General features: G+C 41.7%; 8 protein-coding genes and 1 pseudogene across 8 annotated transcripts; 6 read left to right on the forward strand and 3 right to left on the reverse strand.

Moving 5' to 3' along the window:
* Positions 1-943: 943 nt before the first annotated feature.
* Positions 944-2752, forward strand: LOC146723177 (uncharacterized; annotated as a pseudogene).
* A 1885-nt stretch (positions 2753-4637) lies between these two features.
* LOC146723178 (uncharacterized) lies at positions 4638-9518 on the forward strand. The gene is given in 4 exon segments (XM_085482955.1): positions 4638-4650; positions 5034-5884; positions 5886-6093; positions 9355-9518. Coding segments are annotated over 4 exon segments (1236 nt in total).
* A 2421-nt stretch (positions 9519-11939) lies between these two features.
* LOC146723179 (uncharacterized) lies at positions 11940-12757 on the reverse strand. The gene has a single exon (XM_085482963.1). The coding sequence runs from the start codon at positions 12699-12701 to the stop codon at positions 11946-11948; it is 756 nt and encodes a 251-aa protein (XP_085339089.1). The 5' UTR covers positions 12702-12757; the 3' UTR covers positions 11940-11945.
* A 2093-nt stretch (positions 12758-14850) lies between these two features.
* On the forward strand, positions 14851-23742 carry LOC146723180 (uncharacterized). Its single transcript, XM_085482956.1, has 5 exons — positions 14851-14863; positions 17135-20128; positions 20214-20275; positions 20432-21064; positions 23728-23742. The coding sequence occupies exons 1-5, from the start codon at positions 14851-14853 to the stop codon at positions 23740-23742; spliced, it is 3717 nt and encodes a 1238-aa protein (XP_085339082.1).
* A 69-nt stretch (positions 23743-23811) lies between these two features.
* On the reverse strand, positions 23812-27245 carry LOC146723181 (uncharacterized). The gene is given in 5 exon segments (XM_085482957.1): positions 23812-24227; positions 24853-24911; positions 25168-26264; positions 26266-26804; positions 27227-27245. Coding segments are annotated over 5 exon segments (2130 nt in total).
* A 1974-nt stretch (positions 27246-29219) lies between these two features.
* On the forward strand, positions 29220-29994 carry LOC146723182 (uncharacterized). The gene has a single exon (XM_085482962.1). The coding sequence runs from the start codon at positions 29224-29226 to the stop codon at positions 29986-29988; it is 765 nt and encodes a 254-aa protein (XP_085339088.1). The 5' UTR covers positions 29220-29223; the 3' UTR covers positions 29989-29994.
* A 16132-nt stretch (positions 29995-46126) lies between these two features.
* LOC146723183 (uncharacterized) lies at positions 46127-46480 on the forward strand. The gene has a single exon (XM_085482958.1). The coding sequence runs from the start codon at positions 46127-46129 to the stop codon at positions 46478-46480; it is 354 nt and encodes a 117-aa protein (XP_085339084.1).
* Positions 46481-54041: 7561 nt separating this feature from the next.
* On the forward strand, positions 54042-54410 carry LOC146723184 (uncharacterized). Its single transcript, XM_085482960.1, has one exon. The coding sequence runs from the start codon at positions 54042-54044 to the stop codon at positions 54408-54410; it is 369 nt and encodes a 122-aa protein (XP_085339086.1).
* A 6061-nt stretch (positions 54411-60471) lies between these two features.
* Positions 60472-61047, reverse strand: LOC146723185 (uncharacterized). The gene has a single exon (XM_085482961.1). It carries the CDS (start codon positions 61045-61047, stop codon positions 60472-60474), a length of 576 nt encoding a protein of 191 aa, XP_085339087.1.
* Between the last annotated feature and the right edge of the window lie 11042 nt (positions 61048-72089).

Below are 72089 nucleotides of genomic sequence, written 5' to 3' on the forward strand. Positions count from 1 at the left end.
CAGACAATTTACGTTGCAGGTAAAGGGTCCTAGGCCCATAACCTGTTACAAGGATCAACAAAAATATTTTCTGTTAATAATAACTTTTATTTAGTAAGAGTGTCTTATCTTAATCGACCAAGATCTACGACTGCGAGAGTATATAATAAACGCAAAGTGCGCACGCATGTCTTCTTATCTGCCGGATTCTTCCGAATAGCGACGGAAATCACCGAGTACGACAAACATGTCCCTCTAACACTAACAAGTCCCGAGCACGAGATAACTGATAAATCACCTGTAAACGACGAGGTAATGTATGTTTCGTGGCGATTGCGACATGAGGCTGTCGTATCCTCACCAATAACCAATGTCGTGATAGCCGCATACACGACTGCACAGGCGCGACTAAAATTGTATAAATATCTGGAGCATTTAGATCGTCGTGTATTATATTACGATACCGATTCATGCATTTATGTGAGCACTGGTGAACCAAATAAATATGAACCGCGCACTGGTAATTTTCTAGGCAATATTACCGATCAACTTGAGAGCTACGGTCGTGATAGTTACATCGAAGAATTCGTGTCCGGTGGCCCAAAATTTTACGCCTACATTACGAACACCCGACAGAGCTATACACGAAACTTGTAAAGTTAAAAGTATACCTCTCAATTACGAGAACTCGCGGTGTGTTAATTTTAATAGTATTAAAAAATTACTATTAGCGCGAGAAAAAAACACGAAAAAACGAAGATAACAAAAAAAATGAGACAACGATAAATCTGCGTTTTAACGCCATTCGCCATACTGCGTTTCATGAAATTGTAACACAAGACGAGACGAAAATATGCGCACTAGTATTGGTGAAACGTAGATTTATCGATAACAGATATTCATTCCCTTATGGATATTTATTATAAAAATAATATAATATTCTTTTGTTACGTCCTGTGGAAACAAAATTTGTGAAACATATCATAAAATGAAGACTGCTCTTGAAAAAAAATTGACAGAAGTAGAAGTAGTTGCAACTACCGCAGATTTGTGGAGCAAAACAAAAAGGCTAGTAATATTACTTTATATTTATATTTTTTTATTGTAATTTTTTCAAATTTTATAAATTAAAATCTAAATTTATAGGAGTTATTTAGGCATAACTATTCATTGGGTGAATCCCGTAACTTTCGAGAGAGAATCAGCTGCATTGGCTTGCCGTAGGATGAAAGGCAGACATACATACGATGTTTTAGCTCGAGCAATTAACTCAGTCTTTTTCGAGTATCATATCCAAAATAAAGTGTGTTATATAACTACCGATAGTGGATCCAACTTTGTTAAAGCTTTTCAAGTAAGAGTTTGTTTCAAAGTATATTGTGTATATTTTTTACATTTTATATTTTAATTTTGGATATTCAAACGAATGTGGCATTCTTCATCTCGCTTACATACTCCTTTTATCTTATTACATATAATACAAAAAATTAACTAAAACAATTAAAATTAAGGTATAATAGCATATATATAATTAAAGTATAATAAAAATAAAAAATATAATTAACAAAACATAATTGACATATAAAATATTTTAATATAATTCATGAGAGTAAAATTTTTAAATATTTTTTAGGAATTTTGTAAAAGACGAGGACGAAGATGAAACATCTACTGCTATAGAATTTCACGATTTAAGTGACCTTTTAATTAAAGATGATATAGAAGATATGGATGCAGAAGATTCGCTTATTCTTCCATCACATCATAGATGTGTGAGTCACAGTTTAAATCTTGTCGCTGTAAAAGATTCCGAGAAAGCTCTAGACAATGATGTTTCATATAAAAAACTATACAGATTGACATTTGCTAAATTAACCAAATAATGGAGTAAACAAAATCAATCTACACAAATATCTGACAAAATAAAAGAAATTTTAGGTGTCTATTTAAAAACTCCTGTTATTACCAGGTAAAAAAATTTATTATTGCGTTAGATTGTAAATATGAAACTTATTTGATCTTAGAATGATAATAGATGTACCTAATGATTTTTATCAGTGTCTAAAAATAATATTCGCAATGTTTATGTACAAGTCACGCAGTGGCTTATATGTATATCAATATTATTTTTCCATAGATATTCTCTCGACACAATAGTAAAAAACATTACAATTGTCTTCAATTTTATAACTAAATAAATTGCATATTTACTGTTTTTTAATTTTAATCATGTTTTCATTTAATTCTGCATATGAGTACAGGTATATATAAATATTTTTTCAAATTATAAGTTTCTAATATACCTTCATCTTTTTTTATTTTGGTAGATGGAACTCTACTTTTGATTCTGTAATGCAACTAACAACATTTTTAAAAAATGATCCCGACCAAATCAATCAATGCCTTGATCATTGTAATTTGCAAAGATTGACTGAAAATGAAATGAAATTCATAGAAGAATATTGTCAGGTATTTAGATAAATTTATAAGTTGTTAATATGAAACATAAATATATAAATATGTATATATAAAGATTGTAATATGTATTTAATAACTAATAACGTGTATCTTTTTCTCGTTTTATTTCGTTTAGGTAATGAAACCTTTAGCACAATCTTTAGATATATTGCAAAGCGAGAAAGGGATGTATATGGGATACTTATTACCGATCTTAAAAACATTAAAAGAAAAATTAGAGAAACTTAATAAAAATGAAATTACGCATTGCCAATCATTAATCGCAGCTCTTCAACAAGGTTTAAATAAAAAGTAATTTGTTATTTTAATGAACATGTTATTTATTATTTTTAAAAAACAATATTCATTGATTCTGACTTCTGACTGTATAATTTTAGATTTTCCTCATTGTTTGAAAAAAAAGAACTTATTATTGCAAGTTGTTTGCAACGCAAATTTAAATTAAATTGGATACATGGAGAAGAAAAAAAACTCGCTAAAACTTATTTAGAAGACCTATTAGGAATTCGTTCCACTGAGAGTTCTCCAAACGATGAAAATCTCAACAACGATGACTTTTTTGCTTTTGACCAGCAAACAAAAGAAGTCGAGTCTACACAAGAAGAACTGTACCGATTCTTGAAATCAAGTAATTGCAATGTTAATATATTAAAAGATTACATTACAATTAAAAAACTTTTTATTAAATATAATACGGCACTTCCGAGCAGTGCATCTGTGGAACGAATGTTTAGCGTTGGTGGTTTAGTATTAACGCCTCAAAGAGCACATCTCAACGATGACACAATTGAGTATCAAATCCTCTTAAAAATTAATAAAAATTTTTATTAAAATTTTAAATATTAAATCGTTAATAAATTATAACATATTGGGTCTGTTTTTTGTTCCTGAACTGCTGCACTAGTTCAGAGGTTGTCCTTTTCTTTCCAATGTCGAGCAAAAAAGATAACCTCTGAACTAGTGCAGCAGTTCAGGAACAAAAACAGATCCTTGTATCAATTTATGTTAACAAGAATTATAATAAAAAAAAGTGTCAAGATATGAATTTATACAGGGTGTCCCAAAGCACCCTTAACAACACTCGTGAGGTGATAGAGGAGATAGAGATGAACAAAAAAGTCTTATACTATTTTGCGATATTTGCAATTATAAGCGAAATATTTAATGTTAAAGTCAGGCAAATAAGAGCCCGCTAAGGAAAGCGCTCGAGCCGCTCAAACTATAACACGGCCCAGTGTACCCGTTATAACGAATTAAGTTATTTAAAGTTAAATAAGAGCCCTTAGCGGGCTCTTATTTGCCTGAATTTAACATTAAATATTTCGCTTATAATTGCAAATATCGCAAAATGGTATAAGACTTTTTTGTTCATCTTGATCTCCTCTATCACCTCACGAGCGTTGTTAAGGGTGCTTTGGGACACCCTGTATATATTAAAAAATGATCGTAAAAATTTAAAGTTTGAATGAGTAAATAATTTTCATATAAAATGCTAAAAAAAGCACGTATGAAATTGTATTGCTTTTATATGAATGGAATTTGTAAAGAAAGCTGTAATTTTTATGAATTAGAAAAAATACATTATAATTTTATTTTAGTTTATTTAGAAAATCTGCAATTCTTTTTACTAAGGCTATCTGATATTAAATGACGTAGGCGTATAAAATTATAAAGCATGAGAAAAAAGGAAGTTATTTAAAAGAGGATATAATTAAGGGAGTTAAATTTATTATGAGATTTTGTAGGTAATCTCAATAATCCAAAGCAACGTAAAATATTGTGCGTTTCTGTTTACTTTGACGAGACAATATAAAAGAAGGATACTAAACAAAGAAAGAGCTGTTTTCTAGTGTAGTTACTTAAATATTTCGCCGGGGCTACGATTTTCCGATTTCTCAATATCGATATTATAACGTCTGTAGCTAGATATATCTCTCATATCTGTCGTCCTAGGTCAGCCTAAAAATCTGGGACCACGATAACGATTTCAGTTTTCTTGTGATCTCGTTTTGATGCTTTATAAATCGACTTGCGGCATTTCGATATCGGCAAAATATAAGATTTTCACATAAGAAGTAAATATTCTCGGAATGATGAAAAAATTAATTTGTGAAAAGAAAGAGATCATTATAGCTTCATTATATACTATGTGTATATACAATATAAATAGAAACTCTATAATGCTCTCGAAACGTTAAAGACTTTTATAATTTTAATTCTTTTAATAAGTAATAATGTATAATTATAATAAATAACTATATATAATAAAAATGTATTTAGAGAACATATTTATATGTATATGATTTCATTCTTTTACCTTTAAATTTCTTTTATTAAGTATAGATCTGATATTTTATTTTCAACGCAAGAAAGTAACTACAAAGTAACGACTCGTTACTTTTTAAGTAACTGTAACTGTAACGCGTTACTTTTCAGGATTGGTAACTTTTAACTGTAACTAGTTACTTTTTAATGAAAAAAACTGTAACTGTAACTAATTACTTTTATAAAGTAACTTTCCCAACCCTGTGCAAAACCATACAATCCAAATTTATTTTTTGAGAAATTTATTGTAGATATTAAAAAAATATTGGCAAATGAAGGGATAATTATTAAAGGAAACAAATTACCTATACGTCTTAGGTGTTTTATAGCTGATGCACCAGCTCGTGCTTTTATTTTTAATCATAAAAGTCACGTATCTTGTCAACCATGTTCTAAATGTAAAATTTCTGAAATACGATGTAAAGGGCGTTACATTTTCTGTGGTATTGATCATTCCTTGCGGACTGATGAGGAATATGTAAGAGGTTTAGATGAAGATCATCATAAAGATGGTACAAGTCCACTATCAATGTTACCTATAGGAATGGTTTCGCAAGTGCCTTTTGATTATATGCATTTGGTTTGTCTTGGAGTTATGAAAAAATTGTTATCTGCTTGGGTATGCGGGAAGTACTCACAGTTTTCAAAGTTACCTGCAAGATCTATCTCAATTATATCTTCACGGTTAGAAACACTTGCAGCATATTGTCCATCCGATTTTGCAAGGCGTCCCAAATCACTTAATATGTGCACAAAATTTAAAGCCACGGAATTTCGTCAATTTCTTCTGTATACAGGTCCAGTAGTAACCTATGGTATTTTTGATAAACATATGTACATGCATTTTTTATTCTTACATGCTGCCATTAAGATTTTAGTTTCTCCATCATTGTCAAAGACTTATTTAAATTTTGCAGATCTTGCATTAAAAAAATTTGTGGATAGATGCGTCAATTTTTATGGTCCAACATTTTATTCGTATAATATTCATGGTCTTCTTCACCTTGCCAATGATGTGCAACAATTAGGTCCTCTTGATACATTTTCTGCATTCCCATATGAAAATAATATGAAAATTTTTAGAAAATATTGTAGGAAAACCTGGTCTGCCTCTCCAACAAATGTCTAATAGATTTGCAGAGATAAAAAATCATGGCACAACTAAACCGCATAAGACAGAGTCTTCTATTCATGCATCTATGAAGCATAATGCAGGTCCTCTTCCATGTAATCTTACTTCAAATTGTGTTCAGTATCGTAAGATCAGATTTAATGAAATCTTACTTACTTTAGACATACGTCATAACTGTTGTATTTTGCATAATGGATCTGTTTGCATCGTTATTAATATATTTATGACAGAAAATTTATATTACCTGGCAGTAAAAAATTTTTTAGATATAGACAAATTTTATGATGTCGGTATTACATCTTCAGCTTTGCAAATTTTTAAATGTTCCTCAATGAGTAATGATGTTTCTTTTATTCGTATTAATGAAGTTCGTATAAAATGTTACAAAATGCCTTTTTGGGATTGCACATCTATAGAGAACAGTAGTGATGAAGAAAATCACCCTCAAAGTGAAAAATATATAATTGCTGCTATTATACATAATGAGTAAAATTTACTGCATACTTATTTTAAATGCTTTTTTTTAATGTATTTAAATAAAATGCATATATTTATCATTATATAATATTTTCCAGTTGTGCATATCGGTTATTTCTTAATCCTAGCAAGTATTTAATTTTGTACAGGAATTCTTTTAATTACTTAAAATACATAAATGTTTTTTATTGTGTGAGTTACTCTTTATATAAAATAAAAGAATGCAATTACATATAATATATAAATATATCATTTAATCATAAAATAAATAAAACTGTTAAAAAATAATTTTACAAAATTTTATATTAAATAACATTAATTTCTCTATATTATTCAAATTGTTTCTCTTTTTATATTTCATGTTTTTAATATTTTGAACAGAATATTAGTACAAAATCATTGTTTTTAAAATTAATATCTTTTAAAATTTGGCAGGTTTTTTGGAATTGTAGTTACGTCTAATAAGATTAAATTGAGTAAAAATAAAAGTTTCGCCGCTGTAATTAATTACCGCGTTTTTTCGCACCGCGATCGGAATTGCCGCCGCCGTTCTGTATGACTAAAAACTCACCTTTAAAAAAAGGTAAAAAAAGGCGACCAGTTAAGGGCACGCCATTAACAAAAATTATCCATTGCAAACCCATGTAGAATCCTATCCTATTGCAAACCCATGTAGAATCCTATGAAAAATTAATCATTGCAAACCCATGTAGAATCCTAGGCAAAATTAACCATTGCAAACCCATGTAGAATCGTACCCATTGCAAACCTATGTAGAATCCTATGAAAAATTAACCATTGCAAACTCATGTAGAATCCTATGAAAAATTAACCATTGCAAACCCATGTAGAATTGTATTAAAAATTATCCATTGCAAACTTATGTAGAATCCTACATTGCAAACCCATGTACAATAGAATTGTATGAAAAATTATCGATTATAAACCCATGTACAATCGTAACAAAAGTAATGAAATAAAAAAAAAATGCGCCAAGTGAAAGTAGAAACTTGTACCAGTGGAAAATTAAAGTTGCAGACATATATAGAGTCGTATAATGAATCAGTAAAAATTTAAATTTGCAAATGTAGAATCGTACCATAAAAAAACTTATCTTTTAAAAAAAAAGATAAACAAGATGCCAAGTCCATGCGCCATGTGAAAAAGAAATAAAAAAATTTTAGTTAAAAAAACTGGGCGCGCTGCTAAGTTTCAAAATTACAATGCACCTTAAAGTAACATTAATTAATTTAAACACAAAACATATTTTAACTGTAATGAGTTTAAAAGTAACAATTTAATTTTAATATTGTTAGAATATTATTTAGCAGTGCTCCCAGAGAGAGAGAGAGAGAGAGAGAGAGAGAGAGAGAGAGAGAGAGAGAGAGGAAGAGGGAGAGGGAGAGGGAGAGGGAGGGAGGGAGGGAGGGAGAGAGAGAGAGAGAGAGAGAGAGAGAGAGAGAGAGTTAGCCAACATAACCCCGCACGCTGCCGATATGGCGGAGCGCCACTATCGCCATCTGTTGTAAAACGTGCGAGATGGACAAAATTACCACTACATGCATCTTGCATGTGTTGTGTACGTGTGATATATGTGTGCGCATGTGTTGTATACGTGTGAATACGTGTAACACGATACTACTATGTATGCGTGGTCGATGATGATAATAATGATGACGGGGACGTTTCTTAATAGAAATTTTTCATATTTCGACTTTGCATTTATATATCTCTGCTTGCAAATCACGTAGAGCAGAAATAAATACACTTTTATTATATAATTCGAACTCAATCTATCGATTAGGTCTAGTATAAACTCGATTGCTTTAGCCATTATTGAGGATTCGAAATATTATAAAGACTCAAATGTCCGACTCGCGTTAAGATACACGGTGTCTCCGCTACGCCCTTAACTGGTCGCGAGACACTACCGTGTCTCTTGATATGTACATATCTTGTGGAAAATATACTTTCTATTCTTTGTTCTGCGTTAAATCGTTGACTGTATTTTTTTATAAACACTCGCACTCATTACCACGCACAACACTGCGATTCACGATCTTGAATTGCACAGCTGATGTTCATTGAAAACCATTTTAAGATAGTTTTATATTAACAGTGCAATATTAGAAATAGCAAATATTCTCCAAATACATAAAAAAAGATAACATTTAATTTTCTCAACTTTAGTTATATGTACTTTTCTTTAACAATTAATATTTGTATGTACTATTTTTAGTTAAAAAATGGACCGTTTAAAAAGGAATGCTAAAAAACCGGCTAAATACCAAACCACATCATCGGAAAACGAAGATAATAGAAGATCAGCGGGAAAAGAAACGTACAAAAGAAAAACTGAAATGATTACTGATGTTATCTCACAAGACATTGACGACTTAAAACAAGTTGTCGAGGATCCCTCAAACAATAGTTACAATGCGCATAACTGAGTTTTGCCAACCACGCCAAACACAATTACCACAAAGATGCGTGTATTTCAGCAGAAAGTTTTTTATCGGTTTTTGATTCGAAAATTCTGGACGTATGTTCGCAAATTAATAAAAATAAAAAGAAAGAAATCGAAGAAAACATAAAGAAGTTAAAAATAATTATTCAGACACTCAAATTTTGCGGTCGACAAGAATTAGCTCTTAGAGGACATATTGACAGTGGCCGTGTAATTTTAAAAGAACCAACACACAACGATGGCAATTTTCGTGCTCTATTAAGATTTCGCGTTCAAAGCGGTGATGAGATACTAAAAGAACATTTGTTAAATTCAAATCACAATGCTATGTATACCAGCCCAGACATACAAAATGAAATTATACAACTGATTGGCTTTGAAATTACTTTACAAATCGTTAAACGAGCTACTAAGTCGCGGTTCTTTACTGTTCTCGCAGATGTAACTACGGACATTAGTCGCATTGAACAATTCTCTTTGTGCATTCGTTACGTAGACTTGGAATTGTATGTTGTACGTGAAGATTTTCTTGCATTTGTTCCTGTCTGCGATGTAACTGGAGCTGGATTAGCGAAAACTATTAAAGATCAATTGCAGAATCTTGGTTTAGACTTGCAAAACCTTTGTGGTCACAAGGGTACGATGGAGCTGCTGCAATGAGAGGTGTCTTTAACGGCGTGCAGGCAGTTATTCAAAAAGAGTTTCCTAAAGCAGTTTATACCCATTGTGTTTCACATTGTCTAAATTTATGTCTAAGTGATGCTTGTAATGTTGATTCGGTACGAAATGCGTTTGGTGTTATCTCTGAAGTTTGTACATTTTTTCGTGTATCAGCTCGTCGAACTGCGATTTTATCACGCAAATTAGAAAGCTCAGATTCGGCGTCAACTAATTTGAAGAAGTACTGTGAAACTAGATGGGTGGAAAGGCACGACGCTGTGTAACTATTCTGTGAGTCTATCACTGAAACGATTCAGGCTCTTGAGGATTTAATTGAAGCTAAAGGAGCGGATTCCGGAAAAGCCCAGCAACTGCATCATTCACTGTGTAATTTTTCTTTTCTAATTGCTCTTTTTGTTGCACAACGTATGCTAAGCTTAACTCATGCATTGACAAAAAATTTGCAATCGGTCGATATTGATTTGTGCAGTGCTCTAGCATTACTCGAAATAATCACGACGACCATCTCTGAGATCCGTGAGCATGCGGAAGATGAATTTTTTACAATTTATTCAAAAGTTTGCACAACAACTGCTTTATTTGGAGTTGAACCGTCTATGCCACGACTTGCGGGTACTCAACGACATCGTCGAAATGTTCCTTCTGACTCAACTGAAGAATATTATAGGCGAGTTACTTTTATTCCTTTTGTAGAGTATTTGTTGCAGTCACTAAACGATCGTTTTGTCACACATAGAGATCACATTACAGGATTACAGAATTTGATTCCATCAATACTTGTAAAGAAGACGAAAAAAATGGCACTTGTCGATTTGAAATCCGTATTTGAATTTTACCAACAGGATCTTCTCAATAATGAAGCTGTTATACAGAGCGAGTAGGAAATGTGACAAACAAAATGGCGTAAAAGTCAAGAAGAAAAAAAAATTGTTCCTTTTACAGCCATTGAAGCATTGCGACACTGTGACATTAATTTTTTTCCTAATTTGCACATACTATTGCAAATATTAGCAACTTTAGCCATTTCTACAGCAACAGTTGAACGCAGCTTCTCAACATTAAAGAGATTAAAAAATTATTTAAGAAATAGTACTGGACAAACGAGACTTACTGGTCTCGCCTTAATGAGCATTTACCGGGAACTACATGTCGATGATGACATTTTAATTAATAAATTCTTAACTAAAAAGAATCGTCGTATAAAATTATAGATTGTAGTAACATTAACTAACTACAATTTACAAACTTAATCACCATTCTATGTTTAAATTTCCTTATAATAATAAATATTAAAAATTTTAATGCTAAAAGACATTTATTCCATATTTAGATTCTGATTCTATATTTAGATTTTGTTTTAAGTGAAATATAGATTTTGGCTTTAAACTAACTAAAACTAACTAACTCAAATACACGAAGTCGCGAGCACATAACACAAAAATTACAAAAATAAAAAAAAATAAAAACATATAGAAATAAAACAATAATAACAAAAAAAATAAAATTACCGAAAAAACAAAAAAAATAATAAGATAACAGTAGTATAGTGGGCACTATGGCCCGTCATAACAAACCCCCACCACCGACCCGTCTGGCGCCGAGTCTTATCTTATCTTTCCCCCACCACCGGCGTCTGGTTTTTCCGAGTGTGGGTGTAGGGGGAGAGGGTGTTGGGGAAAAAAAATGGCGACTGGCCCCGAAAGGTGGGGATGAGAATTTTTTTTTTTTTTATTTTTTCTGATTTCCTCTGGATTTGAACCTGGGGCCTTCGTGTTTCCGAGCAGGGTCCTAGTATGTTGAGCTAAACGAGATCTTACTAAGTCTAAGGATTAGATGAGGTATTTAAGCTAAAGTTGCGTAGGGTACGGTATGGGGGTACGGGTATACGTATGGCAAGGATAGCTCGTCGAATCAAATGGTCGATATTAGACGGGGTGGGGTAAAAACAGTTAGGGTATACGTATGGCAAGGATAGCTCGTCGAATCAAATGGTCGATATTAGACGGGGTGGGGTAAAAACATTTTGACCAAGAAAAGCGTCATGCGGTCGACCGGGGATCGGTGGCAGGTAGTAACTGACAATGCCGTAGGGTAATAAAAAAAGAACACGCAAATATTTGTACTGGCGAGCATTCCGACTCGTGTCACGATAAAAAAATAATGCATCATCGTAGATTAGAAAGAATGCTTATTGTTGAAAAGATGTCGGATAAAATTTTATTTTAAAATAACTCGTTGCTTAATGAAGGTAAACAGAAACATGGATGTTGAGGAAATTTCTGGAAAGAGGAAGTGAAAGAAAATTGAACAATGGTTTTAAAAGTACAAATATGATTTATATTTAAAATATTTTTACAGAATAAAATTATTCACAAACATTTCAAGAAAATATTCGTCGAATAATTATTAAAATTTACGTTTTGATATAATTGTATGTACAATTTGTTCGAAATAAAGTGAAATTATTTCTAAAAATGTTATCTCAAAGTATACATCGAGAAATGTTAAATCTTTCAATTGGGTACGTACATTACGTTCTATTTCCTTACTATTACCTCTGATCGTGAGTTTCACGATACTGTTATTAATGCTACCGTTGACAGGAAGATTTAACTGTATTTCGTTAATTAAATATCGAGCACATTCGTTGACATTAGTTGAAATAAAATTTAGACGATTTAAATTAGCGTTCACACAATCAACTATATTTTCTACACCTTGAAAAGTCGTTCTCTGCATGACTATCGCAATGTTGTAAGTTTTACGTTTCTTCGCCTTCGGTCCGTTTTCGTTCGTATCCTCCACAGTCTCGGAAGAATGCTCGTTTTCACGATATGTTATTAGTATGGCTCTAGCACCATATGCGGTAGTGAAATTTACAATTATCTTGTTAAAGATGATCGAGCTCAAATTAATTTTATCACCGTTTAAGTAGCTCGACATCGTTTTCATGTTTTCTTGAAATTTTTGCCACGATTCCATGTCGAAGCAAATCCCTACAGCTCCGTGAGATGTTAATTTAACAACAGGCAGAAAATCCAGTTCGACGTTGTCTTCCGTCATAAGACCCACTTGAATTTTCTTCGTGTAGGATGAATTCAATCCGTATGTTGTTGACAGCAACATACGTGGTTGTTGCTCGATTTTCTTAAGATTGTTCATGGTAGTTGCTACCGCGTAGAAAATCAAAGATATAATAATCAAAGACACGGAAAAATCGAAAAATCGAGAACTTTTTACTAACAAATTTTTTTACTAACGAACTTGAAAGTCCGGACGATGAAAGACGAGTGAGCGAAGATTTTCAAGAAAATTTATAAGAAGGAAGATAAAATAGAAAAGTGGTAGGGAGAAAATGTATGCGTAGATAAATAAAAATTATGAGGAAGGGATTTTTTAAACAATATAAATAATATAATTTTTAATGTGGAAGGGGAATTTTTTAAACAATAAAGCGATAGGGAGAAAATGCATGCGTAGTATAATAAAAATTATGTGGGAGGGGAATTTTTTAAACAATATAAACGATATAATTATTAATGTGGAAGGGGAATTTTTTAAGCAATATAAATGATATAATTTTAAATCTGACTTCAGAGAAAATATAAAATTCCTATCGCTATCGAGAAAAGATACCTGAAAATTCCTCATCTTGATTTCTATAAACTTTTTGTAACTAAGTAAATAACGTCCTAGATTAAATATTTTTTGTATCTAAGTAAATATTACCATATATATATAAAACATGGGTAAAAATACACGGCTATGAGAAAAAAAAGATAAAAAAAAAAGATAAAAAAAGATAAAATAAAATCGAGAAAAGATACCTGAAAATTCCTCATCTTGATTTCTATAAACTTTTCGTAATTAAGTAAATATCGCCCTAGATTAAATATTTTCTGTATCTAAGTAAAGATTACCATATATATATATATATAAAACATGGGTAAGAATACACGTCTATGAGAAAAAAGATAAAAAAGATAAAATAAATCGAAAAAGTTACCTGAAAATCCCCCATTTTGATTTCCATAAACGTATAAATACGGCTCTCGGAGTTAAGTTAGCTAGCTACATTTTTGAATTTCGTCTCTCGCGTACTCACGTATTCGACGCAAGTGTACTATTAAATTTCAAATAATGAGTTTGAAAAAAGTAATTGAAATTTGTCTATCACTAGCGCAGAGTTTATGCAGAAAAAATTTTTCCAAGCATATATATGAATTAACATGCGCGAGTGAAGACAAATGCTTCAATATTTTTGGAAAATTCGCGGGGGAATGTCCCAACGCTGTGCTAGCGGTATTATTCCGACTAGGACATTTTAGTGTTTTTCGCGAATTAGTGATTATCGCGGGAGAGGTGATCGAGTCGCGATACTATTTTGGTGGTGAGAAAGAAAACGACGCAGCAGGTCACATAGAATATTTCCTCCTACATTTTCATCGAGTTCTCCGGAGAGAAGATAATAATGGTAAGTTTTTATTTTTTTTTTTTTACACTTAATTATAAATAAAAATTAATTAAAACTACCCCAATTATTTATTTAAATCGCTAAAACTTTAGCTTTCGTACGCCCTGTTGCACGCGTTACAGGAAACCGGTTGCGCGTACTAGAGAATCGCCCCGTATCACTTAGATTAAGGTTAAATAGAAGACGACGAGCGGATTCTTCGCCGGAGCCCGGACCTTCGCGTAAGTTTTTAACATCATAAATTATATCGCGCTGCTAGAAAACATTATATTAAACAGGAAATTTTTTAATAAAAATAATATACGTTCCAGGCCGTGCACGCATCGTGTTAACGCCGGAGCTGGAACATCCGGTTATTGATTTAGCCGAAAGTGATAACGACGCGGAAGAGGTGCGGGTTCGCGAAGTAAGTCCGTTCGATGAGGCGGCCATATTTACTCCGCTTGAAAGTAAGTAAGAAAAATACTACAGTGCTATATATCAACACAAAAGATTTTTTAATTATGTGAAATACTAATAATATATGACCGATGAATATTAGATGACACGGCGAATGAAAACGTGGTCGTAGAGGAGCGAGAACTGGGGGAGGAAATCGACGAGGAAATAAACACGATTTCGGAAGATGAAGAGGAGCTGGAGGAGGAAGTGGAGGAGGAGGAGGAGGAAGAGGAAGATGAAGAGTTGGAAGAAGAAGAAATAGAGCAAACGGAAGATGAAGAAGAAGAGTCGGAAGATCGAGAAGAACAAACGGGAGATGAAGAAGAAGTGGAAGATGAAAATAACAACGCCACGTTTTCTGTAAAAGAGGAAGAAGAAGAAGAAAATAGCGGGGCGATGGGTGAGGAAGGTAATAATTTCATATTTTAATAATAGTTTTGATTTGTACAGCATATTGTCTGGTAAAAAGATTGATGAGAATGATAGGATGTTTTCCTTGGATGTGGTGTCTTTGTTTACGAACGTTCCTCTGGATCTTGCGATTGACGGTATTAACGATAGATGGGATCACATTGGAATAAATACTAAAATACCGAAAAACGAATTTTTGGGGGGTATAAAATTCATATTGACTTCTACATATTTTACATTTGATGACATAATTTATAAACAGACGTTTGGGACCCCTATGGGGTCACCGTTATCACCAATTATTGCAGACCTGGTTATGCAAGATCTTGAGGATACAGTTCTCAAAGCGTTGAATTTGGAATGTTTGTTTTATTTTCGTTATGTGGATGACATAATAGTGGCCACCTCTATGACTAATATGACTCAGATTGTGAATAATTTTAACAACTATCATGAAAGACTTAAATTCACGGTCGAACAAGAGGTTAACCATAGCTTGAATTTCTTAGATTTATCACTTAAAATTATTAATAACAAAATATATATAGACTGGTATCAAAAAGAAACCTTCTCAGGAAGGACGTTATCATTTTATTCAAACCACCCACTATGCCACAAAATAGGAATAATATATAACCTTGTAGACAGATGTCTATTGCTATCACATCCACTATTTTTTAATAAAAATTTGGAGTTAATTATTAATATACTCAGAAGCAATGGTTACCCTCTTGATCTGATTTTTAACAAAATTAATCATCGGATAGAACACATCATATCTAAGGGGAGCATTATAGAGAGACAGGCCAACATAGAAAGAACAAAAAGTATAGGAAATGACTCGGTCAATAAAAAATTCTTTGTCATTCCGTATATAGATGGGATCTCAGAAATGATTGTTTCCTCGGTAAAAAATAAAAATTGTATGGTAGGGTATAGATGTCTCAACAAACTGGATAATATTATTAAAGCGCAGAAAGATAAAACTAAACATCCATGCAATTCGAATGTGGTTTATAAGATCAGTTGCAATAATTGTAATGCATCTTATGTAGGCCAAACAAAGAGGCAATTGCAGACGCGAATGAAAGAACATAAAAATAATATTAGATTGGACTCAACGAAACATTCAGTAATTTCTGAACACATAATAAATGAACATCATACTTTTAATTGGGACAATGTTAAGATCATGGACAACGAAAATAATTATTATAAAAGACTCATTTCTGAGATGCTACATATCAAGGAACAAAAAAATGGACTAAATTTAAACAAAGATACTGAGTTACTTAGCGAGTCGTATTTTGATATTTTAGATATATTAGCGAACAAGAAATAATAATAGGACAAATAGGACATTAACGAGTAAAACATAGATATTAGATCATATATAAACACGCACGCTCTCCGATCAAGTAGAGTTTAAAATGAGCTGTCTTTCTGTATTGTTGGTTTGTTATGTGTCATCCTTAATAACTGTTAATAAGTAGCAAAATTGTCAAGAAGAACGATGATAGGTAAGCATACTACCAATTGTAGGGGATACATATTATAATTTGGACATACGTTGATTGGTAATTGTTTATTAATCGCAGCGCCTACGGAACGGGTTAATTTCTCGCATATTAACGATGAAACTATCCGAAATCTGAACAAAATCAGGGATCATATCGAGGCGAACATTGTTGGACAGGACGGATTGAAACACGCGTTAATTGCTCAAAAACTCTTGATTCTGAATAACTATAATTAAATTTCGATATTATGTGAATTGTAAGAATTTATATTTCAATAATTATACTGAAGAAGACCGCGTGCGGTCGAAACGTTTATAGAATGATTGTAATTTGCGTTAGTTTTAATATAATGACTGTAGTTTTATAATTTATACATGTAATAAATGGTAGTTGACTGAACATCTCGAATATTCAGCTCGATAAGTTGGCCTTATATTTATCACTTTGTTTTCATATTTTATACTTAATCTTCTCCTACGTTTAAATTTTTTGTTTATTTTAATTAAAATGAAATTTTATTAGGAATTTCTTTCTCTCCTAACATCGCGCCCGAAATTTCATATTCACCGGTGTATTAACCTTCGCAGCGTGATACAAATACCCCGGTAAAAGAATATTAAAACGTAAGTGAACTTAACATAATTATTATTAATAACAACATTTTCACATTATTAATAAAAATTCAAACGTAAGAGAGTAATATTTTATTAAATATTTTATTTTGTTAATATAATTTTTATTTCTCACAGTGCAGAGTGGTGGGGGAAGGAACGTCAGAATACAACAAGAAGATTCCCAAACCCGCTCCGCTGAGGAAACTTCCGACGAAGAGCGACATTTAGAGGCTGCTAGTGGACAAGAGGAAGAAGAAGAAGAAGCGGAGGAAGAAATAGCGAATCAAGAGCCTGATGGTAATTTTAGATATTTAATAATGTTGGCGGAAAACGTGCGTCGCTTTAGAACTTTTGGTGTAGAAGGACGGGAAATTAGTTTCCGTATTCGTCCGATACCCGAAGGAGCAAACGTGTATGAGTGGTTAGAAAATGCGTTTCGCGAACTTCACGAGTACGCGTTGCATTCGTGCGAACCGAGGGATTACGTCGGTATATCTTTCGATTCCGCAAGTTTAACCCGCGGCCCCGCAGGTATATCGTTCCGACCTTTGAGAGATTTGACTTACGAAAATATTTGGGAACTCGTAAGCTCGTTAGCGCAAAGTTGCGGAGGACACGATATAGCGCAAGAATTTAACATTCGGATTTTTAAAGTCACCCCTCCCATCGGTCGCGGCCGTAACAGGATTACGCACGATGTTATTGCTAAACGCTCGATTTTAACAATTTCCAATACCGATAATTTATGTCTTCCTCGCGCACTTGTATCGGCTCTAATTTTTAACGAGCGTGGAAATTTACGCACGGGAGAGTTACACGCGAAATGGAATGCGGTGAGAAGACAAAACTCGGTGTTACAGCGCGAGTTTGCGTTGCAACTTACGAGGAATGCCGGTGTCACGATTCCGGAGGAAGGGTGTGGAATTGATGAAATCGAGCGTTTTCAGCAATATCTCGCGAGCGAAAATGTCGCGATAATAATATATAACGACGATACTTTTGGTCGAGGGGGTAATCCGCTATTCGATGGAAACACATTTCTAACCACTTTGCAGCGGGAAATAAAAACTCGTCTAAATCTATTATACAGTTTAAATAATAAACATTTCGATGTAATTTTAAATTTAAATGCAGCAGCAGGCGGGCGGGGATATTGTATCCCGTGTAATTTAAGTTACCGCTCCGATGTGAGAGAGCATCGATGCTCTAATAAATGTCCGCGATGTAACGGAGAGCCGCCGTGCGAGCAATCATTCGCGGATCGTACTAGGTGCGATAATTGTAGACGTGAATTTTTCAATCATGCCTGCTTGGAGCGTCATCGCGCGGTAAAATCATACGATGGTAAATCACGTCGGAGTGTTTGTGAAACTATACGATTTTGCGAAGATTGCGGACGTTTGATTCAAAGAAATAATCAACACGAATGCGACACGGCTTATTGCGCTACGTGTCGTTCTCTTCAACCTTTGAATCATCTTTGTTACATGCTTCCCCTTCGTCGGCATGGCGATAATCGTCCCGATCCGAGCACTTCCGAACACGCGTATGGAAATAGCGAACAACAACAGCGGAGAAACGACGACGACGACGACGATGACGCCGAAGGTTCGATTAATCAGACTCGCGAACGCGTAGAAAGCCGGGTCGCATTCGTGTTTTATGACTTTGAGACGAGGCAAGACGAAACGCTCCAAGGTAGCACAAATGTAAAAATTCACGTACCTACGCTCTGCGTCGCTCAACAAATTTGCGAGGAGTGTGCAGAAATAGATGAAATGTCGGTGCGATGTCGCAGGTGTGGTATTCGCGAATTTATATTTTGTCGCAACCCTGTGCAGGAATTTGTAGATTTCGTAACGCGGCCGACAAAATATTTTAAACAAATAATTTGCATCGCGCATAACGCGAAATCATTCGACGCGCAATTTATTTTGAAATATATCGTGGAAAAACATGTCTTAGAGCCTCGAGTCATTTTAAACGGTACGAAAATAGTTGTATTAACGCTAGGTCATACGAAATTTATCGATAGTATCAATTACATGCCGATGCGTTTATCCGAATTACCTAAAGCTATTGGACTGACAGAAGGTACGAATAAAGGCATTTTTCCACATTTATTCAATACTATCGATAATCAGTTTTATGTCGGAGCGTTACCCGGTGTTCAATATTATTCACCCGATTCTATGCAGATGAAAGAACGCGAAAAATTTCTCGCGTGGCACTCCGAGATGACGCGCGCGAACTATGTGTTTGATTTTCAACGTGAAATATTACTTTATTGTCGTAACGATGTAGATATCCTTAGACGAGCGTGTATGGCTTTTAGAAAAATATTCTTAGAGCGTGGAAACGTGTGTCCATTCGAGGAATGCACAACCATCGCCTCAACGTGTATGCGAGTATTTAGAAAAAACTTTTTACGCGAAAAAGAGATCGGTATCATTCCAATGGGGGGATACAGACATGCGAATATTCACTCGCGTAAAGCCCTGCAATGGTTGATATGGAAAGAGCGGGAGCTCGCTCATCATATTATCCATGGCGGTCGCGCTCGAGAATATCGATTACGCGATGGTACGCTAGTCGATGGATACTACGAGTCGGTAGAAAATAACGTAACGCAATATTACGTATTACAGTTTCACGGTTGTTTTTGGCATGGTTGTCCAAGATGTTTTCGGGTAAATCGCGATAGACTGCTTTCGACAGATCGTACAGATACATGTGATTCACGCTACGAACACACCGTTGCAACGACATTTCGTCTTCGTAAGCGCGGATATAGGGTGATTGAGAAATGGGAATGCGACTTTGATCGCGAGATGAATGAAAATGTCGAGATGCGCGAATATCCACATCGACATCAAATGATAGACGTCAAACCGCTCGATCCCCGAGACTCATTTTACGGCGGATGCACAGGAAATATCGTAACGCGATACGAGATCACGGGTACGGAAAAGATACGTTACGTGGATGTATGTTCTCTGTATCCGTTTGTGTTGAAGACCGGTGATTTTCCGATCGGTCATCCGACAATATACGTAGGTGAGGAATGCGAGGAATTAATCGGATTATCACCGGGATATAATTTCGATTCAGTCGAGGGGGTCGTGCGATGTAAAGTACTTCCTCCCCGCGATCTCTTTCATCCTGTATTACCCTATCGCGTGCAGGGTAAATTATTATTTGCGTTATGTCGTAGTTGCTGCGAAACATTTTCTCAGATTGCGTGTACTCACGAAGCTCACGAACGCGAATTCGAAGGTACATGGATATCGTGCGAATTACGAAAAGCAATCGAGAAAGGATATTTCGTGACAGGGGTTAGTGAGATTTGGCAATATAACATCACTCGTTACGAAACCGGTACGCGACAAGGGGGTCTATTTACGGAATACATCAATACATTTCTAATTAAAGCAAGAAGCTAGCGGATGGCCGAGCAACTGTGTCGATAACGTTGCTAAAGAGCGTTACATCCGTGAGTATGAGGAAGTAGAAGGAATCGTTCTTGAAAAAAATAACATTGCACACAATTCCGGTTTACGCTCGGTGGCTAAATTATGCTTAAATTCTTTTTGGGGTAAATTTGGTCAACGTGCAAACTTGCCGAATACCGTGATTGTCAAAACACAAGAACGATTAATGAGTTTGCTCACTAGCCCTCAACATGAAATAACCGATATATTGCCTGTAAACGATGAGGTGATATATGTTTTGTTTCGACTACGAGAAGAGGCGATCGTACCTTCGCCTCTTACTAATGTTATAATAGCGGCTTACACGACGGCTCAAGCGCGATTAAAATTGTATGATTATTTAGAAAAATTAGACAAGCGCGTTTTATATTACGACACGGATTCCTGTATTTATGTAAGTCGCGGAGATCCGCAGGAATACGAACCGCATACGGGTAATTTTTTAGGCGACATGACGGATGAACTCGCTAGCTACGGACAAGGTAGTTACATCGAGTCGTTCGTATCCGGTGGTCCGAAATTTTACGCATATGTGGTCCGTACACCCGAAGGACTCACACGCGAAGTTTGCAAAGTAAAGGGCATAACCTTGAATTTTGAAAACTCGCGTTTAGTTAATTTTAATAGTATTAAAGATTTATTGTTGCGTAAAGAAAGAGAAGAAGAAGAAGAAGAAGAAGAGGAACGGGAAGAGAAAGCGCTCGGAGAACAGGTTGAAGAGGCGATTCCTGGGACATCGATAAATCTTCGTTTTAAAGCCATTCGGCGAACCGCATTTCACGATATAATAACGCGTGACGAAACAAAAATATGCAAGCCTGTGTTATTAAAACGAAGATTTATCAAAAATCGATATTCTCTTCCTTACGGTTATTTACTTAAACAATGACATTGCTCTCCTCTTCACACTCTTCTATCTTTGCGGAGATACGCGTGCGTTTCCGCCACTTGCATAGAAATGCAAATATTATATAAAAGTGTAAATATTGTAAAAGTAAAATGTAATTCATCAAATATTATAAAATATTATACTTTATACTATATTTTATAAATCGGAGTTTTAAAATACCCGTAGTTTTAATTTTATTTTTATATTAGAAAGGATAAGGAATAGTTTAACTAAAGTTAGAAGATGTAGATATTAGTAATAAGAAAAAAATACTTTGTAAATATAAATACAAAAATTTATATTTTTAATAAAAAATATTGTTCAGTAATAAAATTTATATATTTTAATAAAAATATTGTTTCCCCATCCTAGTTTTAATAATAATAATTAACCTTTTAAGCGAAATCATTTTTATTTAGTGAAATATTAAATTTTTTAACAAAAATTTTTAATATAATTTTTTTTGTCTGAAAAACTTTAACATAAAAATATTTAATTTTTAAAAACTTCTTGTTTACGTACAATTTTTATATATTCAAATATATTCATGCCGAACTCACATACGTCCGCTATCGCAAGACATACACACCAACGAGAACATTTGATTTAAAAGCTGATTGTGGGCAGCGCAACGTAGCGCTTTGGCAGCGAGGTAGGGTGCGCAACCCGGCGCTCATCAAGAATTTTAAAAATTAAATATTTTTTTATGTTAAAGTTTTCAGACAAAAAAAATTATATAAAATTTTTGTTAAAATTTTATATATTTCACCTAAATAACAAATTGATCGCTTAAACAGGTTAATTATTATTATTAAACTAGGATGGGGAAACCAATATTTTTTTAGTAAAATCATATAAATTATTACTGAAACAATATTTTTTAAAAATATAAATTTTGTATTTATATTTACAAAGTATTTATGTCTATTACTAATATTCTACATCTTCTACTTAGTTAAACTATTCATTATCCTTCTATATAAAAATAAAATTAAAACTACGGGTATTTTAAAACTCCGATTTATAAAATATTAGTTAAAGTCGAATATTTATAATTATTTGCGAATTTACATTTTACTTTTACAATATTTACACTTTTATATAAATGATTTCTATGCAAGTGGCGGAAAACGCCAACGCGTATTCTCCGCAACGATAGAAGAGTGTGATGAAAGAGGAGAGACAAGGTCATTGTGGTACATAAACCGTAAGGAAGAGCATATCGATTTTTGATAAATCTTCGTCTGTAATAAAACGGCTTGCATATTTTTGTTTCGGCACGCGTTAGTAATCGTGATGGAAAATGCGGTTCCGGAATGTTTAAAACGGAAGATTTATCGATGTACCAGGAATCGCCTCTTCCAACTGTTCTCCGAGGCTTTCTCTTCCCGTTCTCTTCTTTTCTTATTCTTTTCTCTTTCTTACGCAACACATAAATCTTTAATACTATTAAAATTAACTAAACGCGAGTTTTCAAAAATTCAAGGTTAGCCTTTACTGCAAAACTTCGCGTGTGCAGTCATTCGGGTTTGTAGGACCACATATGGTAAATTTTGACACGGATACGAACGGACTCGAGTTGTAAACTACCGTCCGTAGCTAGCGAGTTAATTCCAGTCAGGTCCCTAAAAAAATACCCTATGCGGTCTATTCAGCGGATTCCGCGACTTACATAATAACAGGAATCCGTGTCGTAATATAAAACGCGCTTGTCTAATTTTTGATCTAATAATCATACAAGTTTAATCGCGCTGGAGCCGTCGTGTAAGCCGCTATTATAACATTAGTAAGAGGCGAAGGTACGATCGCCTCTTCTCGTAGTCGAAAACATATAACATATATCACCTCATCGTTTACAGCAATATATCGGTTATTTCATGTTGAGGGCTAGTGAGCAAACTCATTAATCGTTCTTGTGTTTTGACAATCACGGTATTCGGCAAGTTTGCACGTTGACCAAATTTACCCCAAAAAGAATTCAAGCATAATTTCAGCCACCGAGCGTAAACCGGAATTGTGTGCAATGTATCTTTTATTCAAGAACGATTCCTTCTACTTCCTCATACTCACGGATGTAACGCTCTTTTAGCAACGTTATCGACACAGTTGCTCGGCAATCCGCTAGCTTCTCTTGCTTTAATTGTAGAAATGTATTGATGTATTCCGTAATAGACCCCCTTGTCGCGTACCGGTTTCGTACGAGTGATGTTATATTGCCAAATCTCACTAACCCCTGTCACGAAATATCCTTCTCGATTGCTTTTCGTAATTCGCACGATATCCATGTACCTTCGAATTCGTGTTCGTGAGCTTCGTGAGTACACGCAATCTGAGAAAATGTTTCGCAGGCAACTACGACATAACGCAAATAATAATTTACCCTGCACGCGATAGGGTAATACAGGATGAAAGAGATCGCGGGGAGGAGTACTTTACATCGCCACGACCCCCTCGACTGAATCGAAATTATATCCCGGTGATAATCCGATTAATTCCTCGCATTCCTCACCTACGTATATTGTCGGATGACCGATCGGAAAATCACCGGTCTTCAACACAAACGGATACAGAGAACATACATCCACGTAACGTATCTTTTCCGTACCCGTGATCTCGTATCGCGTTACGATATTTCCTGTGCGTCCGCCGTAAAATGAGTCTCGGGGATCGAGCGGTTTGACGTCTATCATTTGATGTCGATGTAGATATTCGCGCATCTCGACATTTTCATTCATCTCGCGATCAAAGTCGCATTCCCATTTCTCAATCACCCTATATCCGCGCTTACGAAGACGAAAAGTCGTTGCAACGGTGTGTTCGTAGCGTGAATCACATGTATCTGTACGATCTGTCGAAAGCAGTCTATCGCGATTTACCCGAAAACATCTTGGACAACTATGCCAAAAACAACCGTGAAACTGTAATACGTAATATTGCGTTACGTTATTTTCTACCGACTCGTAGTATCCATCGACTAGCGTACCATCGCGTAATCGATATTCTCGAGCGCGACCGCCATGGATAATATGATGAGCGAGCTCCCGCTCTTTCCATATCAACCATTGCAGGGCTTTACGCGAGTGAATATTCGCATGTCTGTATCCCCCCATTGGAATGATACCGATCTCTTTTTCGCGTAAAAAGTTTTTTCTAAATACTCGCATACACGTTGAGGCGATGGTTGTGCATTCCTCGAATGGACACACGTTTCCACGCTCTAAGAATATTTTTCTAAAAGCCATACACGCTCGTCTAAGGATATCTACATCGTTACGACAATAAAGCAATATTTCACGTTGAAAATCAAACACATAGTTCGCGCGCGTCATCTCGGAGTGCCACGCGAGAAATTTTTCGCGTTCTTTCATCTGCATAGAATCGGGTGAATAATATTGAACACCGGGTAACGCTCCGACATAAGACTGATTATCGATAGTATTGAATAAATGTGGAAAAAATGCCTTTATTCGTACCTTCTGTCAGTCCAAAAGCTTTAGGTAATTCGGATAAACGCATCGGCATGTAATTGATACTATCGATAAATTTCGTATGACCTAGCGTTAATACAACTATTTTCGTACCGTTTAAAATGACTCGAGGCTCTAAGACATGGTTTTTCCACGATATATTTCAAAATAAATTGCGCGTCGAATGATTTCGCGTTATGCGCGATGCAAATTATTTGTTTAAAATATTTTGTCGGCCGCGTTACGAAATCTACAAATTCCTGCACAGGGTTGCGACAAAATATAAATTCGCGAATACCACACCAGCGACATCGCACCTACACTTCATCTATTTCTGCACACTCCTCGCAAATTTGTTGAGCGACGCAGAGCGTAGGTACGTGAATTTTTACATTTGTGCTACCTTGGAGCGTTTCGTCTTGCCTCGTCTCAAAGTCATAAAACACGAATGCGACCCGGCTTTCTACGCGTTCGCGAGTCTGATTAATCGAACCTTCGGCGTCATCGTCGTCGTTTCTCCGCTGTTGTTGTTCGCTATTTCCATACGCGTGTTCGGAAGTGCTCGGATCGGGACGATTATCGCCATGCCGACGAAGGGGAAGCATGTAACAAAGATGATTCAAAGGTTGAAGAGAACGACACGTAGCGCAATAAGCCGTGTCGCATTCGTGTTGATTATTTCTTTGAATCAAACGTCCGCAATCTTCGCAAAATCGTATAGTTTCACAAACACTCCGACGTGATTTACCATCGTATGATTTTACCGCGCGATGACGCTTCAAGCAGGCATGATTGAAAAATTCACGTCTACAATTATCGCACCTAGTACGATCCGCGAATGATTGCTCGCACGGCGGCTCTCCGTTACATCGCGGACAATTATTAGAGCATCGATGCTCTCTCACATCGGAGCGGTAACTTAAATTACACGGGATACAATATCCCCGCCCGCCTGCTGCTGCATTTAAATTTAAAATTACATCGAAATGTTTATTATTTAAACTGTATAATAGATTTAGACGAGTTTTTATTTCCCGCTGCAAAGTGGTTAGAAATGCGTTTCCATCGAATAGCGGATTACCCCCTCGACCAAAAGTATCGTCGTTATATATTATTATCGCGACATTTTCGCTCGCGAGATATTGCTGAAAACGCTCGATTTCATCAATTCCACACCCTTCCTCCGGAATCGTGACACCGGCATTCCTCGTAAGTTGCAACGCAAACTCGCGCTGTAACACCGAGTTTTGTCTTCTCACCGCATTCCATTTCGCGTGTAACTCTCCCGTGCGTAAATTTCCACGCTCGTTAAAAATTAGAGCCGATACAAGCGCGCGAGGAAGACATAAATTATCGGAATTGGAAATTGTTAAAATCGAGTGTTTGGCAATAACATCGTGCGTAAACCTGTTACGGCCCGCGACCAATGGGAGGGGTGACTTTAAAAATCCGAATGTTAAATTCTTGCGCTATATCGTGTCCTCCGCAGCTTTGCGCTAACGAGCTTACGAGTTCCCAAATATTTTCGTAAGTCAAATCTCGCAAAGGTCGGAACGATATACCTGCGGGGCCGCGGGTTAAACTTGCGGAATCGAAAGATATGCCGACGTAATCCCTCGGTTCGCACGAATGCAACGCGTACTCGTGAAGTTCGCGAAACGCATTTTCTAACCACCCATACACGTTTGCTCCTTCGGGTATCGGACGAATACGGAAACTAATTTCCCGTCCTTCTACACCAAAAGTTCTAAAGCGACGCACGTTTTCCGCCAACATTATTAAATATCTAAAATTACCATCAGGCTCTTGATTCGCTATTTCTTCCTCCGCTTCTTCTTCTTCTTCCTCTTGTCCACCAGCAGCCTCTAAATGTCGCTCTTCGTCGGAAGTTTCCTCAGCGGAGCGGGTTTGGGAATCTTCTTGTTGTATTCTGACGTTCCTTCCCCCACCACTCTGCACTGTGAGAAATAAAAATTATATTAACAAAATAAAATATTTAATAAAATATTACTCTCTTACGTTTGAATTTTTATTAATAATGTGAAAATGTTGTTATTAATAATAATTATGTTAAGTTCACTTACGTTTTAATATTCTTTTACCGGGGTATTTGTATCACGCTGCGAGGGTTAATACTCCGGTGAATATGAAATTTCGGGCGCGATGTTAGGAGAGAAAGAAATTCCTAATAAAATTTTATTTTAATTAAAATAAACAAAAAATTTAAACGTAGGAGAGATTAAGTTATAAAATATTGAAAACAAAAGTGATAAATATAAGCCACATTATCGAGCTGCCTACTCCGGAGATGTTCCAGATACACTCCCTGTATACAGTATAAATCAATTCTAAACTCAGTCTTATATTAATACAAATCAACGCAACAACATTCCAATCATTTTCTATAAACGTTTCGACCGCCACGCGGTCTCTTCAGTATAATTATTGAAAATAGACTTCTTACAATTCACATTATCCGAAATTTATTTAATCTCTAGTTATCAGATCAAGAGTTTTGAGCAATTAACGCGTGTTTCAATCCGTCCTGTTCCACCAATGTTCGCCTCGATATGATCCGGATTTGTTCAGATTCGTAGTTTCACGTAATATGCGGAAATTAACCTTCCGTAGGCGCTGAGATAATAACAATTACAATTAACGTATGTCCAACTTATTAATATGTAGCCCTACAATTGGTAGTATGCTTACCTATCATCGTTCTTTGACAATTTTGCTAACTTATTGAACAGTTATTAAGGATGACACATAACAAACCCCAATACAGAAAGTCTAGCAAGCGCTAATATAATTTATGATGTTAAAAACTTACGCGAAGGTCCGGGCTCCGGCGAAGAATCCGCTCGTCGTCTTCTATTTAACCTTAATCTAAGTGATACGGGGCGATTCTCTTCTCTAGTACGCGCAACCGGTTTCCTGTAACGCGTGCGACAGGGCGTACGAAAGCTAAAGTTTTAGCGATTTAAATAAATAATTGGGGTAGTTTTAATTAATTTTTATTTATAATTAAGTGTAAAAAAAAAATAAAAACTTACCATTATTATCTTCTCCCCGGAGAACTCGATGAAAATGTAGGAGGAGATATTCTATGTGACCTGCTGCGTCGTTTTCTTTCTCACCACCAAAATAGTATCGCGACTCGATCACCTCACCCGCGATAATCACTAATTCGCGAAAAACACTAAAATGTCCTAGTCGGAATAATACCGCTAGCACAGCGTTGGGACATTCCCCCGCGAATTTTCCAAAAATATTGAAGCATTTGTCTTCACTCGCGCATGTTAATTCATATATATGCTTGGAAAAATTTTTTCCGCATTAACTCTGCGCTAGTGATAGACAAATTTCAATTACTTTTTTCATTCAAACTCATTATTTGAAATTTAATAGTACACTTGCGTCGAATACGTGAGTACGCGAGAGACGAAATTCAAAAATGTAGCTAGCTAACTTAACTCCGAGAGCCGTATTTATACGTTTATGGAAATCAAAATGGGGGATTTTCAGGTAACTTTTTCGATTTATTTTATCTTTTTTATCTTTTTTCTCATAGACGTGTATTCTTACCCATGTTTTATATATATATATATATGGTAATCTTTACTTAGATACAGAAAATATTTAATCTAGGGCGATATTTACTTAATTACGAAAAGTTTATAGAAATCAAGATGAGGAATTTTCAGGTATCTTTTCTCGATTTTATTTTATCTTTTTTTATCTTTTTTTTTATCTTTTTTTCTCATAGCCGTGTATTTTTACCCATGTTTTATATATATATGGTAATATTTACTTAGATACAGAAAATATTTAATCTAGGACGTTATTTACTTAGTTACAAAAAGTTTAAGTTTATAGAAATCAAGATGAGGAATTTTCAAGTATCTTTTCTCGATAGCGATAGGAATTTTATATTTTCTCTGAAGTCAGATTTAAAATTATATCATTTATATTGTTTAAAAAATTTCCCTTCCACATTAATAATTATATCGTTTATATTGTTTAAAAAATTCCCCTCCCACATAATTTTTATTATACTACGCCTGCATTTTCTCCCTATCGCTTTATTGTTTAAAAAATTCCCCTTCCACATTAAAAATTATATTATTTATATTGTTTAAAAAATCCCTTCCTCATAATTTTTATTTATCTACGCATACATTTTCTCCCTACCACTTTTCTATTTTATCTTCCTTCTTATAAATTTTCTTGAAAATCTTCGCTCACTCGTCTTTCATCGTCCGGACTTTCAAGTTCGTTAGTAAAAAAGTTTGTTAGTAAAAAATTCTCGATTTTTCGATTTTTCCGTGTCTTTGATTATTATATATATCTTTGATTTTCTACGCGGTAGCAACTACCATGAACAATCTTAAGAAAATCGAGCAACAACCACGTATGCTGCTGTCAACAACATACGGATTGAATTCATCCTACACGAAGAAAATTCAAGTGGGTCTTATGACGGAAGACAACGTCGAACTGGATTTTCTGCCTGTTGTTAAATTAACATCTCACGGAGCTGTAGGGATTTGCTTCGACATGGAATCGTGGCAAAAATTTCAAGAAAACATGAAAACGATGTCGAGCTACTTAAACGGTGATAAAATTAATTTGAGCTCGATCATCTTTAACAAGATAATTGTAAATTTCACTACCGCATATGGTGCTAGAGCCATACTAATAACATATCGTGAAAACGAGCAAGAAGATCTTTCTTCCGAGACTGTGGAGGATACGAACGAAAACGGACCGAAGGCGAAGAAACGTGAAACTTACAACATTGCGATAGTCATTCAGAGAACGACTTTTCAAGGTGTAGAAAATATAGTTGATTGTGTGAACGCTAATTTAAATCGTCTAAATTTTATTTCAACTAATGTCAACGAATGTGCTCGATATTTAATTAACGAAATACAGTTAAATCTTCCTGTCAACGGTAGCATTAATAACAGTATCGTGAAACTCACGATCAGAGGTAACAGTAAGGAAATAGAACGTAATGTACGTACCCAACTGAAAAATTTAACATTTCTCGATGTATACTTTGAGATAACATTTTTAGAAATAATTTCACTTTATTTCGAACAAATTGTACATACAATTATATCAAAACGTAAATTTTAATAATTATTCGACGAATATTTTGTTGAAATGTTTGTAAATAATTTTATTCTGTAAAAATATTTTAAATATAAATCATATTTGTACTTTTAAAACCATTGTTAAATTTTCTTTCACTTCCTCTTTCCAGAAATTTCCTCAACATCCATGTTTCTGTTTACCTTCATTAAGCAACGAGTTATTTTAAAATAAAATTTTATCCGACATCTTTTCAACAATAAGCATTCTTTCTAATCTACGATGATGCATTATTTTTTTTATCGTGACACGAGTCGGAATGCTCGCCAGTACAAATATTTGCGTGTTTCTTTTTATTACCCTACGGCATTGTCAGTTACTACCTGCCACCGATCCCCGGTCGACCGCATGACGCTTTTCTTGGTCAAAATGTTTTTACCCCACCCCGTCTAATATCGACCATTTGATTCGACGAGCTATCCTTGCCATACGTATACCCTAACTGTTTTACCCCACCCCGTCCAATATCGACCATTTGATTCGACGAGCTATCCTTGCCATACGTATACCCGTACCCCCATACCGTACCCTACGCAACTTTAGCTTAAATACCTCATCTAATCCTTAGACTAGTAATATCTCGTTTAGCTCAACATACTAGGACCCTGCTCGGAAACACGAAGGCCCCAGGTTCAAATCCAGAGGAAATCAGAAAAAATAAAAAAAAATTAAAAAAATTCTTATCCCCACCTTTCGGGGCCAGTCGCCATTTTTTTTCCCCAACACCCTCTCCCCCTACACCCACACTCGGAAAAACCAGACGCCGGTGGTGGGGGAAAGATAAGATAAGACTCGGCGCCAGACGGGTCGGTGGTGGGGGTTTGTTATGACGGGCCATAGTGCCCACTATACTACTATCGTGTTATAGTTATTTATTATTAAATTGATATTTAATGTAAGTGCAATATTGAAATTTATAATTTAACAACTGTGTAATATAAAAACTGTTATTTTATGTAATATTTTATTTAATTTTAAATCATCAGTGTGCTATTTTCATTTAAATAAAATTTAATAAAATTATATAATAATCTATTATTTAATTTATTAACTAAAAATTAATTTAAAATTTATATAAACAAATATTTTGTTTGTATATACATTTATATTTGTCACATTTTATAATATTTAAATTTTATTGATCTGTGTAAACATTTAACAAAAAAGATTTAATTAAAATAATTTAAAAAATAGGTAAACGTAAAGCTATTCGTACTCAAGAGGAAGAAGAAGAATTTCAGCGATTAAAGAAAGAACGAAAGACTTTAAATCAACAAAAATACCACGAGAGAAAGAAAGAAAATGCAACAAACAATATAGCTGAGCCATCTAAAGTTTGTGAATCAAGAAATTTATTAAATAATAGTTCAGTTGCAGTGTCTAAATCGCAAAATCCTTTGGTCACAAACAATATTTATCTTGCTTCATCAGTAATGAAATGTGTTATTACAACGTCAACTTTGAGCAATTATGTTACTACAATTAACAACTGCATATCAAAGTTATCGAGCAATAGTGCTTTGATAACTTCAAATTCAAAACTTGATAACGATAATGTTAATATAATTAAAAAAACTGTCAACCATGAACAAAGTACACTTACAAGTGTTGAAAATACTACAGATTCAAGTCAATTAATTTCAGTAAATATAAATGATAATTTTTCCGAAATTGATAATATACAATTACAAAATATCACAGATAAAAGAAAAATGCAAAATTGTCGAGCTAATTATAAAGGATTTCAAAACATAAATTATCATAATTTAAATCAACATTACATAGAAAAAATGGAAGTAGAGTGCAAATATTGTAAAGCAAAACATTTTCACGCTGAAAAAGTTTATAATAAATGTAATTCATTCAATGATTGTTGTAGTCATGGAAAAGTTATATTGGAATCTCTATCACCATTTCCTGATGAACAATAACAGTTATTTTTTAGAAATCATAAAAAATCTAAAGAGTTTTTTAAAAATCTGCGAAGTTATAATAGTGCATTTTCTTTTGCTTCTTTTAATGCTAACTTGGTTAATTTTAATATTCAAAGACGAAGTTTTTATTGCTTCAAAATTCAAGGTCAAATTTATTATCAAATTAATACTGCATTATATCCTGCTGCACAAGAACAATCAAGTTATGGACAGCTTTTCATTCTTGACGCTAACAAAGCTACAGAATATCGTTTAAATGTAAATACAAATCTTGATGAAGAGTTATTACATACATTAGATGGTATTATTTGCAGCAATAATGTTTGCTCAGTCATATCAAATGATGCATGAAGAAGTTTGTAATCAAGAAAATTCAGGTTTAAATGTGCCTAATTTAAAAATGGCATTCTTAAATAAGAAAACAGGTATTGATTGCGGAAGATATAATATTCAAAGAACTAACAAAGTTGCTGCAATTTTTTCAACTACTGCAGATGGAGATATTCCTGATTGTTATATTACAATTAGAAACAAATGTGATAAAACTTTAAATACGTTAGTACAATGGATCCAAACGTTGAACCTTGGATTTATCCAATGTATTATCCACATAGTACGCCAGGTTGGCAAGATAATATTAAACAAATTAATGGAAAACGTGTAACTAGATCTATGTACATTCAATATCGAATAGCTATTTGTGACAATACCAATATTTTTTTAATGGGTAAACGATTATTTTAACAATAACTTGTTGACAATTATGTAAAAATAGAAAAAGACTGGTGTAAAGAAAATCAAAAACAGTTGAGAGTGGAAAAACATCAGGGACTAATAGATTATTTAGAAAAAAAGCGACTGATGCTAATGCTCGTGTTAGACGAGTAATGATACTTCCATCAACATTTATTGGTTCACCTCGAAATATGATGCAAAATTATCAAGATGCGATGGCTATTGTTCGTAAATATGGTAAACCAAATATTTTTATTACAATGATTCGTAATCCAAATTGGCTCAAAATTAAAGAAAATTTACTTTCAAATTAACAACCTGCTGATAGACCTGATATTTGTGCTAGAGTATTTGATATAAAAAAAAAATTATTTGATAGATTTGATTGTTCGACAAAAATTTTTTGGTAAAGTAAAAGCATTTGTTTATGTAATCGAATTTCAGAAACGTGGTTTGCCGCATGTGCATATATTAGTAACTTTAAAACAACAATGCAAAATTATTAATTCGGAAACCGTTGATAAGTATATTTCTGCTGAAATTCCGGATCCTGCTATTGATCAAAATTTGCATGAAATTGTCATAAAAAATATGATTCATGGACCATGTGGTGATTGGTGTATGGTAAATGGAAAATGTTCAAAGCATTTTCCAAAATCTTTTCACGAGGAAACAACTATGGATGAAAATGGTTATCTACAATACCATTGAAGAGACACTAGCATTTTGTATGAGAAACCTGGAGAATTTGTAGTAGATAATCGATTTGTTGTTCCTTACTGTCCAATATTATCAACAATTTTTAATTGTCATATTAATGTTGAAGTTGTTTCAAGTATCAAGTCAGTAAAGTATTTATATAAATATATTTACAAAGGTCACGATACAGCATCTGTAGTTATAGAAAAAGATGTGAATAATATGGAAATTGTTCATGATAAAATTAAAGATTTTATTGAAGCACGTTATGTAAGACCAGTTGAAGCTTATTGGCGTATTGTAAATAAAATATTGCAAGAAAAAAGTCATGCCATCATTCATTTACCTGTACATTTGCCAAGTGAATAAAATGTAATTATCTCTAATCATTTAAATGAACAAGATTTACAATCTGTTTTTAGAACGTATAACAATGTTAATGGATTATTTTGAATTAAATAAACGAGATGTTGATGCACACCAATATGTATATACAGATATACCTTTATATTACGTGTTCAAGAAAGTAATTCTTGATGGAAAACAAATTAGCCGTTGGGAAAAACGTCAGAGTAAATTTAATTGTATTAGACGAATGTACTCAGTTAGTCCAACTGAAATCGAATTATTCCATTTACATATTCTTTTATTAAATATTAACGGAGCAACAAGTTATAATGCTTTAAAAACAGTTAATGGTGTATTACATCAAACATTTGAAGTAATCTGCATGTTTGGCTTTGGGTTTAATTGAAGATGATGATGAATGGAAACGTGCAATTAGCGAAGCTTCTAAATGGAATGATGCCAAGACAACTTAGGTATCTTTTTATTCAAATACTAATGCATTGCCAACCATTGCATCCAAAAGAGTTATGGGATGAATTTCAAGTTGCAATGTCCGAAGATTACATATGACGATTTGGACGAGTCACTGGAATAAAAAAAGCTTATGCTCAAATCAATCAATTACTTTGCAAAGAAGGTTGGAAACTTAAGCAATTTCCAGAAATGGAACAAATAAAGATAAAATATGAAGAAGAAGATGCAGAACAATTGCAAAGAGAAGCTTTATGTGGTCAGCAACAGTATAGCCAATTAAATTATGGTCAAAAAAATGTTGTTGATTATGTTTTAACTCTTTTGGCAAAAACTAACAATTAACAAAAAAAAAATGCTTATACATTGACGGTCCAGAAGATTCAGATAAAACTTTTATTCACACAACATTATACTATTTACTCAAATCTCAAGGCAAAGTTGTTAATACAATGGCTTTCACTGGTATTGCTGCAACATTACTACCAAATGGAAGAACAGCACATAAAACTTTAGGTTTGCTCGTATCTTTTTTTAATAATTCAACATCGAATATAAAAGTTCAATCCAAAGAAACTGATTATTTAAAAAAAACAGATGTTTTTATTTGGGATGAAGCACCAATGGCACCGCGATATGCTCTTGAAGTAATGAATTGTCTCTTACAAGATTTAATGCATAATAATATACCATTTGGAGGAAAAATTGTTATTTTTGGTGGAGATTTTAGACAATTATTGCCAGTAAAAGAAAATGCCACACGTTCTGAAACTGTAAATTTATCAATTAAATTTAGTTCATTATGGCAACATTTCAAAATTTTTTCATTAACAGAAAATATGCGTATTTTACCACATAAACAGGAATTTGCTCAATTTTTATTAGATTTGGGGAATGGTTCTCTAAATAATCAGTCTAATAATATTGAAATTCCATTAAGATGTGTAGCAAATTTAAATGCAAATATAACAAAAGATACATACGAAGAAATAATCAAACACAATCAGTATAGACTTGCAGCAAAACGTGCTATACTTTCTGCAAGAAATGTTGATGTGGATGAATTAAACAAACAAGTTGTAAATTTACTTGATAAATCAATAAAAAGAGTATGCACAAGTATAGATACTACTGAAACTACTGATGATAATAATGATATTAATGAAGCTATTTTAACAGAATATTTAAATACTTTAAATCCAACAAATCTTCCATCTTATGAACTCCGATTAAGAAAATATACAATTATCATGTTCATTAGAAATCTGAATATCAGCGAAGGTTTGTGTAATGGAACAAGATTATTAATTTTAGAATTAGGAAATAATTTGTTAAAATATGAAATTCTGACTGGTGATAAAAGAAGAGAAATTATCTTTTTAAATCATATAACTTTATACTGTGAAGATGTTTACCCATTTGTATTTAAAAGAAGACAATTTCCAATTAAATTAGCTTTTGCTATGACCATAAATAAATTACATGACAAACATTTAATAAAATTGCAATCGATTTAAAAAAATGTTTTTAGTCGCGGACAACTTTATGTTGCATTTTCACGAATTAGATCTTGGGAATCATTAAAAATTTATTTAGGACAAGAAAAACAAAGTAGATTGGTTAAAAATTATGTATATACAAGTAGTAATACTAGGGGGGTTCTAACCCAGGGGCAATGAGGGGAGGTGAGGGGCGGGGGGAATCGGGGGTGAGGGGGGTGACGTCACGCGGGGAGAGGGTCTTATCAGCAGATAAGCTTATCTTATCAGCTCAGGTTACCTGATAAGGGGATCATGTTACCTGATATGTTTATAAACAAAAGATAAACATTCCAGCGATATCTATTACAAGATAAAATAAACATTCCAGCGATATCTAATACCCAAGATAAGGTAAACATTCCAGCGCTATCTAAGTTTTCGTAGAAAATCCAAGATAAGTTTATTTATTACAAGATAAGATAAGGTAAAAAATTCTGGTTAATCAAATTCTGCAAAGGGCTGCCGCAGAATCCAGGCTGAGCGCCGACAATTAGATATTTATTACAGCGATATTTATTACCCATGATAAGGTAAAAATTCTGCGAATGGCTGCCGCTTAATCCAGGCTTGAGCGCCGACATTCAGATATCTATTACTAAGGGGGTTGCGTCTTTTCATCTAAATTTTCTCTGAAGATAAGATAAAAATTCTGCGAATAGCTGCCACCGATTCTTTGGTGAGCGCCGACGATCAAGGGGTTGATACGTATATTTCTAAGAAATATCAGCGGGGGCGAACGCGTTGCGACATATCTTCGCAGGTTGTGACGTGTCTATGTATTTCTATCGGCGGGTAGATATCGCAAATATTTCTTGCGAATTAACAATTGCATCATCGCACGTTGAAGAACAAAGGGATGATTGGGATATATAATGAGGACCGATGCAGCTGCCGGACCACTGGCGAGCGCACGCTCTCTTCATTCGGAGTGCACGAAAAAAAGTTTAGTGATCACAAGTAGTTATTTCTGTGCAGTACAAGTGAATTTTTACAAAAAAATGGAGAACGTTAAGCGCGACCTGTTGAAGCATTCCCGCCAAGTCACCATCTTGGGCAAATATTTCGGATGGCTGCAAGAGTGCGAAGAGTTTATCGAAGAGCTGGAAGAACGCAACCGTGTCAAGCGTCCGCGTCTTTCGATTGGACATAGACAATCTCTAGTGGCTAGAATAACGCGACTCGAGGGTGCAAAGGTGCGTCTGCAGAGACGGTATGTCGGTGAATCCATGCCTAGTGGCGACGGCAATAACGTACAAAGACTCGTTTGGCGCGAGATCGATACAGCGTTCGATAGCCGTATATTGACCGGTGCGGTAATTAACGCAGACTATATCGAACCGCGTCAATTTTTGGAAAATGCCGCATTGTAGGCGAGAACGTGGAGAATGTGTTGCAGAGACACATCAGTGTAAAAGTGAACACTGTTTTCAACGATGAATTTGTGTCCGGTGACAAGCGCGCCAATAAAAGTATCAACACAAGAAACTTTGAACTCTTTCACACGTCTGATGTACGCGAGTGGTACGATCGCCGCGTAATCGAGCCCACGCTAGCATCGCTAGAAGAGTTCCAGGAACGCGATAGCGGCTGGGCATTGTCGCGGATAATAGATTTGACAGTGAATATCAACAAGTATAATCCAATGCGCGCAGGATGCCATGTCAAATTACCGCGAAAAATTATGGCAAAAAGAGCAGTTGTTAATGTGCTATCAGCGGACAATGCGTGTATCGCATGGTCAGTGGTGGCCGCTCTGTACCGCTGATATACAGGGTTTGTCCGGAAAGTAATGCGTCGCATTTTTTTGTGACGCGACTATACATCGCAGAGCGATGGGACCGGTTGGGGAGGAAGGGGGGTACCCTTAGCTTTCCAACGGTAGGTCGCTCAATTGTTTCCATGCGCTTGGAGGGTTAGGACGGCTTATTCTGTGAACCTCTGCTTAGTGGTCGCGTCGAACTTGTGATGGAGAGAACGATAGAGCAACGCTATGCGATAAAGTTTTGCGTGAAGCTGGACAAGACGCCGCTGGAAACTTTTGAAATGCTCAAGAAAGTTTTTGGGGACGATTGCCTTTCCAAATCGCAGTCAAACAGATGGCACAAGATGTTTAGAGAAGGTCGGAAGGAGGTCGCCGACGAGGCCCGCGCAGGACGCCCGTCAACATCGCGAACGGACGACAATGTGACTCGTGTGCGCCAATTATTGAATTCAGACCGTCGAATGAATGTTCGCTTAATGTCGGAATTATTGAACTTGCCGAAAACGATTGTTCACGAGATTGTATCGGAAGACTTGGCTATGCGGAAGATTTGCGCAAAACTTGTGCCCAGAGTGTTGACCGATGCGCAAAAGCAACACCGAGTGGAAGTTTGTGAAGAACTCAAGCAACTCTGTGCAGATAATCCCAATTTCCTGAACAACGTTATCACTGGGGATGAGTCATGGGTCTTTCAGTACGATCCGGAGTCAAAGAGGCAGAGTGCGGAATGGCACACGACGTCGTCGCCGCGCCAGAAGAAGGCTCGCATGAGCAAGTCCCGGGTGAAGTCAATGCTCATTGTTTTTTTTTATGCAAAGGGGATAGTGCACCATGAATTCGTACCCCCCCGGCCAGACTGTCAACGCTCAATTTTACAAGGAAGTGCTTCAGAGACTGAATCACAGGATCGCCCGCGTCCGAAAGGAGATCCGCGCTTCATGGAAACTCCATCACGACAACGCGCCGGCTCACACCGCCTTTGTTATTACGGCCTACCTGACCCGGATCGGTGTGGCAACGGTGCCGCAGCCGCCCTACAGTCCCGACTTGGCCCCGGCGGACTTTTTTTTATTTCCTCGGCTGAAAAGGGAGCTCAAAGGACAACAGCTCGAGTCGGTTGACAACGTACAAGCTACTTCGACGGCCTCCCTGAACAGCATCCCAGTCAAGGAGTTCCAGAAATCTTATGACGCATGGAAATCGCGTTGGCAAAAATGTATTGACGCAGAAGGGTCATACTTCGAACAATTTTAAGTTGTTTTACCTATGCGATTAATAAATTCTTTTTTAAAAAAATGCGACGCATTACTTTCCGGACAAACCCTGTACATGTGGAACGAGAATCCTTCTATCCGCATTACACTACAGTGCTGAATCTCCAAAACATTGAGTTTCCAGTGACTGTGAATCAAATTAAAAAATTCGAATTTGCAAACGACATCTCCGTAAACGTGTACATCATCGAGAACGAGAACATCGTCCCGCTACGTCTTTCGGGGAAAAAGAAAGACAGACATGTCAATCTGCTGTACGTAGAGGACGAACACGGAGTGGGGCATTTCGCGTGTATAAAAAATCTGTCTCACCTCGTGGGCTCACAACTGAACAAAAAGAAATGTAAAAAATTTATATGCGATTGGTAAGTATATATATTTATTAAAACTTAAATTATATTAATAATTTTAAATAAAATTTTAAATAAAATTTTTATTTTTACAGATGTTTACACTATTTCGGAGCGACGGATAAATTGCAGGCGCATATGGAAGATTGCGGGAAACTGAACAACTGTGCTATCCGGTTGCCGAGCAAGAATGACAAGTGGCTCAGCTTTGACAATTACACGAGGAAGGAGCGGCTACCGTTTGTGGTGTACGCCGACCTCGAGTGTGTTTTAGTAAAGACCGAAGATGCCAAAAATTATCAACATCATCAAGTGTTCAGCATCGCGTATTATGTACAGTGTTCGTACGACAGTTCGTTGTCAGCGTACAATTCCTGCCGTAGTGTCGATTGCGTCGCGTAGTTCGCCGAAAGCTTAAAAATTTAGCAATCCGCGTAAAAAATATTTTAACGACCAATGTCCTCATGGTAAATTTAACGCCTGACGAGTGGTTAAAATTTCGCACCGCGACGCATTGTCACATTTGTGAGAAACCGTTTGACGAAGACGATACACGCATCCGCGATCATTGCCACCTCACCGGGCGGTACAGGGGTCCCGCGCACTCAAATTGTAACTTAAATTACAAAAAATCTTTTTGTATACCTATAGTCTTTCACAATCTGTCCGGCTACGACGCGCATTTTATTATCGAGGACATAGCCACAGCGTTTGAAGGGGAAATCGAATTACTGCCGATAACAAAGGAAAAATATATATTATTCTCGAAAACTGTTAGATTGACGCAAGACAATAATTCGAAAAATTATATCAAATTACGGTTTATCGATTCGTATAAGTTTCTCAGCGCTAGTGTTGACAAATTAGCGTCATTTTTGGATAAAGATAAACTAAAAAGTTTACATTCGGAATATCAAAATTTATCGACAGATACGTTCAATTTATTGACACGGAAGGGCGTCTTTCTGTACGAATACATAGACTGTGTGGATAGATTACAAGACACATGTTTACCGCCGCGCGACTCATTTTACAGTTCCCTGACCGGCGACACAGTATCCGAGAGTGATTACGCGCACGCCGAGACCGTCTGGAGCCGATTCTCCCTTCGAACGCTAGGCGAATATAGCGATTTATATTTAAAAATTGATGTCTTGTTATTGGCCAATATATTTAAAAATTTTCGCGACAATTGTATAAAAAGTTATGGACTCGATCCCACGTATTATTATACCCTCCCCGGATATACATGGGACGCCATGTTAAAACATACAAATATAAAATTTGAATTATTAACAGACATTGATATGGTTATGTTTGTCGAACGAGGTATACGCGGCCTTAGTCAATGTTCAAATCGATACGCACAGGCTAATAACAAGTACATGCAATCGTACGACCCATCGAAACCCTCATTTTATCTTATGTATTTTGATGTAAATAATTTGTACGGATGGGCAATGTGTCAACCATTGCCGTATGCCGATTTTCGGTGGATCGACGATGTATCGAATTTTGATATATCATCTATCGCGTTCGATTCGCCTATAGGCTATGTTCTCGAAGTAGATTTAGAGTATCTGCAGCATCTTCATGAGGCACACATTGACCTACCGTTTTGCCCGACGCGCGATAAACCGCCCGGCAAGCGGGAGTATAAACTCCTCGCAACGCTTTACGATAAGAAGCGCTATGTAATACACTATCGTAATCTACAGCAGTGCACGCGCCACGGGCCACGCATAACAAAAATATACCGCATACTACAATTCACGCAGTCAGCATGGCTTCAAAAATATATCGAACTCAACACACAGGTTAGAACACAAAGGGAAAAACAATTTTGAAAAAAATTTATATAAATTATGTGATAAATTAAAGGGCCAACTTGACGAGCTATAAGGTATTAATTACAATTTTTTATTATTATACGTCATATTATGTTACAATTGATAAACGTTTCGACTGTACGGCAGTCTTTTTCAATATCATTGTCGCTATGTTAATATGTCAAAGAATTAAATCATTTAGTAAAACCGAACTTATTATACATATAACATCTATAGAATTATATTATGAACAACGCAGTAAAAATTCATGCTTATTGGCTTGAGTTAAAGCGCCTAATCTCAAACATCAGATTTCTGTAGTTCATGCTGCTATAATTTGTAGAAACGCTGTGAAACAATTAATATGTTAACCCGAATATTAAGTAATAGATTTTTAATAAATAGTGTTAACTTACATCTGTGTCGCAACTTTAACACTTTTTTAAAATCTTTCTTTTTAAATAACATTATCACTATGTGTACTTTTTAAGAAGCAATCAATATTTGTAACTTGCAATGCCAGCGCGCTGTATATATATCCGTATCTTAAGATGACATAGACAATTTTTCTAAAATAAAATAAGAACCGTCAAGACGCTCAGTGTCCTTTTTTAAGTTGATACTTTTTTTTTCTTCTTTAATGTATATCATTTCCGATATCAACCTTTTATAATAATTCTTTTCGTTATCTAGGATTTTTGTGTTGTTCCAATTAAAAGTATGTGTAAAATTTACAATATGCTCAGAAACCACTGAGTGTCTTGCCGAATCCAATCTGATATTGTTTTTATGTTCATTTACTCTTGTGCCTAATTGTCTTTTCGTTTGTCCTATATATGTAGCTTCACAATTATTGCACGATATCTTATATATGACCCCCGAATTATTTTGGCGATTATCTCTGTCCTTTTGTGTTTTTATGACTCTATTTAATTTTTTTAGACATCTGTATCCTACTGTTATATTAGATTTCTTTAATTCTGATGCTACTAATTCCGAGATTCTTTCAATATATGGTATCACTATAAATTTTTTCTTTCTAAGAAAACTACAGATTAGAAAACTACACATAGTGCTAATGTTATTTAAAAAGAAAGATTTTAAAGAAGTGTTAAAGTTGCGACACAGATGTAAGTTAACACTATTTATTAAAAATCTAATACTTAATATTCGGGCTAACATATTAATTGTTTCACAGCGTTTCTACAAATTATAGCAGCATGAACTACAGAAATCTGATGTTTGAGATTAGGCGCTTTAACTCAAGCCAATAAGCATGAATTTTTACTGCGTTGTTCATAATATAATTCTATAGATGTTATATGTATCATAAGTTCGGTTTTACTAAATGATTTAATTCTTTGACATATTAACATAGCGACAATGATATTGAAAAAGACTGCCGTACAGTCGAAACATTTATCAATTGTAACATAATATGACGTATAATAATAAAAAATTGTAATTAATACCTTATAGCTCGTCAAGTTGGCCTTCTAATTTATCACATATTTTAATTGCATACGAGCCGAATTTTATGTTGCATTATATAATTTTATATAAATTGATGAATAATGCGGTATTCGGCAAGACGATGGAAAATGTGCGCAATCATGTGGATGTAAAATTATTAACAAAATGGGACGGACGGTATGGTGCGGAGGCAATGATCGCGAAACCAAATTTTTATAGTACAAGCATATTTTCGGAAAAATTAGTTGCCATAGAATTACGCAAACTCGAAGTTAAATTTTACAAACTAATCTACGTCGGCATGTGCATACTCGACATATCAAAAGTTTGTCTTTATAAATTTCACCACGAATACATGTCACCGCTCTATCGTGACAATTGTAAAGTAATGTACACCAACACGGACAGTTTAATATATCAAATTAAATGTCAGGATGTCTATGAAAATTTGAAACGCGATATCGCTCGATACGATACCAGCGATTACGCCGCGAATAATGCGTACGGTATACCGCTCGCGAATACAAAGGTGCCGGGTCTGATGAAAGATGAGAATAACGGTGCGATAATGACCGAATTCGTCGGGCTTAGAGCAAAAATGTATGCTTTGCGGGTGGACGGTAAAAAGGACACTAAAAAGGCAAAAGGCGTCAAAAGTAACATCGTAGCGCGTAGTATAACATTCGACGATTATACGCGTTGCCTTAATAAAGAAATTGAAATGACGCGTCAGCAGTCATGCATAAGATCGAAATTGCATAAAGTGTATACCATCAGCGAGACAAAAATTGCTCTAAGTCTCTACGACGACAAACGGTATGTCGTACCTGAGTCGACCGACACCTTGCCGTGGGGACATTATTGAATACCGTTGTAAATTATTATATATTTATTATATTTATTATATTTATTATATTTATTATATTTATTATATTTATTATATTTATTATATTTATTATATTTATTATATTTATTATATTTATTATATTTATTATATTTATTATATTTATTATATTTATATTATATTGAAAGGATGTATTAATGAGAATTATATTTTTTGTTATATATATATATTTTTTTTTTGTTATATATTTTATATAAATATACAATATATAGTATGTTATACAATGATTGAATAAAATACATTAAATAACATTGTTTTTATGTATCCAAGAGTTGTGCGAACTGTCGAATCCCAGCCATTTCACGTAAACCTCGTCACCCCTCTTGCGCAGTATTTTTTCCACGAGGTACACATACAAACAATTTGCGCGATGCAGCTCGTGTTCGTAAAACGCTCCAGCGATAGATGTCTTGTGATAATCCTCGAGTAGATATGTTACGGGATTAGTATGCTGCACTTTAACAATCTTAAACACCTCGGTTGTTCAATTTGGCGTGTATCCCTTCTCGAAAAGTTGTTTGTACTTGCTGACGCGTACCTGATCACCTATTTTGAACTTTGCCGTGCCCGCGATTTTTACACGATTGTACACGGTAGCCAATCGTTTGATGCTTGCATCCGTTGTAATCTGATACGAGGCGTGACAGCATGTCGAACCACTTGTAAATGCCATTCAGCGTAAACATCTTCCACATGTCGTTCTTTAGCGTGCGATTGAATCGCTCGACGACCGACGCCTTCAATACCGAATATGTAGAATAGTGATTAATGTCATGTTTTCGCATAAGTCGTTGCACATCGGCGTTGTAAAATTCCTTCCCGTTATCAGTTTGCATGTTTTTCGGGCATCTCTTGCTATCTCGAATTATCTCGGCGATTGCGTCAGCTGTCTCGCTTCCTCCTTTACTCTTAAGTGGTACAGCCCACGTATACTTGCTCAACACATCGATGACGGTAAGTATGTAGTGGTAACCTCTGTTGAAACGGGAGTACGGACGCATCTCGACAATGTCGGCTTGCCACAGATCATCGTATCCTCGCACTATGACTTGTCTTTGCTGACGCGTGCAACTCGTTTACCAACTGCCGTCTCTCCAAACTATGTATGCTCGTTGTTATTTTCACTATTCATTCTCGTTCTTTCGGGTTCTTTCACGTTCTTTCGGGTTCATGCATCATTCTTTCGGGTTCTTTCACGTTCGTGCCTCATTATTTCGGGTTCTTTTGCGTTTGTGCCTCGTTCGTGCCTCGTTCTTTCAAGTTCTTTCGGGTTCGTGCCTCGTTATTTCGGGTTCTTTTGCGTTTGTGCTTTGTTTGTGCCTTGTTTGTGCCTTGTTATTTTCGGGTTCATGCCTCATTATTTCGGGTTCTTTTGGGTTCGTGCCTCGTTATTTCGGGTTCTTCGGTTCTTCGTTCACTCACGTCCTTGACAGTTTCGAAAATCGTTCGTGACTCGATCGCAGCCTTTTTCGCAGTCACTTCTGACCCGTTCGAAGCCCGCCCTGGCCCGTTCGCAACCTTTACTGAGTTGTTGATAGCCTCGTTCGTCCCCCCGTGGACCACCACCTTGGCGTGGTGGGGGGGCTTACCCTTCGCAAGGGAATAGCCTTGCGAGGGGTGCTAAGAGTGGTCCGTACCTCTCGAGGTACACTGCCCCCGGTCTCGGGGGCATGCCCTCCGTCTCTGGGGGCTCTCAGGGTGTGGAAGAATTCCACATCCCGGGGAGACGGGGCCCACTTCCCCGTTAGAGCTTCGGCTTGTATGTGGTAAGGGATGGCGACCCGAAAATCAAACGCCCGGTGGCATGGCACCGATAGGAGAAGGGACTGCACGGCGCTTCGGCGCTTCCCTTCCCACCATGCTTTGTGGCCCGGCACGCCAGCCGGGTAGGCGGCTTTCGGCGCTAGGGGTTTTCCCTCCTCTCCGTCCTAGGGGGGGGTTTGTTCGGGGCTTCCCGGGGCAGTGTGCCTCCGGAATTTGGGGGGGTGGGTTCTGGCGGCGGGGGCCGCAGAGGAAGGTGCCGTGTGTGATTACCCGGGGGGCTTTGCCCGGAGGGTTTCCCGAGGGGCTCTGCCCGGAGAGGGGTCACGCCGGCGGAGGGGTCGATATGGTCACCCAAGGGGCTTTGCCCGGAGGGTTATCCCAAGGGGTTTAGCCCGGAGGGGGCCATATCGATCGGTCCTCGGGGCCCACTCGTGGAGCGGTTTCCGAGGACAGGGAGGTGCCTCAGGGTGCTGAAGGAGAGCCTGGCTCTCGTCTCAGCGTCCCTGGGGTAGGCCGTACTCAGGACCGCTCGGACGTTTCCGAGGCAGGGCTGAGTCGGCGGAGGCGGCCACGCGTGGTCACCCGAGAGGCATAGCCCGGAGGGTTTACCCAAGGGACACTGCCCGGAGGGGACCACGCGAGTCGGCCGTCGAGGCCGCTCGGACGTTTCCGAGGCGGGGCTTGACGGCGAGTTGGGAGTCGCAGGGTGCTGGTTGGAGAGCGTGGCTCTCGTCCCAGCGTCTCTGCGACTGGCCACTCCTGAGCCGCTCGGACGTTTCCGAATCCGGGTTGGAAGTGGCGGAGAAGGCGAACTGCGGTTACCCAAGGGGCATAGCCCGGAGGGGTTAACCAAGGAGCATAGCCTGGAGGGTGCTGCGGCAGGAGCAACGGGCTCCCAGATCAAGGAGGGAGAAACGGGAGGAGGAAAAACTCCCGGTAGAAGGAGGCGCAAAAAGACAGCGCCTCCGAGAGAATATAAAAGATGGAAATCCCGACGCTATGGAAGCGACGAGACTCGCGGAAGTAAATAAAAAGGAGAATGGCCTGTAAAATACTACAGGCCAATCTGAACCATTTAGGGCCAGCCCAGGATCTCTTTATTCATAATCTGAAGGAGAGAGACTGCGGCCTGGGAATTGTAGCCGAGCCGTACCGTGTCCCAGACAACAACTGGGTAAGCAGTGCGGACGGCTTGGCTACAATAGCCCACAGGGACGCGTCAAACTCTCCCCCGATGGAGCCGTTAAAGTCGGGGGAGGGCATGGTTACGGTCAGATGGGGGTCCATCATTGTTATTGGCGTGTACCTCCCGCCGAGTCTCAGTAGAGAAGACTTTTGCGGGAGGTTGCACGCCATCGAGGGACAGCTAAAAGAAACCACCCCGCCCCGGTAGTCGTCGCGGGGAACTTCAACGCCAAGTCGAGCGTTTGGGGTTCCTCGCGGGGCGATTGGCGGGGTGGACAAGTTCTGGATTGGGCAGCGCGGTGTGGCTTCCTCCCCTGCAACAGGGGGAGAAGAGCCACATGTGTTAGGAGGCAGGGGGAGTCGATCGTAGACCTGACATGGGTCACTCCCTCTGCCTCAAGGTTGGTAAGCGGGTGGGGGGTGCTGACGGAGGTCGAAACCATTTCTGATCACAGATATGTAAAGTTCTCCGTCGGTGCCTTCCCCCGTGGGGTGGTGGAGCGCCGCCGAAACAGAGAGGCTGTCTCTCGAAGATGGGCCTTTAGAAAGCTGGACCAAGACGCGTTTCTGGCCGCGGTCGAGGCGGCCCTGATGGTCAGAGGAGAGGAAAATAGGGGAGATCAAAAAAAAGAACGGGCATGGCTGCTTCAAACGATATTCGAGGCTTGTGATGCAGCCATGCCCAGGATTAAACGAAGGTCCCCCCGAAAGGCATATTGGTGGTCGGAGGAAATCGCCGAAGCAAGGCGAGCCTTCGACCACGCAAGAAGAAAAGTGTACAGAAGGAGAAAGCTCGAGCGGTTGGACCCCGAAGGGTATCAGGACGCGTGGGATAACTATAAAGAGAAGAGGGATGACCTGCGCGTCCTGATACGGAAAGCAAAGACGAGAACCTGGGACGAGTTGCTCTCTTCCCTGGACGAGGACCCATGGGGGCGCCCCTATCGCATAGTACTCAAAAAGTTGAGAAGCGGGGGCGCCCCTATCACGGAGTCCTTAGACCCCCAATTTATCGGCCAAGTCGTCGACACCCTGTTCCCGCGGGAAGAAGGTCAAGCTGACCTGATTCCGGAGTGGGACTGGGTGTAAGACGAGGAGGCCATGGGGGTCACGAAAGGGGAGCTTCGGAGCGCCATCAGGAAAATAAAAACCGGGAAAGCCCCCGGTCCTGATGGCGTTCACGGGAGAATCTGGGCTCTCGCCTATCGGGGTCTTGCAGAGCCCATGCGGAAAATGTACAACGAGTGCCTCCGCATGGGCTCCTTCCCACGAGAATGGAAGGAGGCAAACATAGTTCTCCTTCCTAAGGAGGGCAAGCCGAGGGATATACCCTCGGCGTATAGGCCAATCTGCCTAATAGACGAGGCGGGTAAGATCCTAGAAAGGATCATAGCCGACCGCCTTGTCTACCACTTGTCCCGGGAAGGTCCAAACTTGAGCCAGGAGCAATACGGCTTCCGGGTCGGACGGTCCACGATAGACGCGATTCTTCGGGTCCGTTCGATCTCGGAGGCCGTAACGGAGAAGGGCGGGGTGTTGCTTGCTGTGTCCTTGGACATAACAAACGCATTCAACACCCTGCCATGGCACCGGATTGGGGCGGCCCTGGAGTACCACCGGGTCCCCCCATATCTGGTGTCAATCCTGGCGGACTATTTCCGGGACAGGCGATTGGCCTATACCGATCGGAACGCCAAAGAACAGAAACGTCAGATGACGTGCGGGGTTCCGCAGAGGTCGGTACTTGGCCCCCTGCTGTGGAACCTCGCGTATGACAATGTTCTTCGGCAGGCCCTCCCCTCCGGCTGTCACACAGTGTGCTACGCTGACGACACACTTGTGATGGCCGGGGGAGACTCGTGGGAAGATGCAACCGCTTGAGCGAATATTGCGGTACACCGCGTTGTGCGACTTGTGAGGCAGATGAGGCTTAAAGTGGCGCCCCAGAAAACTGAGGCCATCTTTCTACACGATGGCTCTCATGGGGCGCCACCACAAGCCCACATCAGTGTGGAGGACACCTCGATAGAGGTGGGGGCCTGTCTAAAGTACCTGGGCCTCCACCTCGACAGTAAGTGGACCTTTCGGGAGCACTTCCGCCGTATATCCCCTAAGGTGGAGAAGACAGCAATGGCGCTGCAGCGCCTGCTGCCCAACCTTGGGGGCCTGGCGGGAGTGTCCGAAAATTGTACGCCGGAACCATCCATGCCATGCTCCTTTACGGAGCCCCGGTATGGGTAAAATGCCTGGAGGCCACCCGCGGCCCAAAAGATGCCATAAGGCAGCTGCAGAGGCGGGTGGCCAATAGGATATGCCGGGGCTACCGTACAGTGAGCTGGGTAGCCGTGGGGGTACTCTCCGGAGTGCCCCCCGTGGAGATGCTCGCCCGCATGTACGTAGATGTGTACACGCGTACACGCGAATATCAGCGGGCGGGCGTCACAGTAACGGATGGTCTCCGGCGGGCAGTGAGGGTCCACTCCCGACGGGCGCTGATCCAGAAATGGAGGGACAGCCTCGCTGATCCAAAGCTGCCAGGACAGCGTACCGTTGGGGCTATACGGCCCTGTCTGGAAAATTGGCTAGACAGGGCCAAAGGAGGGGTGTCCTTCCACACGACGCAGGTGCTCACCGGACATGGTTGTTTCGGTGAGTACCTGCACAGGATTGGGAAGGAGCGCACAACGCGGTGCCATCACTGCGGCCACGAGCGTGATACCGCCCAGCACACACTCGCCAAGTGTGTTGCCTGGGCGGGTGAAAGAGCGGAGCTCGTGGCCGCGGTGGGGATGGATCTGTCATTGCCCTCGATAGTAAGGGCAATGACAGATAATGAAGAATCTTGGAAGGCGTTCTCTTCCTTCTGCAGCAAGGTTATGCTGCAGAAGGAGGAGGCTGAAAGGGAGAGAGAGAGAGAGGGAGAGATGGAGGGAAGGGACGTGCCTCCTCTTTCCCCGGCATCGGCGGGCTTGCCCGTTCTTGGTGTCGGGGATCGGGGGGGGGGGGGCGCCCCCAGAAGAAGAAGAAGAAAAGAAGGAAATACGGAGGGAGGAGGTGTGCCCCCTCCCCATCCCACGCCATCGACGGGCTTGCCGGGGGAGGGGGGGTACAACCTCCGAAAGAAAAGGAGAGCAAACGTGAAGAGCAGGACCGGGTCCTCCCTTTCCGCGCCGTCGGCGAGCTCGCTCATTTGTGGCGGTGCGGTTGGGGGGGGGCCCGCCCCCAACACACCTGCGTCAAATTTTGACGCAGGATGAGGTTCCCGGGGTGGGGCTGGGGACAAATAAGTCCCCAGAATTCCCCCCCCCCCCGAGAGCCTCACGAGAGCCGGGCGCGCAGACGCATCACCCCTACAGGGGGTGTGGTTGCGCGCCCGGAAGGGAAATCCCCTCGGTTGTGGCCGAATCCCAACTCCTAAGGGAACGGTGGGAGCCGCAACCGGGGGGACCGAGGGGAGGGGTCGCTCGTCTGCGGGGTCGGGCTCTGCCCGGCCTTGTGGGGTGCGACCTTTCCCCTCATGGACGAAGATGCGGCGGGAGGGCTCTGTCACCGGGAGCCATGAGGCACCGGTGGCAGGACATCAACGCCGTAGAGGGCCCCTTCCCCTTCAGGGAAGGGTTTCCCTGGTGAGGGCCTTTAGGGTGAATGCCGAATCCCCATTCCCTCTGAAAGGGGGAGGGAGCACCACTCTGGAGCCATGGCCCCGCCCCCCAACCCCCTCTTTGAGAGGGCGCGGCGTAGGGCCGGTGTTCGCCCTGCGCCGCAACCGCGAGGAAACCGCACAGTCACTGACTGTGCGGTCGGGGAGGGGTCTCGGCCGCAAGGTCGAGGCAGCTCCCCGGAGACGGCTTGGCGGGAGGGCGGCGAGACGGCATGGAATCCAGCATCCTCGCCGTTCCCTATCCAACGCCCGAGCAGGACACCCGCTGGGGTTTTAGTGAGGTAGGTCTTGGGCCCCCTGGTCGAACTATTCGTAGCTCGATCAAGGGGAACAAGGAGTCCCACATAACCCGCACCCCTACCCGGGGGTGTGCGGTACCATGACGGTTTCCCCAGCGTCAAAAAAAAAAAAAGGTGCTGCGGCCGCCTACTGCTGGGGCCGCTTGGACGTTTCCGAGGCGGGGCCCGGCGGTGAGAAAAGATATCTCCCGGTTAGTCGGGACCGTTTACCCTTTCGAACCGAACGATCGGAGAGGCGCACACCCCTCGTCAAAGGCTTTCGAAAGCCTTCGACGAGGGGCAACACGGTATGCTGGTCGCCACGACGTGTAGGGCAGGGCCGGGGAGCGGCGACCCTGTCCAAAGCGTCCGTGGGGCCCCCGGGTGGGGCCATCCACTGCGGTACCTGCATGGTCGGAGGTGCGGGACCCCTGAAAGCTCGTGTGGGCGTCAAATTCCACATGGGTGTGTAAGGGGCTCGGAGTCTGGCCGGGGTGCGGTATCCCCCCGGCCTAAGACATATGTCTCCTCCCCGGGGGAACTTGGAGCCCGGCCCTGGGATGTGGCCGGTCATGTTTCGGGGCATCCCTCGGCCGGTGGGGGTATACCCTGGGGGACGGAGCCGCAGCGGGACAGTGGGACTAAACAAAATGAGTAAGAATTTTAACAATATACAAAACAACAACACGGATGGAGCTAACGCGCAAAAGGAACTGGAGGAGGTGTACGGCAAAGAGGACACCCGTACTTCTCTAGAAGAGAAGTACCGCTGGCACAGGAATCTACTGAGACCAGTTACAGTGGACTTAGTGGACCTGGCTGAATGTGACTCAACCAGTAGCTTTTCTTCGACCCTCTCGAGAACGTCGAACAAGGAAAAAGCCAAAAACGGTTCTGCGCAAAGAAGACGGAAAATGGTAATGGAACGAGAAAAGGCGAGAACCAGCGCACTCGCCCAAAGGAGGAGGATGGTGGAATCAGTAATAGGAACGGACACTGAGGATACAGACAACCTACCAAATGAAGGGGAAGGCAACACAGAAAGGCCTACAGCAAAAAACATTCTCGACGAGAAAGAATTCCCTGCTCTTTGTACCAAGACAAATATACCGGTACAGGAACAAGAGGGTATTAGCGAAACAGAAGAGGAACAGGCTCTACCACCGGTATCTGCACCCAAAAGAAAAAGCCGGCCAATAACCACCGGTGATTTCGAAAAAGTAAAGGCTGCAAAAATTGCGAAACAAGAAGAGCAGGAAGCGCGCCTGGAACAGATCTTGGACCCTTTACAAGAACCTCACCCAGGGAAGTCATATCATGACTTCCTCAAGAGGATAAGGGAAAAAGGAGAGGAATATTATAAGATGACAATCCCTGACCTGGAAACAATCACCTCAGAGAAAGCAACGGCAATTTATAAAGTAGCGTTGCGTGCAGGAAAATGAAAGGCTCACTGACTAGGCAAGCCAAAGATGCAGCTGCAGACACGTGTGCGGCTGCAACAACGTTAGCTCTAAGGGTTCAGAACCCGACAAAGGCTTCAGTAGAGAGACAACTAAAGGAACTACGCCATCAAGTACATCAGTTAATGCTGGAAAAGCAGCAACTGGAGAGGGAACTGGAACGGGCCAATAGAAAGAAAATTCGTCCAAAGTTCAATTCGGACACATCAGATGATGATGAAAGAGAAGGACCGCATAACGCAAATAGAGAAGGAATAAGGATCAGGGCAAGAAAACGGATTGATGGGGCCCCGCTTCCACTCAAAAGCGGGGGGGGGGGGGGGGTCCCATCAACCCAAGGAGAAGAAATAATCAGGGAAACCTCACTTCCACCCGTAGGCGGGGAAGCCTCCCTGATCAAAGATATCGAGATGCGGGGGGTCTCACCCCCACCATACGATGGGGAGACCTCGCGCACCTCAGGATTGAAAAGGAAGGAAGGAAAGGATCAAAACGTGGAAAGGATGGAAGTGAATGATGAAGACGAGGAATACCCACCCATCCTCCAATATAAGAAAAATCCTACTTTACTGAAATGGAGAGGGGAAAGACTTCCCCCCAAGACGCGCGGAACAATGTACGTCAAAAGAGGAAATGCGGAATACATTATTTCACAAGATAAAAGAGAAGAAGAGGAAGTCAGAGAGAAAGAGAAATTCATGGCCATGGTGGCTATGATCGAAGGTGTAGTAGTGAAGGAGCTCGACAAAAGACTGGGATGCCCAGTACCCACATATGGCGAAACCCTCAGAGCCAAAAAAGGAGTCAAGGAGCAGCAACAACAACAGCAACAGCCCAAATCACAAAAAAGGGCAAAGGTGGGAACAACCAGATTAGAAAATCCGGCACAGGAGAAGAGAACAGCTGCCAAGCCGATAGTCAAGGGAGTGGAGGTCGTAAGAAAGGCGGTTAGAATAAGGCCCGCCACTACGTTAAATCCGTCCTCGCGCCCGGCAACAGCAAGAATCTCCGGACTCAAATCAAAGGAGGCGGTAAAGAGTAATACAACAGTTTTACCCTTACAACAGCAACCCGGAATAAAGTTGATACCTCAAGGTGCAGGGAAGAAAGGAGGAGCGCCATAAAGACAAGTCTCAAAATCCTTAAACGAGAGGGTCGCCGCTTCCTGGAGTGAAGTAGTCTCCAGAAGAGAGAAAAAAGCGAGAGCAGTAACAGCAGCTGTGAAAGAGACTGTGGCTGCAAATACGAGGATAAAGGGAGACAGAGTGAGCGCAACTACAAACATAAACTCTCCCCACACAAAAATGACTGGCCAAGAGCCAGCTAAAAAGAAGAAGAAAAGGAGGGAACCCAGAACGGCAGCAATTACACTGACGTGCCCTCCCGGAACGTATGAGAAAAACCTCCGGCAGGCACGGCAAAAGATGGAGGCGCATGGCCTTAATATGGAAGGCGCAACGATCAAAAGAGGAGCAACGGGATCGTACATTTTTGAGATATCGGGGGCAAATGGACATGAGAAGGCGGATAGATTTGCCCTCGGAATGAGGGAGGCCTTGAAAGGCAAAACGGGCGTCAAAGTCCAACGCCCAATCAAGATGGCAGAGATGAGACTTCGGGGGCTCGATAAGTCCATCAGAGCCTCCGAAGTAATTAAAGCAATAGCCACAGTAGGGAATTGCGAGGAAGAGGAGATCCATCTGGGGGAGATAAGGAAAACCCCAGGTGGAATGGGAATTGTCTGGATCCGTTGCCCGCTGAAAGCAGCAAATAGTATAATGGGCACGGCCAAAATACAGATAGGTTGGGCACTGGTGCGCGCCGAAATGTTAGATGCCAGATCCCTTCAGTGTTATAAATGCTTAGAGGGAGGACACGTGCGCGCGCGGTGCCCAAACAAGGAGGCCGTAGCGGTAAATGTTACCGCTGTGGAAATGAGGGCCACGCAGCCAAAAACTGCGTGGCAGAAGTAAACTGCCCGGTATGCGCAGACAAAGGACTTCCCACCAAACAGAGCGGAAAGTAGATCGTGCATGCCGATGCAAAAGGGAAAGAGAGGAGTCTCACTTAATAGAGTGATAAACTATCCCCCCTCCCAAGAAGCTCCCCCCTTTATTGATTTTAACAATATAGTAGAGGCCCCAAAAGACCAAAGGCCTCCACGCACAAGGGGGGAGAAGAGAGAGGAGGAGAAATTTCCAGAAGGAGGCGCCAAAAAGACGCGCCTCCAACTAAAACTAAATGAGGGAGATCCTGCCGCTATGGAGGTAGGACCTACGGAGAAGAAAAAAGAAAGAAATGGCTTGTAAAGTACTACAAGCAAACCTAAATCACTCAGGGCCGGCCCAGGATCTCTTCGTCCAAAATATGGCGGAGAGAGACTGCGGCCTGGGGATCGTAGCTGAGCCGCACCGTGTTCCAGACAACAACGTGGCGAGCAGTACGGACGGCTTGGCTGCGATCACCCACAGAGGAGCGTCAAACTCTCCCCCAATGGAACCTTTAAAATCGGGAGAGGGTACGGTCACGGTCAGATGGGGGTCCATCATCGTCATTGGCGTGTACCTTCCGCCGAGTCTCAGTAGAGGGGACTTTTGCGGGAGACTACACGCCATAGAGAGACAGCTGGCGGAATATCACTCCGCCCCAATAGTCGTCGCGGGGGACTTCAACGCCAAGTCAGGTGCTTGGGGGTCCCCACGCGACGACTGGCAGGGTGGACAAGTTCTAGACTAGGCGGCGCGAGGTGGTCTTCTCCCCTGTAATAGGGGGAGGAAGGCCACATGTGTTAGGAGGCAGGGGGAGTCAATCGTAGACCTGACATGGGTCACTCCCTCTGCCTCAAGGTTGGTAAGCGGGTGGGGGGTGCTGACGGAGGTCGAAACCATTTCTGATCACAAATATGTAAAGTTCTCCGTCGGTGCCTTCCCCCGTGGGGTGGTGGAGCGCCGCCGAAACAGAGAGGCTGTCTCTCAAAGATGGGCCCTCAGAAAGCTGGACCAAGACGCGTTTCTGGCCGCGGTCGAAGTGGCCCTGATGGTACGAGAAGGGGAAAATAGGGGGGACCTGGAAAAAGAAAGGGCATAGCTGCTCAAGACAGTAATGATGCCTGTGATGCAGCCATGCCCAAGATAAAACGGAAGTCCCCCCGAAAGGCTTACTGGTGGTCGGAAGAAATCGCCGAAGCAAGGCGAGCCTCCGACCATGCCAGAAGAAGAGCCTATAAGAGAAGGAAATTCGAGCGGTTGGACCCCGAGGGATATCAGGACGCGTGGGACATCTACAAAAAAAAGCGAGATGACCTACGCGTCCTGATAAGGAGGGCAAAGGCGAGAGCCTGGAAGGAGTTGCTCTCCTCCCTGGGCGAGGACCCGTGGGGGCGCCCCATCGTATAGTTCTAAAGAAGCTGAGAAGCGGAGGCGTCCCAATCACGGAGTCCTTGGACCCCCAATTTGTCGGCCAAGTCGTAGACACCCTGTTCCCGCGGGAGGAGGATCATGATGACCCAATTCCGGAGCGGGAATGGGAGTGAGACGAGGAAGCCATGGGGGGAAGGAGAGCTTCGTGCGGCGCCATCAGGAAGATTAAGTCTAGGAAAGCTCCCGATCCTGATGGCGTCCACGGAAAGATATGGGCTCTCGCCTATTGGGGTCTGGCGGGGCCCATGCGGAGGATGTACAACGAGTGCCTCCGCATGGGCTCCTTCCCACGAGAATAGAAGGAGGCCAAAATAGTCCTCCTTTCTAAAGAAGGCAAGCCGAGGGATATGCCCTCGGCGTATAGGCCAATTTGCCTAATAGACGAGGCGGGTAAGATTCTTGAGAGGATCATAGTGGACCGCCTCGTCTACCACTTGTCCCAGAAAGGTCAGAATCTGAACCGGGAACAATACGGCTTCCGGGTTGGACAATACACAATAGATGCTATTCGTTGGGTTTGTTCGATCTCGGTGGCCGTAACGGAGGAAGGCGGGGTGTTGATGGCTGTGTCGTTAGATGTATCGAACGCCTTCAACACCTTGCCATGGCACCGGATTGGGGCGGCCCTGGCTTATCAGGATCCCCCAGTATCTGGTGTCAATCCTGGCGGACTATTTCCGGGACAAGCGGTTGGCCTTTTTTTTTTTTACGTAGTGGAAATCCTCATGGATACCCCCGCCCTCCGGGTAGAGGGCGGACGGTTATGTGGGTCTTCTTACTCTCCTTAGCCGATCCACGAATAGATCGGTCAGGGGGCGCAAGACATACCTCACTAAAACCACTACGGATACCTTCTCGGGCGTTATTAGAGGGCGGCCAGGATGCTGGTATCCCATGCCTACTAGCCGCCTCCCCGCCTTTATCCCTCCTGAGGAGGATGCCACTGAAGGCGGCACCCCCCCCCCCGCAAGTGCAGGTCTTCGCGGTTACGACGCAGGGCGGTATCAACCCCACGCTGCGCCCTCCCGTTGGTTTTGGGGGGCGGGATCACGGCTCGAGTATGCCCGCACCCCGCCCCCCGGTTGGGGTTTCCCCCGGCACCCAAAGGGTAGCCGAGTTCGACCGCCAACCGAGGGGGTCCCTCTCAGGGAAACCACCCCCGGGGGGGTGACTTCCCTCGCGAGGGTTGCTCCCTCCAGTCGAGAACGCCCGACCCTGGGCGTCTTTCTCGGCGGGAGGGCAACAGACCCTCGCACCCTCGCGGGAGGGGGACCGCATGCAATGGGGATCAAGCCGAGGCTTGGACCCCCCGCAATCCCCCCCTTTGCCGGGTGCCGTGGCAATCACCCTTTCCCCGGAGGGGGTTCAGGGCTCGGCCGCCGGCATCCGGCGCTAACGCCGGGGTCTCTCCTCAAAGAGACCCCGGCTGGACGAGGGCGCAGGACCGCCCACCCCCCCGCCAGCCGACTCCTATGAGCCACCGGCAGGCGGGCATGCGGCCAGGCGCCCCCGTCACTCCCACGCGTGGGCGGTCAGCGGCGCCGGGCCCTAAGGCCCGACGACGCTAGCCCCCACAACCCCGTCGATGGTGGCCCCCCTCCGTCCCAAAGGGAATCGAGGACCGGCCACCACCGCCGGGGAGAAAAAAAGCCAGCACCCCTCTTCCCCCACAGGGGGAGAAGAGGGGCCGGTACCCTGGGGAGGCGGAGGGCCACTCATCCCCCGGCCGAGGGACCTAGGTCTTGCGGCCGGCGACCGGCAGCCCCCGCCCCCCCGCAGGGGAGAGGGTCTCACCCGGTTGCGCCGGGAGAAACCCCCTCCCCGTTTCCATCACCCTTTCTATCACCTCCCTTTTTCACATCCCTCTCGCCGGGCTTGGGAGGGGAGATGGGGATAAGACGGTATGTACGTCTCACCCCCCCCCCTTTAATTTCATCCCGGGTCGGGTCGACGTCGGCGCCGTGTTCCGCGTCCGACGCCGATCCTTGAAGGGGGGAAGCCAGTCTTCATCCCCGTCCTCCCCTTCGCTCCCCTTCTCATTGGGAGGCCTTCTCCTCCTCCTCCTCCTCTGCCCCTTCCGTTCTCGCTCTCTCTCCCTCTCCTCCTTCTGCTTTATAACTTTTTCGCAGAAGGAAGAGAAGGCCCTCCATTTGTCTTCGCTCTCGACCGCAGCCGCAATTACGGCCGGGAGCGAGAGGTCTGCGCCCATCGCGGACACGAGCTCCCTCCTTTCTTCGTTCCAGGCAGCACACGCCTCCAGCGTGTGCTGCGCGTCGTCACGCTCGTGCCCGCAATGGACGCAACGGGTCGTGCGCTCCTTTCCAATACGGCACAGGTACTCACCGAAGCATCCATGCCCGGTGAGCACCTGTGCCATCCTAAATGTCACCCCTCCCTTGGCCCTGTCTATCCACTCGCGTAGACAGGGCCAAAGCGGTTGGCCTATACCAACCGTAATGCCGAGGAACAAAGGCGTCAAATGACGTGCGGGGTTCCGCAGGGGTCAGTGCTTGGACCCTTTCTATGGAATCTCGCATATGACGCCGTTCTTCGGCAAGCCCTTCCCCCTGACTGCCACACAGTGTGTTACGCAGACGACACACTGGTGATAGTCGGGGGGAACTCGTAGGAGGACGCGACCGCTCGGACGAACATCGCAGTCAAACGTTGTGCACTTTGTAAGACGGATGGGACTCAAGGTGGCGCCCCAAAAAACTGAGGCTATCTTTTTACACAATGACTCTTATGGGGCGCCACCAAGAGTCCACATCAGAGTGAAGGACACTCCAGTAGAGATGGGGGCCTGCTTAAAATACCTAGGCCTCCATCTCAATAGCAAGTGGACCTTCCGGGAGCACTTCCGCCGCATATCCCCCAAAGTAGAGAGGACAGCAATGGCGCTACAGCGTCTGCTGCCCAATCTTAAGGGACCCGGCGGGAGTGTTAGGAAGTTGTACGCCGGAACGATACACGCCATGCTCCTGTACGGGGCCCCGGTATGGGCGGAATGCCTGGAGGCTGCCCGCGGCCCAAGAAATGCACTAACAATAAGGCAAGTACAGAGGCGGGTAGCCAACAGGATCTGTCGAGGCTACCGTACAGTGAGTTGGGCGGCAGTGGGGGTGCTCTCTGGAGTACTCCCTGTGGAGATGCTCGCCCGCATGTACGCGGAAGTTTACACGCGTACGCGTGATTATCAGCGGGCGGGCATCATAGTGACGGAGAGTCTCCGGCGTACAGTGAGAGTCCACTCTCGGCGGTCGCTGATCCAAAGATGGAAGGACAGCCTTGCAGATCCAAGGCTGCCAGGACAGAGCACCGTCGAGGCTATACGGCCCTGTCTAGAAAGCTGACTAGACAGGGCCAAAGGAGGGGTGTCCTTTCATATAACACAGGTACTCACCGGACATGGCTGTTTCGGTGAGTACCTGAATAGGATAGGGAAAGAGCGCACAACGCGGTGTCATCACTGCGGTCACGAGCGCGACACTGCCCAGCACACACTGGCGGATTGTGTTGCCTGGGCGGGCGAGAGAGTGGAGCTCGTGGCTGTAGTAGGAGGGAACCTGTCGTTGCCCTCAATAGTGGGGGCAAATGACGGAAAATGAGGAAGCATGGAGGGCGTTCTCCTCCTTCTGCAGCAAAGTTATGCTTCAGAAGGAGGAGGCTAAGAGGGAGAGAGAGAGGGAGAGACGGTGGGCGGGGACGTGCCCCTCTTTCCCCGGCATCGGCGGGCTTGCCCGTTTGTGGTGTCGGGGATCGGGGGGAGCGCGCCCCCAGTAGAAGGAAAAAAAGAGGAGATATGGAGGGAAGAGATGTGCCCCCTCCGCCCCCGCCGTCGGCGGGCTTGCCTGCCGATGGCGGTGGGGATCGCAGAGGGGTACAACCTGAGAAAGAGGAGGAGGAGAGGAGACGAAGTCATGGGAGGCGGGGGCGGGCCCTCTCTTTCCTCGCCGTCGACGAGCTTGCTCGTTTATGGCGGCGTAGATCGGGGGGGGGGGGGTTTGCCCCGCACATACCCGCGTCAAATATAGACGCGGGATGAGGTCTCCGGGGGGGTGGGGGCTGGGGACACTTACGTCCCGGGGCTCCCCCCCCCCGAGGATCTCATGGGAATTCATGGGCGCGGGTGCGTCGCCTCGCTTAGGCGGGGTAGGCGCGGCCGCGTCCCCGAACGAATAATTCCCTCGGCTGCAGTCAAATCCTAACTCCCAAGGGAGTGGAGGGAGCCGCAGCCGGGGGGACCAAGGTGGGGCCACGTGTCCCTGGCGGGTGGGCATCGCCCGTCCGCTGGGGGCGCCTGGGCCCCTCTCAAGGACGGAGACGTGACGTGCGGAGCACTCTCACCGGGAGCCATAAGGCATCGGTGGGAGGACAACGTCGTCCACGAAAGGGATTTTCTTTCTTCAGAGAGGAACCCCCTGGTGAGGGTTCCCCCGGTGGAACGCCGAACCGGATCACTCTTAGGGGGTCCGGGGGTCGCGACCACCGAGGGGGCGAGGGCGATGGCTCGAGCGGGAGTTCTCGAGTTATGGCCCCGCCCCCAAACTTTTTGGGAGGGCGCGGCGTGGGGCCGGTGTCGCCCCGCGCCGCAACCGCGAGGAAACCGCACAGTCATTGACTGTGCGGTCGGGGAGGGGTCTCGGCCGTAAGGCCGAGGCAGCTCCTCGGAGACGGCTTAGCGGAAGGGCGGCGAGACGGCATGGGATACCATCCTCGCCGTCCCCTACCCAACGCCCGAGCAGGACACCCGCTGGGGTTTTAGTGAGGTAGGCCTTGGGCCCCCTGGTCGAACCACTCGTGGCTCGATCAAGAGGAACAAGGAGTCCCACATAACCCGCACTTCTACCTGGAGGTGCGCAGTACCATGACGGTTTCCCCAGCGTCACAAAACAAAATATCCTCGTTTGTAACCTTTAAGGACTTGTTCGTAGCCTCGTTCGCAGCCCTGCTTGACATGTTCGTAACCTCGATCGCAGCAGCTGATACGCCGTTCACTGTTAGACTTGTTACTGCAGTTGTCAGCGGTCACATAACTACCGTCGCTGCTCATTGTAGATTAGTAGTATGCTGATAATCCTTCGTAGCTGTTCAACAACTGTTTGCAACCACTCGAGAATCCCTTCTAGACGTTTCACAACTGTTTGATAGACGTTTCTGAGCCAACCGCTCATTAGATGTCTATGTCTGAGGTAGTGTTTGGCGCATGCAAAAATTCTGGTAGAGCGTTTTTACGCACACATCTTCTCATCAATGTGTACCAATGATCGCCGGTTGTATCAATTCTTTTCTCGAATAATCCAAATTTATTGATAGACATTTTTTCAATGATTTGTAAAGTGTCACGCGATGAACTGAATAGATTGTCGGGACCTCGTTTAATTTATAATAATGCCTGCTTCCCGCAGTTCCTCGATGATCGACAGGATCTCGTTGTCGTGCGCGTTGTTGCCGGCTTGGCGCGAAGCGTCGAGCAATTGTAAGCGATCCACTAGCTTGTTGGGGTCGTCCCAGTGCACGTAATCAATCTTATTGTCGGTTAGCGTCATAGCGCGAGGCATTCCCATGCCAGATTTTGGGCTCTCCACCTGCGTCAACGGTGCAATTATATATTTGTACTTGTCACCCTTGCTACTCTTCACACGACCTTGCGCATTAAAATTGCGTTTATATGCGTTTGTCGCCAATAATATGTGCTTGTACTTTTGCAAATCATCCTTCTGGTAATCAGGTCTTTTCTTGAAGATCAACTTGTACAATCCGGGCGTTCCAATGTACCGCGTGTCGCCTATGATTATATTGTCATCTTTGTCAATGTCGAATCGCTTGCTGCCGAGCCGCATTTCATTCTCGCCGAAATAGACTCCGTATACATTATCAATTTCTTTCTTCTCATCAGCACCAAGGAGAGCGTCCATGTACTCTTGTCTTAATGGTCTCCAATCCTTTCGCATCATTTGTTGACCTTCCGACGATCTTAACCAGTGTCGAAAGGATATTTCGGGCGGGTTACGCGTGGTTTAGAAAACATTTTTGTCTACGAGTGTTTTGGGTATCACAAGTTGTGCGCTTATCGGTGTAGATGTTGTCGGCAATAAAGCGTCCAATGGCTTCGAAATATCATATTTTCTCTTTTTCGATGTCTCCTCCTCTTTATATTGCTTGATAGTTTTATGTTTTCTCTTTTTCGGTGTCTCCCCCTCATACCGTGTCTCGATCTTCACACCGTTATTGTCGGTGTTAGGCTCGTTTTTCACTGAAATCGTCGCGTTGTCGACAATCTTTTGTAGCGGCTCGATAATAGGTTTAAAGTGAGTCTTGACAGCGATATCGTCATCGATCTTTCCGGTTTTCAGAGCGCGATGTTTCTTGCGGATCGATTCAGCCGTCTTCGCAATCTCCATGGCAACCTTTTCACGATCGCGAATATTATCAGTCATGTCGGCTCTCGGTCGAAAGAAACTCTAGAGAGTGCTGCCGACGACTAATGGCTCTGCGGTATCGCGAACTCGTTAAATCCTTATCTGTATTGCCCATTCGTAAGCGAGCTGTCCTTGTCTATCACTAGAAATCCATACTTTTGCTGCCAAAATGTACGACATAACTCACTAAAATCCTCATACGACATGTCGGTATTTACGTGATTGTTGTACACATACTTCAAATTGGTGGCGTCCTGTTTAAACAGAATTAGCAGGTTCGCGTTGTCGCGTATAAGATGTTTCGGTATTCTCGCGTATGTCTGACAGAGATAAAAGCAGTCGATGTTCGAGTGGCGCCCCATTGAGAAATACTCTCTTATCGTATTCTGCTTGTCGCATGCCATGTCATCAAAGACAAAAATTGAATTTGGACATGCCTCGCTCGGTGGAATGACGTCACTGTTATTGGAGAATGTAAAGTAGTTGATTTTGTCAATCGGCGTCAATAAATCTTCCAAATAGCAATATTTCGGCTGTTGCAGTGATTTAGAGTACACGTACACGTTCTCAAAACGCACGCTGTGCGGACTTTCCAGCAGGTTTATCAACACGTTGGTTTTACCGCAGTTTGAGGGGCCGCAAACGATCGCGCGTATAGTTGTCGGTAGCATCGTACCGTGTTTGCGTACACCTTTATTCACGTTGCAGCGTACTCTGTCGTCGTAATTCATCACTCGTATCGTCAGAGGTTGTCGCACGAATTTCATTTTCTCACTCCCGATTTGACCTCCAACGTCCACCTATTTATAGCTGCGCGAACTCGCGCTTTGCTCAGTATTGTCTAAAGATTGCAGCGAATGTCAGCGAAAATAAGTACAGGTCTATTAAATCGTGCGATAAACGCACTTCCGGTCGAGCTTTATATCCCCGGCTATCAATTTTGCGGCCCGGGAACTCGTTTGGAAAAGCGATTGGCTAGAGGTGATCAAGGCGTCAACCCATTGGACGCGGCGTGCCGTGAACACGATATAACGTACTCTCGGAGCAGCGAACTTACCGAGAGACACGCGGCGGATAAGGTACTCGCCGAGAAAGCAAAAACTCGCATTGTCGCGAAAGACTCAAGTCTCGGTGAGAGAGCCGCGGCGGCAGTTGTCTGGGCAGCGATGAAAGCCAAGACGAAGCTCGGCATGGGCTTGAAGACGATAAAGAAAAAGAGGATAAAAAAGAGAAGAATACTTTCGGCAGCGAAACGAGGCAGATTTTTACCGATTTTACCAATGCTGGGCGCGCTCGGATCCCTGGTCGGCGGAGCGGCTGGCGTAGGAAAAGCGGTGAACGACAAAAAGGCCGCGCAACGTCAGTTGCAAGAGATACTACGCCACAATTGCGCCATGGAAGGCCGCGGACTGTATCTCGCCCCTTACAAATATGGACGAGGAGCGAGAAAAAAAAACGTTAAAAATGCCGAAAGGTGTAACTACAAATGTGCAATTGCTACAAACTTGCAAAACGACTTCCGTTTCCGGTTGCGTGTGAGAAGGTTGAGGTGCTGTCAGTGTGTGTATTTGAGTGGAATATTAGAGGTGTGTGGAAGAGAAAGGGGGAGAGAGAGTGAGAGAGTGAGAAGCTGAAGGTGGCGAATGCAAGGGGAGTGCAGGCAAGTGGGGTGAGAAGGGAATAGAGCGGTGAGAAGGAAGAGAAGTGATGCAGGTAGAGTGAGTTGGCAGTTTGGAAGATAGATCAGGGGCACGAGGGGAGAGGAAGGTACTAGGAAAGAGGAGTGCAGGTGTAAAAGGAGAAGAGAGATAGGGGATAGGTGTAGGTGCGGGGAAAGTCTCTAGTGACAGAGGAGCCAGTCGAGGATATAGGGAAAGTCACTAGCAGAGGAGAAAGTAACTGAGATAGGGTATAGGGAAAGTCACTAGACATAAAGTAAAGGAGATATAGATGGAAAGAAAAGAAATAGAGGAGATAGAAAGATTAAAGAAGACGGAGAAATGGGAGAGAAGAGGGAGCACAGGGACGGCAGAGGAGGTTTTGAAAAGGAAAAGGGAGGAATTAGAGGAAGTAGGGTTGAGAAAGGAGAGAGAAGAAAAAGGGGATTTGGAGTGGGCGTTCAGGAGAAGTAAAAAGGTAATAAGGTCGCCGGAGGTTGAAAGGAGGGAGGAGGCAGGAGGGATAGGGGAGATATTGAAAGAGATGGGGAGGGAGTGGAAGGAGGAGATAATTCAGGAGATGAGAGAGATAAGAAGAGAAATTAGAGAAGAGATCAAGGAGGGAGTAAGAGGGCAGGAGGAGTTAAGGGAGGAGGTAAGGGGGCTGAAAAAGGAAATGGAGGAGAGGGAGAAAAAGTGGGAGAGAGAAAGGGAGGAATTTATGGAAAGGATTAAGGAGATGGGGAAGAAAATGGAAGAATTAGAGATAGGAAAAAAGGGGAGAGGGAGAAAGGGGAAAGGGGCAAAGGAGAGTGAGGAGATGGAAGATAGGATTAAGGAGGATGGAATGGCAATGGGATAGGAGAGGAAAGGAAAGAGAAGAAGAAAAGAGAAAGAATGTGATAATAAAGGAATTAAGGGAGGAGAAGGGGGGGTGGAAAGGGGGAGGTTGAGAAATTTATGAAAGAGATAGGGGTAGGGGGCAGGTATAGAGGAAGTGAGGAGAATAGGGGAGGGGGAGAATGGACGGGACCAAGTATAGCTTTAGTAAGGGTGGGGGGTAGAAGATGGAGGTTAAAAGGGAGATAATGGGAAAAGAAAAGGAGGTTGAGAGTGAAGGGAAGGAGAGGATTTGAAGAGGATCTAACGTGGACAGAAAGAAGGATGATGTGGAGATTAGGAGAGTTGGCGAGAGGGGAAGAAAGAGAGGGAAGGAGGGGCATGGGTAAGGTATGGGAGAATTTGGTGAGAGGTAATGGTGGAGATGGGACCGAGGTGAAAAGAGGAATTAAAGGAGGAAGGAGCAGGGATGAGAGGAGGGAAGAGAGGAAGAGGAGGGAATGAAGGAAAGGGGATGGAAGCATACAGGGGACGGGAAGGGGGTGAGGGAAAGAGTGGGAAGGAAGGGTGTTGAAAAGAGAAAGAGATAGAGAGGGGAAGTGGGAGGTAAAGGGCAAGGGAGAGGAGGGGAAGAAGGAAAGGAGGAAGGAGAAGGGGAGGAAGGATGGAAGGTGGCATTCTGGAATGTGGCGGGATTAAGAAATAAGGACGCGGGCTTCTGGGAAGCGGTGGGAGAATGGGACGTAATGTTTTTTCTGGAAACATGGGTAGATGAAAAAGGGGGGAAAGGATAAAAGGGAGGATGCCGGGAGGATATAATGGGAGGTGCAATATGCGAGGAGGAAGAGTAAAAAAGGAAGGCTATGGGGGGAATTATAGTGGGGGTGAGAAAAGGGGTAGGAATAGAAGGAAAGTGTAAGGCGGGATAAAGAGGGAATGGTGGAGGTGGGGATAGGAAAGGAGGGGAGAGATGGAGGTTGGTGGGAGTGTACATAAATGGGGAGATGGAGAAGAAGCTAGGGGAGATGAATGAATGGATGGAGGAGGAGGGAGACAGAGTAAGAACGATAATAGGGGGGGACTTTAATGCAAGAACGGGAAATTTAGGAGGAAGAGTGGGATAGGAGAGGAGGAGGGAGAGGAAGGGAAGGGGAGAAAATCAAGAGATACAAAGTAAATGGGGAAGGAGAAGGTTGGTGAAGAAGCTGGAGGAAAAGGGGGGTGGGCGATAATAAATGGAGGAATAGCAGGGATGAGGAAGGGGGGTGGACAATATATGGGGCCGAATGGGAAATCGGTAATAGATTACATAATAGGTAATGAGGAGGTAGAGAGAAATCAGGAAGTTAGAGATAGGTGAAAGGATGGACTCGGACCACATGCCGTTAATAGTGTGGTTAGAAGGGAAAGGAGGAGGAGGAGAAAGAAAAGGAAAAAAGAGGAGGAGATGGAACTGGACGGGAGGAGGGGAAGGAGGAATTTAGGGAGAAGATGGGAAATTTGGGGGGAAGCAGAGGGATGAACAAGAAGAGGAGGTGTAGAGGGAGAGTGGGAGGAGAAGAAAAAGAAGATACAGGAAGTGTTAGATAAGGGGAAGAGAGAGAAAGGAAAGGAGAAGAAAAGAAAAAAAGAGAGGGTGGTTTGATAGGGAGTGTAGAAGAGAGAAGGGGGGGAGGTGGTTAAAGGAGTTAAAAGGTGGAGGGGATAGGGGGGAAAGGAGAGAATACAGGAGAAAAAAGAAGTATGAGAGATTATGTAGAAGAAGAAGGAGGAGGAGAATGAGGAGTGGACGAAGAAAGCAATGGAAGCGAGGACGGAAGGGCAGGTTATGGGAGGTGGTTAGGAGGGAAGGGGAAAAAGGAAAAGGAGGAATGGGAGGAGGGGATTTGAGATGAGGGAATGGAACAGATAATTTAGAGATCTATTAGGTAGTGGTAGGAAAATCGAGAGTGCTAATGGGAGTGAAGAAGGACGGAGACAGGGAGGAAGGGGAAGATCAGATAGAAAAGGGAGAAATTAGGAAGGGCGATAGGTAGGATAAAAGGACGGAAGGCGGGGGGTGTGGACGGGACATTCGGAGAAGTGTGCTGAGATTTGGAGGAGAGGGATAATAGGAGACAGTGGGTATGTGGCGTTGTGCACAATAAGATTATGGAAGGGGGGGAGGGGTGGATAAGGGAGTGGAGTGAGGGGCTTGGTCGGTGCCAATCTGAAGAGGGGGTGAGGGAAAGGAGGTTTTCGGAGTACTAGGGTGGTAACTCTTGACATCCGTCTTTATACAAAGTATATGCGACGGTGTTGCAAGAGGATTGAGGGGGAGAGATAGAGGAAAAAGGGATGTTGCCACCGAATAACGGGGGAGTCAGGAAAGGGATGGGAACAGTGGACAATATTTATGTATAAAACTATTTAATAAACAGACAAATAAGTAGGAAAGGAAAGCAAATGGTCCTACTGTTTGTGGACCTGAGAGCAGCGTTTGATTCGGTGGAACAGAGTGAAGTTGATGGCTGGCGTTAAGAGGGAGGGGGTGAAGGAAGAGACGGTGAGGAGAGTTGCGAGGAAGTGTTAGGAGAGATAGGGTTCAGGGTTAGAATAGGGGAGTAGGTGGGGGAGAAGTTTTGGGACCGGGGAGGGGGGTGAACAGGGATGCCCACTGAGCCCGCTTCTGTTTAACATTGTTGATGGCGGACTTGGAGGAGGAAATGGAGAAAGGGAGATGGGGGGGTGTGAGATTAGGAGAGGGGCAGGTATATGACCATTAGCGTACGCGGATGACGTGGTGCTGTTGGCAGAAGATGAGGGGGGGATGAGGTGTATGATGGAGAGGTTAGGGAGATAGTCTGGAGGGGAAGGGGACTGGGAACTGAATTGAGAAGAAGTCGAAGGTGATGAGATGCAGAAGGGGGGGTGAGGGAGGTTAAAAAAAGGCTCGTTGGTTTTGGAAGGGAAAAAAATTAGAAGGAGGTTAAAGGAGTACAAATATTTAGGAGATGTGATTCAAAGGAATGGGGGGGCAAGACGGGACAGGTAAGGGACCAGATAAAAGAGAGGGGCAGCAAATTATGGGACAGGTATGGGGAATAGGTAAGAGGAGATTTGGGAATAACTGGGGGGAGGAGGTTGTGGCTCTTCGCGATGCGTTAATATGGACGGTTTTAGGATACGGTGTGGAGATATGGGGATGGGAAGAGAGAGAGGGATTGGAAAGGATACAAGAAAGGTATCTGAGATGGATGTTAGGAGTGGACTGGGGAACGGCCACTTGATATATGGTAAGGGAGGAATTGCAAAGGGAAAAGATAAGGACAAGGATGGGTAGAAGAGCATGGGGATATGAGAGAAGGTTAGAGGAGGTAAGGGAGGATGGTTGGCGAGAATATGTTTGGGGGAGATTAAAGAAAGGGCAAAAAAAGGAGGGAATTGTCAGGGGGGAAAGAAAGAAAGAAGGGAATTTTTTTGAGGGTAAGGGATGGGATTAAGGGAGATAGGGAAAAGAAGGGAAAAGGGGGAGTTCAGATGGGAAGAAGTTGAGGAATGGGAAGGAAAGGAACAGAGGAAGGAGAGGGTAGGAAAATGATAAAATCGGAAAAATAAAAAGTGGTACAAACCCGATTAAAGGGGAGGGGATTCCGGCTATTTGAAGAAAGGGTGGGCGGAAGGTAGATGGAGGAGGATGGCAAGGTACAGACTGGGAATGAAATGAAGGGAAATAGGTATTGGGAAAAGGAGGAGGATAGGAAGTGCAGGATATGTGGAGAGGATTAAGGGCGTGGAGCATTTTTGGGAGGAGATTAAAGGTTGGGGAAGGAAAGAAAGCTGGCAGGAAATGGTAAAGGAGATATTAGGGAGGGGGGAAGGGGAAAAATGGTTTTAAAAAAGGGTTTGAGGAAGCAAAGGGAAGGGGGAAAGGAGAAGGGGGAAAAAAGGGGGGGGGGTGGGGGGGGGGTGGGGGGGGGGGGGTTGTGGGGGTTTGGGAAAAAAAAGGGGGGGGGGGGGGTGGAAAATAAAGGTAACCGGGAAAAGGGGTCCAACAATAGTGAAAAGTAAAATGCGTAGGTTAATAATTTAGAATAAAAGTTGGGAAAGGCGGACGTGTGGTTTTGGGGGAGGAGGGCAGAAACTAAAGATAGAAAAGGGGCAAAAGGGGAGGCGTGGCGAAAAAGAATTAGATTAATTTTTAGGTTTTAAGTTTAGCTAAAGGAAAAAAAAGGGAAGGAAAAAAGGTTTTGGGGAAAGCTCCTTTAAAAAAAAACGCCTGTAATCCCCAATTGGGGGGGCAAAAATATTCTATCTATCTATCTACAACTTTCAAAAGTATGCACATTCCCTATTTTAAAGGGGTTTTATGCGCAATAATTTATCGATAAATTGCGCGCAAAATGAAGGGGAAATCGCCCAATCTGGACAGACAGACGGCCCTTTGGCACTCTTTGGGGTGGCGTATGCAAAAAGGGGAAATCGCGAAATCTTTTTTGGGAACTTTTTTTAAACAATTTTTCGCCCCCCCCAGGAATTGGCGCGATTTTAAAATGTGCCGAAATTGGAAAAATTACACCTCTTATAAAACAAATGATCAGGGGAAATCTGCGGACAATTGGCTTGCAGTTTTTTTCCGAAGGTTGAATTCCGCCCGAATTTAAAGACTAAACATTGCGCTTTTTAAACTCATTTTTTGTCAACATGTCGCAAAAAAAAAACTTTGACGGGGAAAGTGGGGCCCTCGCGGCGACCACTTTCCCCCCAAAAGTTTGACGATGCGGCCCTACGAGCCCCGGTCGGCGGACTTAAAACCCTTAAACCACACATATCAAATTAATTCCTAAAAAAAAAATTTTACTAGGGCAAAGACAAAAGGGGGAAAAATTAAACGATTCCGAGGGACCCGCGACTGCAAGCGATACTGAATTTTAAACGGCATTTTCCCGAAAAAAATAATGGGGGGTGATAAGGTGTCAACGATAAAAAATTTACCCCAATCGTGCCCGCGCAAATTTAAACAACCCCGATGAGAAGCGAGATTAAATGTGCATACAAAATAAACTTTAGCATGCCCAAAAATTTTTGGGGGATCGCTGCTGGGATTCTCGAATCGTATAACTGGCAACCCGGGGAAAAATGGAAACGAAATCGGCCCTGCCGATTAATATTATAAACGTAAACTTATCCGCATAGGGGGAAAACGTGCCCCGCGGGTGCATACAGAAACCGGTAAACTCTTTTTCAAAAACGATACATGAATTTTCCCCAAAGTCCCGCCTGAATATAAGATAGGGAAAAACGCCACGCAGACTTTTACCTCCCGGTCTTTGTAGGGGGAGCATTACTGATTTGGGGTTTTACCGTTTTTGGCCCCAGGAGAGACGTTTTCTCGATTTTCGAGAGGGGAAAAGTAACATTAGATTCACGAAAAAGGGGGGGGGCTACGCAACCCCTTTCGTGTGAGGGAATTTCTCGTGTTAAAAAAAGACAAAAAAACACAATAGGCTACAGTAAATTTTTTCGCTAATATCAAATAAAACCACAAAAAGAACTCACTTCGTCAAACGTTGCGTTTTTACATTTTTTGGGATTTGGGGGTGCATGCCTTTCTAAAAATGCCCTGAAATTCCCCAACACCCCGGGAGGAAGAGCCAGCCCTTTGGACGATCCATTGTCAAGTTTGGAGACCTCACAAAAAACCCCGGTTTCCCAAAACAACATTTGGAAAAACAGCGATAAGATAATAACCCCATGCACAAAAAATTTTATATATTTTTGCCGTATGAGAGTTTTCTCGCATCGGGGGAAACTGGGGATAAATTACCATTTGGGGGACCCAAATTTAAGGGGGGGGAAAAAATTGCGTCCATTTTTTTTTTTGACGAAATTCGCTATGAGTTTCAAATGGTGTAATTTTTGACGCAGCAAAATGTAACAATTTTGCTCAAAAACTATGAAACGAAAATAATTCGTAAAAGGCATGGTTTGAGTAACCCCGGCGGAGGGGATTCGATTTCTGCGGTAAACACAAAAATTTTTCTGCGTACCGCCCCAAAACATTTGCGGGGTTTTTTTGTGTTTTACTAAAAACGAGAAATGTTTTAAATTCGGGGTAAATAAATTTGATCTTAATCCCGATCCCCAAACGATAAAAAATTCCCTGTAGGGAGTTCTGAAAGGGAAAGCCTGTGAAAAACATTTTCAAGATACAAGGGCAAATGCCACAGGGGTTTGTGGAGCAAATTAGAAGCGTCGATCCCTGCGTGCTTGGAAAGGGGACTTTTACCTTGGGGGGGTTTTCCCCGCTTTTTGGGTTTCTATAAAAATTTTTCGTTATTAAAAGAAAAGCCCAAAAGCATTGGGGGGGCCATTAAAACCGCGACTCAACTGGAGAACCCGCGTTTTTGTAATTTTTGTTTCTGCAGAACAGGGCGAAAAATTTTCCATGTCCGAGGTTTCCCCAGTCGTTTCGACGCCCGGGAAAATTCCCCCAAACCGTGAAACTCTTTCTAAACCGGGGAAAGTTTTTCCGGGTCCCAACGAACCCGGGTTTTTGGATAAAAACGGGGGCAATTTTGTACGACTCTACAGGGGGTTTTCGGGAAAAGAAAAATTAGGGGTTTAACAAACCCCCTCAAACCCCAATTTTATCATCACACTTTTTTTCCAAAAAAATCCGTTTGTGTTTAAATCATTTTTTCTCGACAAAAAAATCGATCAAGAGCGAAAGGGTGGATGGGGAGATTGGAATTTGAGTTAAGGGAAAAACGGCCTAAAAATCCCCATTTGCGTATCCCCTCATTTCATGATTGTGGGGGATCCAGTAAAACCCCTTTGGACCAACGTTGTGCGAAAAACCCCCTTTAATTTAAATGTCTACAAAATCCCCCTTTGTAAAGTTTTTGGAGGTTACAAAATAAAAGATGATTTTGAGATTTTCTAAAGAGAAATTTTTTAATACCTCTCAAATTTGACCCAATCGAAGAGATAAATTTTCCCCCAATTTTGGGGTCGAGGGGGCAAGGATTTATCCAAAAAAACGATTTATTGTGAAAAAAGGGGGCAATCCTGAGAAGGGGATATATCCGGGTCGAAACTTTTTTCTTTGCATCCCTTGTGCCATGGAGCATGCTTAAAAAAGTCGGAAAGGCGTCGGGCCTTTCGGGGAAAAATTAAAACATCATTTACAGCTTACAATGGGAAGATGGAAATTTCCATACGGCATGGCTCGGGGCTTGATTACGGCAGCTAAACGTTGGCATAAAAAGGGGGCCCAAAAGAGGGTGAAGAGTCCTCCCCCTGTGTATGAAAAAAGGGTTCAAAAAACGAGAAGGCCCGACCGGGAAAAAAGGGGCGAATGCAAACACGGTTTTCCCCATTGAGACCTTGGATGCCATAAAATGAAGATGTCCCCGCATTAAATAAGTTTTGGGTCCCCCCATAACTCTAAGGGGGGGAATAAAGATGTAAAAATTGCGCGTTACAAAATGGGATTTAAAATTTTTTAATTGGTGGTCCCGGGCCCTCGCGACCCCCCATCCGGGTTTTTTTTAATAAACATATTGTTTTTCATATATTCTCTTTTTTTTTCCCTTACCAGATATATATTTCTAAAATTTTTTTACCTCTTCTCCTAATTTTTTAAAAAATTTTTCTTTGTTTTCCCCCCCGAATATATTTTTAAGAATTCCTTTTTTCGTAATATTTAATTTTTCTTTTTTACTTTTAAATATTTTTTCTTTTATTTCCCCCCCCATATATATTTTAAAATTTGATTTCCCCCTTTTCCCCAAATTTTAAAAAAACGTTACCGATTTTTATACTTTTATACGGTTTTGTCTTTCTCGACTTTTGACCCGGTGGGGTTTAAATTTTTTAAAAAACCCCCGGTTCAAAAAAAACAGAATTTCTACATGCCGAAAAGGATGAAAAATTTTTAGAAAAATCGACGAGTAAGTTTTAAAATTTTTTTATCATCTTTTATTTTTTTATATATTTTTTATTTTATTTTTTTTCTATTTTTATTTTAAAATTTTTATTTTTTATAAATTATAAATTTTTTTTTTCTAATTTTTGTTTTTAATTTTTTTTTTT

This window comes from Nylanderia fulva, unplaced genomic scaffold (genome assembly GCF_048542155.1).
Source record: "Nylanderia fulva isolate GAGA-0341 unplaced genomic scaffold, ASM4854215v1 Scaffold222, whole genome shotgun sequence".
Taxonomy (NCBI): domain Eukaryota; kingdom Metazoa; phylum Arthropoda; class Insecta; order Hymenoptera; family Formicidae; genus Nylanderia; species Nylanderia fulva.

Bases quoted from the DNA above. Each gene is read 5' to 3' on its own strand.
- LOC146723179 (XM_085482963.1), bottom strand. From the start codon at position 12,701: ATGAACAATCTTAAGAAAATCGAGCAACAACCACGTATGTTGCTGTCA.
- LOC146723180 (XM_085482956.1), top strand. The intron at 20,129-20,213 runs GTAAAGTACTTC...GTTATGTCGTAG, and splicing joins AGTCGAGGGGGTCGTGCGAT to TTGCTGCGAAACATTTTCTC. The intron at 20,276-20,431 runs GTACATGGATAT...TTCTAATTAAAG, and splicing joins TCACGAACGCGAATTCGAAG to CAAGAAGCTAGCGGATGGCC.
- LOC146723182 (XM_085482962.1), top strand. From the start codon at position 29,224: ATGAACAATCTTAAGAAAATCGAGCAACAACCACGTATGCTGCTGTCA.
- LOC146723183 (XM_085482958.1), top strand. From the start codon at position 46,127: ATGGCCTGTAAAATACTACAGGCCAATCTGAACCATTTAGGGCCAGCC.
- LOC146723184 (XM_085482960.1), top strand. From the start codon at position 54,042: ATGGCGGAGAGAGACTGCGGCCTGGGGATCGTAGCTGAGCCGCACCGT.
- LOC146723185 (XM_085482961.1), bottom strand. From the start codon at position 61,047: ATGCGAAAGGATTGGAGACCATTAAGACAAGAGTACATGGACGCTCTC.